Source organism: Herpailurus yagouaroundi, unplaced genomic scaffold (assembly GCF_014898765.1).
Source record: "Herpailurus yagouaroundi ecotype Mexico unplaced genomic scaffold, PumYag 29, whole genome shotgun sequence".
Lineage (NCBI taxonomy): Eukaryota > Metazoa > Chordata > Mammalia > Carnivora > Felidae > Herpailurus > Herpailurus yagouaroundi.
Genome location: NW_024412377.1, coordinates 16,417,312 through 16,489,400, shown reverse-complemented (window position 1 = coordinate 16,489,400; position 72,089 = coordinate 16,417,312).

Genomic DNA, 72,089 nt, shown 5'->3' with positions numbered 1-72,089 from the left:
GATTCAGTCATCATCATAACTTTGATTAATGCAATTCCAGCTGTTGTAACCTTATTTCAAGTATCTGGTTTATTTGTTTATTTGCTAGCCACATCAAGTTTATTGAATCAAATCATAGCCAGATGCGTACTGAAGACTTTTATGTCATGCGTAGGAGTTACAAGCTTCAGTCTCAAAGGTTTTATCTTCTTCTGTAATGAGAAAAGTCTGATCTCCTATTGATGAAATAGTTATATTTTATTAAAACAAGTTAAATATAAAACCATGTATCTAGCTTTATCCTTTTAGTTATCACAATATACTATGATTTGCTCATCATAATTTTTGAGCCAAAACACACATTGTAGTCATTAGACATAATTTGTTTATTTCGGGGAGGTGAGTTTTTATAGGTACAGATGCACCGCCATCTGAAAGATTTACTACAAATTCTGCAATCTACATGCTTCGCATGTTTAGCTTACTTAAAATTTAAAGAACAATGTAAAATAAGTTACTAGTTGTTTGAAAATATTATCTATGTATTATTAACAGATTACAAATGTGTGTATTTTGTTATTAGACTCACTTACTAGAAATCTAATATGTCTCAACACTTTGGGCTAAATGCTAAGAATCCAGGTATTAAACGTATCATCCACCTTCCAGGTAGTGGCAGAAAAAAATACATACCAGTTACGATTACAATTGGCATCGATATTAAACCCTACAAACTATATTTTCACCAAGTGCTCTTATGATATGAAATAAACTAGTGTTCTCCTAGTACTATTTTCTCTGTTTCATATGACACAGGACATAGGAAAGAAGAGTTAGAAAATATATCCAAGAGAAGGAAAACTTTAACATTGGGTAAATGTAAAGAAATGTCAGAAAGTAAGCATGCAGCTTAATAGAGAAGATGTTACTAGGAGAGCATTAATGCATTTCATATAGTAGGAGCAGTTAGCAAAGATCTAGTTGCATAAAGTTTGCAGTGAAGGGCAAAACTTCCTGAGTGAATCCAGGAAAGTCAAACCACATTCAAAATAATTTAATATCCTTTTAGGAAAGCATGTTAACTACTGAGAAGTTATTATGACTTAGACACATCAGTTTCTGGAGTTTTGAAAATGGGGAGGGTAGTCAAAAGATCCAAGGCAAAGTCAGGAATTCCTGGTAGTTTCAGTAAGAAGTGGCACTTTTGTTCAGTCAGTTCACACCTAGAAGGAGGGCAAAGACACAAATATTAATTGACTTCACACAAGACCTCAAAAATGAAAAAAGTTCATGGTTAGATGAAAAATGATGTTAATTTTTGGCATGCTGAAATTGTGTTTGTAAGACATCCCAACTGAAATATATTTAGGCATTTAGGTGTGGTTTCAGAACTTCAGAAAAACAAAAGAACTGATTAGAAATACAGGTGTGCATTTTATCAGCTCAGAGAAAGTGTTGAAACAAATTGGGTAGAGGAGATCAGTCCGGATGACATCAGAATTGAAAAGATAAGGGGACAGATGGATGACTGAGGTCTCTGGAACACTAATATTTGTGATGAATAGAGAGGTATTGGCCCTGCAGTGGATAAAAACATGTTCACTCAATATCTTCATCTGATTAAAACAAAACAAAACAAAACAAAACTGAAATTCACCTAAGTACGCAATGAGGAGAACTAAAGAGACAATGCAAATTATGTCTGTAGTGTATAATGAAAATTCACAATGTGATTCATGTCTGGAGGTAAAAAAAAAAAAAAAAAAAAAATTGGAACTATTATCTTCTCCCAAGACAAAAAGGAGAAAATATTAACCATCTGTTAATAAAATGAACATTACAAATGAAAGCATACAGTATGCCTGAGGTTTATTGCAAGTAAATACTCATTTTAAAAACGATCTACTGAATGTTCTAAGACAAGAGATGACCAAAAAAAAAAATATGTCTTCTTGAATATTAAGTGGATTTTACTGTAAAAAGCAGCAGAAAGCCTATACCAGAATAAATCTAGAATAAAGAAATAATAAATTGGGAAAAGGATGATAAAATACACGTTAAAAGTAAATTCAAAACCCAATGATACCATTTTTTAATAAAGGAAACTTTTCTGTATTGTTATTTTCAGTAGACTTTATTATTTAGAGAAGTTTTAGGTTCACAGGAAAGGTAAGAGTAAGATATTGAGACTCTACACCTACTGTAGGGAGGCATCCATAGCCTTTCCCCTCATCAATATAACACTTCTTAGGGGGTCTTGATGAGACATCAAGCACTATTGTTTTCTAGTGGAACCAAAGAAGGGAGCAGCGAGGGCCCTTAGCCCTGGCCCTCTCAAGGTATGTGAGATCCCACAGCCACATCTGCAAAGAAATGGGACAGAAGGTTTGCTTCTCACCCTGTCCAAGAGTTGCCTTGCAGGGCTGAGCTCTGAGCCAGATGCAGCTGCAGGTTCTGCTGAGTGGATGCGCTAATTGCTTTCTCCAAGCCTGGAGCTGTTTTAGAAGATCACGAAGGAAGAGACATTAATCAACATAACTCACCAGGGTGGCATAATTTGTTACAACTGATGAACCTACATAATACATCATTATCACCCAAAGTCCATGGTGTTCATTAGGGCTCCCTTTTGGTGTACATTCTATGGGTATGAATAAATAAATATGGGCAAACCCATAAATTCTATGGGTTTGACATGTATCTGTCATTATGGTATCCTACAGACAATATTCACTGCCCTAAAAACCCCTGTGTTCTGCCTATCCATGCCTCCCTCTGCCCTAACCCCTGAAAATCACAAATCTTTTACTGTTCTCATGGTTTTGACTTTCCCAGAATGTAATTGGAAGGTAGCCTTTTCAGAATGGCTTCCTTCACTTAAAATGCATTTAAGATCCCTCCATGTCTTTTTTTTTTTAATTAAATTTTGTTTTAATTTTTTTTTTATATATATTTTTGAGAGAGAGACAAAGAATGAGCAGGGGATGGGCGTAGAGAGGAGACACAGAGTCTGAAGCAGGCTCCAGGCTCTGAGCTGTCAGCACAGAGACCCACAGAGGGTTCAAACCCATGAACCATGAGATCATACATGACCTGAAGTAGGACGCTTAACCAACTGAGCTACTCAAGCACCCCCTTCCATGTGTTTTTGATGCCAGAGGATGGGCAAGGCCCTGAGAGGGAGGGCCTCAGGCTCCTGGCTAAGAGCGTTCTTGGTTTTGCACTAGAAAGAATTCAAGAGCAAGCCATTTGGAGAAAGGGACAAAGGTTCCTCAAGTACAGAAGTAAGAAAGGAGCTACTTCACAAAGTAATGGTCTCTCCTCCTAGATGGGGAAGAGTACCCATCCTTCCTTTGTCTGTAATGAAGGATTTTATAAGTTTTTAAAATTAACCATGTAGAAAGGGGCTTGCTCTATCTTTGGGTTTACGATTTGCATTGGGTGGTTATTTTATCTTTTGTTTCAGGATTGTGAAATTACCCACAGGGAACGATTTTAACAATGTTCAGACTTTTTGGCTTTTACTACCAGGGGGAATGGAGTCTTGTGTCTTCTGTGAGTCAGATCTTGTGACTCTCTTTAAGACTTGCTGGCTTTAAGGTTAAGGGTCAGCCTAAAACCAAAATGGCTTTACTTTGGTCAGCTTGTCTCGCAAGTTTACCTTCGCTCCTGCCTCATTTTCACGACCTGATACCCATTTCTTTTTAGTGCTGAAAGGGGGAAACTATTTTTAAAATGGAATATTTTAAGGGGACCAATAGAATTTTGTTACAAATTAAACTATTCTGGTTAAAAAAAGAACGAGGATGATACCTCAGGGCTGCCTATATTCTAGGTGATCTCGGAGAAGCCCGTTTAAAATAGTGGATTTAAAAGGAGAAAGAAATGGAAACAAAACTAGGTATTTATGGACATTATTTGAGGTTTCTGAATAACATGTGCTTTAAAAAAATTAGGGTTGAAAAATTCTCTGCAAAATAATTTCTGCTTTTTTATATTGATGGATTTATTAAGTCATTAATTCAAACATTTATTCTACAAATGTGCACGTTTGTCTAAATCTTCCTTGGTGCTCAACACTGTTTTAGGATCATCATCTCCAGGCCTCCAAAATTATCTCATCAAACTCATATGGAATAAACATGCAGGTTATCCATCGATTGTGCACACACACATATCTAAAAAATTCTGATGAAAGTACTTTCAAACTAAAAAACAACTGAATGTGAAAATTCACATGTACCTTATTATAAAGAGAAGAAATAATTATGTATTAATATAAGTTGGCTCCAAAATGTTTCACAAAGAAATCTAAGTACTATGGTCTCAAATCTTATTTAATCTTTTTCTCATCATCAGAAGTTAAGCTCGATCACATCTACCAATGTGTATCTGTGCTGTTGCTAGCACAGTAGGTGGAGTTGAGGAGTGATTTACAGGGTTTTATTAAGCTGTTCAAGGCTCTCCTTAGAATATATTTATTCATGATGATTTGGATTCTGCACTGTCAGCTAGATGTATTATAATCTATCATTTTGGATCAGCAGTGCTTCCAGGTTCATTTTGATTTTGTGTAGTCTCTCTTTTGAGTTGCCATAAATTAATTTTAAATTTATCTCCTTAGAGAGATTTATGCACATTCCTGTACTGATTGAATGCACTCAAATATTTGAGGTATTTTGACCTGAAATCCATGTGTAGCAAAAAGAATTTAAATATTGATAGATAAGAAAAGAATTTAAATATTGATAGATAAGGATTGCAGTTTTATTATTTATGCAACAATTCTAAATCATAAAATTATAAACAATGATGAATTTAAAAATATTTTGTGGTATGTGAAATTAAATTTATTTATTTTTGTTTAACATCGTGATTTTTATCAATATTTGAATCAAGTATAGGTATTTTTTTATTTTTCTGGTATCATCAGATATTTTATTTCATATAGATACATTCTATAATAAGCTAAAAGTAATTCTTCATGTGCTAAAGCTTATGTTGTAATCAATATTTATGTTCATGATGCTAAAATTAAAAAGACGATGTATTTATATTTGGAATCTAGTAAACATTCTGTAGCACTTTTAATGGCTTTTTATGAATCAAACCATCTCATATGTATTAGTTATTGGCTTGAAAAACAAGTCAAGTGGCTTTATATTAATTGCTTTTGCATATGATTTATATAGATCCTTCCTCATAAGAGAGGAATCCACTTTTCTTTTATAAGCTGCCAGGGCTGTCCAACAATTGTGGGTTTATTTTGTAGATTTTGTGTATTATTTGTGACTGTATCTAGGTGTAAGATCCATTTTATGAACCAATTAAGATTCATGGGTTTTTATCAATTACATTCCCCCCGCCCAAAAAAAAGGGGGCTTTTAAAAAAAACATTGAGGGGCACATGGATGGCTCAGTCCGTTAAGTGTCTGACTTCGCTCAGGTCATGATCTCACTGTTTGTGAGTTGGAGTCCAGTGTCGGGCTCTGTGCTGACAGCTCGGAACCTGGAGCCTGTTTCGGATTCGGTGTCTCCCTCTCTCTCTGCCCCTCCCCGACTTGTGCTCTGTCTCTCTCTGTCTCTCAAAAATAAATAAATGTAAAAAAATAAAATAAATTAAAAAAAACGTTGAAATCACATTTCTGTGATATCTATATCATTGTATTTTTTTTAAATATCTGAGATGTTGCACATCATACATCATCATGGAAATGCAAATTAAAATAACAATGAGATGCCACCACACACCTATTAGAATGACCTAAGTCCAGAATACCAACGGCACCAAGGTGCTGTTGAGGATATGAAGCAAACAACTCTCATTATTGCTGCTGAGAATTCAAAATGGCACAACCACTTTGGTTGGCAGTTTGATGGTTTCTTATAAAACTAAATAATCTTGCCATACAATCTAGCAATCATTCTCCTTGGTGTTTACCTAAAGGAGTTGAAAACTTATGTGCATGCAAAAAACTGCCCTTGAAAGTTTGTAGCAGTATTATCCATAATTGTCAAAGTTTGGAAGCAACCAAACTGTCCTTCAGTAGGTGAATGGGTAAATAAACTGTGGTACATCCAAGTGTTGGAATATTACTCAGTACTACAGATGCATTGAACTAAGAAATCAATATGTTATATTGTGTCTCCAATAGATATTATACATGGTTCACTCAACCAGTGTAAGAATTATCAATTTATCTCACTATCAAAACCAGTTATCCATTTATGGCATTTGGGCTTCCCATTCTTCAGAACTTGGGGTCTTCAGGGATACAAGAACTGTTCATGGCAGGCAGGGAACACTTCATCAGAGGATATAGTAAGCGCTTCCTTGATCTGGAAGATGTGCAACATTTGGCTAAGTTGGGTTCCGTGTGATGGTAGACAAAAGCAGGCAAAGAAAAAAAATAGTTTGCTGTTTATAATATTCAATCCTCATTACCATTACTAGTGTTTAAAAAGGACAAGAAGGATTACTCTGGAATCCAGAGAATTGGGTCTTTCAGTGTTTCCTAGTCAAGTAGTAAACTGTCATAGGAAGTCAAGAGTTTAGTCCCTTTGGAGATTGAAAGCCCTCAGTCTCTCCACCAAGAAACAAACTAAACCAGACAAAGTGTTAGTAAAGGGTGAAGGAAATGTAGAGTGGTTTCGTGTAGGAAGGATGAAGAATATCCACTATAGTCTTGGGACCAGCTGAGGCAGCAAAGGCTGTGCTTCTGTTTCCCGATTACCTTTAAGTTTTCCAAGGGGATTGTGAATTACGACCACCCTGAAAGAGATTCTGTGACTGACTGGATGCATATCTAACCTGTCCGGAAAGAGTATACTTAAAAAAGATAGTGACCTTATGTTTAACCGTGGAAGCTAGTTAGTTATAATGTTGACAAATAATGGGACCTGAGAGGCACAAGTAGTGTATATTATCAACAATTTTTAATGTGCCTCTTCAGATTCATATTTCCTTCATTAAAACCCTTAGCTTCGTGCTCTGCCTTAGCTGATTTCACAGCTGATGGACTCTGGTTGCCCACCAGCGCTGAACCCCGTGTCTTACCTGCAGCCAAGAAAGCCAGAAGATGCCCCAGAGTTTTTGTTTGCAGAAGGAAACACTAAAGGAGGTGGAAATGCCGTGTGGCTTGTTGAGCAAAGGGGTTAAATGGCGGGAGAGTTGCCTCTGTAAAGAATGAATCTTACTTATGAGAATTAGGAGAGAGGAAAGAGCCACATTGATAAGCCCTCTCTTTTTTTCTACATCTTGTGGACTGATTTGAGATATAGTTCATGAGTGCAAATTGAAGACATTCTTCTAGGAGGAATAGTAGGGCTCTTCCTGACTCTGCACAGGGAGAGTCTATCCTGGTATTGCATTGACCTCTCCCTCTTTCTCCTTCTCTCTACCTTTCTCCTTTCTCTTCATTCTTGGTGTCCTGCATTTGTATTTACCAAATGGCAAATAGCATTTCATTCTTGCTTCAGGAGCTGGTTTGCTAAAATCCCAAACTTGAAAGTCAGGAACTTTATAAGATTATAAGTGTTTTTCTTCTATAGAAATGGAACTATTTGTATTTTCAACAATTGGCAATTTCTTCACAGCCTCACCATAATACACAGTTTGCAAATGTACAGATTTTGCCAACCAGTAAACTGTGAAAAGATATCTCATTGTAATTGTGATTTAGAGTTCTGGTCTGAGAAGAAATCTGACCATACTTTCACATATTTAAAAGGCAATTACATATATTTGTCTGGGAACTATTGTGCCTACATAGGCTAATGTCCTTCTGGGTTGTTGGCCTTTTATATTCATTTTAAATTTAGATGAGAGTATGCAAAACGGTACCAGACTGAAACTTGACCTGCATTATATATGGCAAAATTATATTATAAAAATTGAGTTTCATTACTTACCCACATTTCGTTGAAGAAGCATGCATTCTGTTAGGTACTATAATCTCTTAAATCTTTCTTGTTAATCCCTGTTCCTCTAAATGGAACACAACTGAGATCTTTAAAGTGTTTCACTCTTTTAACATTTCTTCCTAGCCCTTGGAGATTTGTGGGGTTGATTTTCATTTTTATTATTTTACACATTCTTTGGTACTGTATAAATTAATGCAATGAGGGGCGCCTGGGTGGCTCGGTTGGTTGAATGTCCAACTTCGGCTCAGGTCATGATCTCACAGTTCATGGGTTCGAGTCCCGCATCGGGTACTGTGCTGCCAGCTCAGAGCCTGGAGCCTGCTTTGGATTCTGTGTCTCCCTCTCTCTCTGCCCCTCCCTTGCTCGTGCTCTGCTTCTTTCTGTCTCAAAAGTAAATAAACACTAAAAAAAAAAAGACATAAATTAATGCAATGATTATTTCTTACTATTTTAACATTCCTCCCTATCCCTTGGGAATTTGTGGGTGTTATTTTTATTTTTATTATTTTACATATTCTTTGGTATTGTATAAATCGACGCAATGATTGTACATTATACTTAGAGTAAAATTAATTTTTATTTTAGCATTTTCAACAATCTTATTGTGCTTACAAACTTCAACTTTTACTACTACTTCACCAAAAATCAACAAAAAAATTGTTGCAACTTTTGCTGTTTTGAAGCATAGGCACATTTTTATATTTTGGCCTTAAAATCTGAGTCTTAACATAGGACTTTATACTCACTGTTCTAATATTTCTGTATTTTTAATACATGTTTTCCATATTATTTATTTAATTAAAGTAATACTTCAGCAAATATGACATCTGTAACAAGTCTAGTTTTTTATTTTATTTACTTTTTTTTTCAACGTTTATTTATTTTTGGGACAGAGAGAGACAGAGCATGAACGGGGGAGGGGCAGAGAGAGAGGGAGACACAGAATCAGAAACAGGCTCCAGGCTCTGAGCCATCAGCCCAGAGCCTGACGCGGGGCTCGAACTCACGGACCGCGAGATCGTGACCTGGCTGAAGTCGGACGCTTAACAGACTGCGCCACCCAGGCGCCCCACAAGTCTAGTTTTTTAAACCTCTAGTCTAAAAAGTCAGTTATCTTTTCTGGGATACATTTTATAGAATTTATTTCAGTGTGCGCCTTTGAAATTGTTTTGTTTCTGAAACAGGCAACTACATACTAGAGGTGATTCTGTTTCATTCAACCATTGCTTTATTCCATGAATAGAGATAGGTTTATATTTTGAAAGTTGTGTGTGTGTGATAATTTTTAAAAACATTTAACTCTTAATCTAAAGTATTTAGCATATTAAGATACATTGGATCAAAGTTCTGTAAACGTTCTGTTTTGGGATTGGAAATGTATTCTCTATATAGTTTACTTAGGTGACTCTTACAAAATTATTTGAAAATTACATAACAAAATATTTTTATACTAAAGCTGTCTTTTCCTCTTTTCAAAGTTTGCAATGCAACCACATTATTTCCAGTAAAGAATGAATCAACATTATTTTACTAATGTAAATGTATTGCAATGGACTTTAGTATTTTAATGGCAAAGATTTCCATATGAAAATGTGAAATTTAAAATACACAAGTTGACAATTTTGGAAAGAACTTGTTTATGTAAATTTGAATCTTCATGTTTAAGAAAAAAGGTGTTGTATTATTTTATTTAAAATTAATAAAAGGAAGACAAAATACAAAGAGAAATTTGTCACCTGAAAAAACATTTTAATACTCAAACCCAGTAGGTAACAAATAGTGATGAGGCTTTTCTAGTGCAGGGTGATAAATTATTAGAATGGAATACTATTAACTTCAAGTTCACACATAGCAATTAAATGCCATGAACCTCTAGCTGGTGCTTTGTCTGTGCTAAAAAAAGCAATTGCTATTTCTTTACTCAGTCTGAGGTTAGTTCCGATTTTTAATTAACACGAAGCCAAGAATTTTCCTTTAAAACACTCTACTCCCAAGAGTGTGCTCTTCCAATGTCTAATGAAAAATAAACACTAAGTCTACTAAGCCTGGTGCTAGGTTTAATTGGGACTCATCTAATTTTTCTCTCCACAAACTCCTGGATCAGATATTTAATTTCATCTGTGCTATAGAGGATTTTCTGGCTTGTTTTTACATGCTTATGTTAACTGACTGTTATATTTATTCTATGAATCCTGCCTCATTTTTCTAATTGTATTCAAAAAATAACAAGGAGGGAGCAGTGAAAAGAGGTTAAAAATTACAGAGAGAAATCTAGTAGATAAGCCAGATAATTTTCCACTTCTGCTTGAGGAAAAGAAAACAAGTTAAGGTGATACATTTCTCTAAAGGCTAAGAGGGGGAAAAAAAACCCAACAGATAAATAAATAAAACGTTATTAGACATTGTCTGTGAAAGGCATGGTAGTGAGGAGGGAACTCATTTAGTCTTGAAAAACCTCTAAAAGTAAGTAGCCTATGGCCCCTTAATGAAAACTGATTGCCTAAATTTTGAATTTTCTGAATTTTTTAAGTTATTTATGTATTTTGATTGATATGTAATGTCACAAGTGGAAAAATAACTATTTTCCAAGTAGGGGAAAAAAACTGCCCTCTCTCTCAGTAATTAGGTAACTAGCTAGAAATACAGAGATTTTACCAGTAAGTCCTTGTAAAGATTGGTCAATTTAATATGGTCTCCACACATGTTCAGTTTGGAACACAGTCCTTTGCTGTAGATATTTAAAAAGGATAAAGCATTGGAATTATCGTGCTATTTCTTATAAACAGTTTTCATTCTTTAAAACATTTTTTAATGTTTATTTATTTATTTTTAATTTTTTTTTTCAGCGTGTTTATTTATTTTTGGGACAGAGAGAGACAGAGCATGAACGGGGGAGGGGCAGAGAGAGAGAGGGAGACACAGAATCGGAAACAAGCTCCAGGCTCCGAGCCATCAGCCCAGAGCCTGACGCGGGGCTCAAACTCACGGACTGTGAGATCGTGACCTGGCTGAAGTCGGACGCTTAACCGACTGCGCCACCCAGGCGCCCCTGTTTATTTTTGAGAGACAGAAAGAGACAGGGCATGAGCAGGGGAGGGGCAGAGAGAGAGGGAGACCCAGAATCTGAAGCAGGCTCCAGGCTCCAGGTTCTGAGCTGTCAGCACAGAGGCGGATACCGGGCTCAAACTCACAAACCGTGAGATCATGACCTGAGCCAAAGTCGGCATTTAACCCACGAACCACCCAAGTGCCCCTAAACAGTCTAATTCTAACAGTACATGGAAAGATAAGATCTGCCCTTTTTTTTCAGTTTCATATTTTATTATGAAAAATTTTAATTGTACAAGTGAAAGGATACACTCATATACCTATCCTCTAGATTCTCAAATTAACATATATGTCTACTCACACTTCTGTTCATTTGCCAATCTATCTTATTTTTCTGAGGCGTTTCACAATAAATTGCAGACATAAATCTACTTCGACCTTAAAGAGTTCACCAAGCATGTCAGCTGCTAGAATTCAATATTACTTGTATGACTTTTTTTAGGTAAAACTTACGTGCAGTGATATGTGCAAATCTTGGGTGTACCGGTCATAAGATTTTTGAGTAATGCAAATACTGTATAACTGAAATTTCTACTAAAGATAAATTTTCATTACCATCTCTTCAGAAAGCTGCCTCAAGTCCTTTCTCAGAAACTTCTTTTTATAAAAAAATTTTTATTAAGTTTTTTTTAATGTTTGTTTATTTTTGAGACGATCCGAAAGACAGAGTGCAAGCAACAGAGGGGCCGACAGAGGGAGACACAGAGTCTCAAGTGGGTTCCAGGCCCTGAACTGTCAGTCCAGAGCCCCATGGGGGGCTCAAAGTCGCAAACCTTGAGATCATGGCCTGAGCCAAAGTCAGACCCTTAACCGAATTAGCCACTCTGGTGCCCCCTTTCTCAGAAACTTCTTGATTCTGCTTCCTCAAAGGTAACCACTCTTCCATTTTTATTTTTACCGCAGATTAGTTTTAACTACTAATGGAATCATAAAAATGATTCCTTTAGTCATAAAAATGGAATCATATATCTCTTCACATTCTGTGAATTGTTCATATATGATTTTTTAAGGTTTTTTTAAAATTTATTTTTGAAGGAGAGACAGAGTATGAGCGGGGGAGGAGCAGAGAGAGAGGAAGACATAGAATGTGAAGCAGGCTCCAGGCTCTAAGCTGTCAGCATAGAGCCTGATGCGGGGCTCGAACTCACGAACTGTAAGATCATGACGTGAGCTAAAGTCGGACGCTTAACCGACTGAGCCACCCAGGCGCCCCTCATATATGATTTTTTAAGTTTATTTATTTATTTCGAGAGAGGCAGAGATAGCACCAGAATGGGCAGGGCAGAGACAGGGAGACAGAAAATCCCAAGCAGGCTCAGCATTGTCAGTACAAAGCCCTTCACAGGACTCAAACCCACAAAACCACGAGATCATGACCTGAGCCGAACCCAAGACTTGGACACAAGTGACTGAACTACCCAGGTGCTCCCATAATGATTTGATTAGCAATTTTACAGAATACAAATTCAAAATGTAAAGCACAGAAAGAAAAAAAAAACAAAAGGCCAGAGTCAGTCATGTTACAAAATATGCCCGTAACACTGTCTGGGTTAAGTGTTTTGATTTAATGAAAGTTACTATTGTTGACTACATTTTAAAAACTTTCTAGGAATACTCAAGTTTAAATGAAGTTCTGGGTCAAAGTTAGTGATATTTTCTAGATATTTGTCTAAAATAATGATTTAAGATAAGTTTTTAAGTGAATAGGATTGCAGTAATTCACAATTTTCTGTCATATGTTAATTTCTGATGTAAACGCCGTTTTAATTTTCTTTACATTTTTAAGAGTTGTTTACCCTGTCCGTGGTTTTTTTTTGACAAAATTTGTCTATTACTCCACACAAAATAATTTAAATCAGCTTTAACTTCACAGATGTAAAAGTTCTTTCTCTCATTTACTAATATCTATTAAACTTTGTATCTTCTATTTTAAGTGATTTAGATATAATCTATTTTTTCAATGTGTAAGTTTGATATTGAAGGTGTTATTATTACACTGTCTCAGGCAGAATATAAGATATGAGCATCCATGAACGTGTTTTGACTTAATTCTGTACAGTTTGATGTCTGAAATGTCACTGTTGCTTAGTTCCATAGATTTTCTTTTTTTTATTTTTTTTCAATTTTTTCAAGTTTATTTATTTATTTATTTTGAGAGACAGAGAGACAGAGAATGTGAGCAAGGGAGGTAGACTGAGAGAGAGAGAGAGAGAGAATCCCAAGCAGGCTCCCTACTGTCAGCACAGGGGCCATGTGGGGCTCAAACTCATGAACTGTGAGATTATGATCTGACCCAAAACCAAGAGTCAGATGGTTAACTGATTGAACCACCTAGGCATTCCAGTTTCATAGATTTTCAAATCTTCATTATGATTTAATTGACTCATATATTATGAAAAGTATTTTTCTTAATTTCCAAAGTTGCAGTATTCTTAAATTTTTAAAGTTTTTTTGTTTTGTTTTATTAAATTTTCCCTTCATTGTTTTATAATCAAAGAAAATATTTGATGACAGCAATTACTAGAAAGATGTTATCAATCCAAAAGATTAGCATCTCAAACCAGCTGAGTGAGAGATATGGGATTCAGGACATGTAATGAGGATCGTGAATGCATCTTCTACATGGTTCCAAGTGGTTTCTCCTTACGACCTATTCATTCTTACCTTAAGTTTAGCCCACTCAGTGCTTTAAGACTTCTAACAGAATCCAAAGCTCTGGCCAGTTGAAAGTATACTCTCTTTCTTACAATGTTGCATTTTAAAATACTGCTTCATAATAATTTATATATATATATATATTTTTTTTTACATACATAAATATGTATGTCTGTGTGTGTGCTCAATACAGAAAATAAAGGCCAGAAATAGTCATGTTCCAAAATATGCCTATAACACTATCTGGGTTAAGTGTTTTGATTTTATGAAAGCTACAATTGTCAATTACATTTTAAAAACTGTGTGTGTTGTGTGCGTGTGTGTATCTATGGTATGTCAACCTCTATTATAAATTGGATCCAGTTTGTTTATTTTAGACAAACTTATAGACCCTGGTGAGTTTATAACCTCAATTACTCTTAGTTCTTGATGTTTACAAACTGTTCTGTTGCTCAGACTTACTTCTTACCTCACTCTAGTTTCGGTAGTGTTTGTTTTCTTTCTCATGTGTTGTGTCTCATTTCGGGATATTTTCTATAATGTTTTTATGTTCTTTTTTATATATTTCTTGAGGTTTGTCAAAAAGGACCCAGACGCTGGGTCTATGTAGACAAAACTGTCTATGTAATCTGTCTGCTATAAACATCACCTCTCTCCCAGTGTCAAGATACTTAACTAAGCCCTCAGGAGTTAGCACTATTTCAGAACCATTTTCTCAATTCTATGGCCTGATCTGATCCTTTTGTTTTAGTGCCAAGCTACCATGAACTGAAATGCACTGTAGGGAAATATAAAGGGAAGATTAAATCACTGATTTCTAATATTTGCATTGGTCTCTTCAAGGAAATTTAGTATGTGCTTTATTGAAGCACATATTCTATTTTTTTTTTTCTTTTAACTTTATTTACTTAATTTGAGAGAGACAGAGAGAGAGTGCAAGCAGGGGAGAGGCAGAGAGAAGGGGAACAGAGGATCCGAAGAGGGCTCCACGCTGACAGCAGAGGCAGTGATGCAGGGCTTGAACCCATGAACCGTGAGAACATGACCTGAGCCTATATCAGTTGCTCAACCAACTGAGCCACCCAGGCACCCTCCTTATTCGGTATTCAAGACCCTGTTTCCTCTTGTTACCATCTCATATTAAAATGGAACATTTGTGACAACCGGTGACCAGATATTGGACTAGCTAGGATCCTTACATGATTTGTATGTTGTTAATTTTTATTAATGTCCTTTTTTTTATGTTTCTGTTCCAAGATGGCCTCTCCATATTACATTTCATTGTCATGTCTCCTTATGCTCCTCTAGACTGTAAACTTTCTCAGCAGAAAGTGTCTTTTGAGTAGTAATATTGCCTATATGTAACACAAGAAAATGTCGCTCCAGAATAATAGCCCCAAAAGCCTTACAGTGTCTTTATCTAAGTTTCGCCAAAGAATTTTTCACATTGCCACTTAAGATAGTATGTGGAGCAATGGAGGCCACCTCTTAGTCTATCAGCTTAAGTACTAATCAAAACGAGCTGTTAGACCTACTGCACTGTATCTCGATGTCTGCACATCTAGTTATGGCTTTTCTTTTTTCGTGAAACACCCCTGGAATCTGTCAATACAGAATCCACTATCACACATTTTCCCTATCAGTAATATTTATTTAAATACTCTCATTATTTCGGTGGGAAAGTTTGTGCTTTCAGGTTGGTTTGCTAATTCACTCGATGAAGCTAAGACCCTTGTAAGTCTTAATTTGTACTGTCCTTTAAGTGAAAGTGACAAAAAAAAATTCCTGCAAGAAGTGCTCTTAATGCACTTTCTACTATAATGCTTCAGGTGTTTCCCGGTAATAATACAGATATTTCCTTCGCCACTGTTTGTTGTGAGCTACTGGAGTCCCATACCTAAATATGAACCAAATTTCCACTGCTGTCAAGTTCAATAAACCAGTGAAACAATGACGGATTTCTCCCAGGGCACAGCAAACGATGGTGTGGTCATGTGCCTATACCATAGCTGCCTGTGTGTGGTTTTGCAGTTACCTACTGTTGTGTTGCTTATTCCCTAGAAACTTCCCTAGTGGCTTAATCAAAACCGTAATTACATTTTTTCTTATAATTCTGTGGTTTGACCGGGGCCCAGCTGGGTGTCCTCATGCTCTTCACTATTGAGTCTCTTTTGTGTCTGCAGTCAGATGGTTGCTTCAAGATGGCTTCCCTCATGTATCTGATGCCCTGCTGTGGAGCTGGTAGACAGTCTCCACAAAACACTGAAGACCTGAGTCTGTCTCAAGCCTGTTTCACTGTGTCTAGATCTTCTCTTCGTGGGTACTTCCCATGTGTTCTCAACAGCAGTGTTGCTGTAATTTTTACTTAATAGCACTCCTAACAGTGCACAAGTAGAAACCCTTATGGCTTCATACGCCATATCACAGAACGGGCACGATGTTGCCTCTGCCACTTTGGTCAGTTGCAGGGCCTGCCTAATTCAACATGTGAGGAAACCACACCAAGATGTAAATATTGGGATAGATGGTCTATTATGACTATGTTTGAAAACTAGTTAATACAAGTGAGAGGAAGACTTTTCCTACTTTCAGATTTCACCAAGACTCGAAACACAGAAGACTTGCTAAAAAAGGGTGAGAGTTCCAATTTAAATAAATAAGGCAAATGTCTATTATATTATGCAATCCTTTTCCCAAGAATTTCAGATGACTCTTTTGTACAGTTTTTCAGGGAAATGGTCCTGTAAGAGTAAGAACATGTTACTTAAAATATAGCTGATCGCTCCTTTTGATATTCAGTTTCTTATCTACACTCAAGAATTAGCTCCATTTTCCTGTTAATTTCCTATTAGTATAATAAAAAAAAATACTAATTATTAGGGAAAGTATTTCACCAATTCTAAAGCCAGTTATCCCCAACTGATATGCGAATCTCCAAATTCTTGTCCTGTCACATAGTCATTTTTCTGCTCTATTTGGTAATGATTGTGTTTCAATATGAATTTGATAAGAAATACAGAAATTAGAGCAAACTTATGGTTACCAGAGGGAAGGTGGGTAAGGGAATGGGTTAAATAGGTGATGGGCTTAATGAGGGCACTTTTGATGAGCACATGGTGATGTATGGAAGTGTTAAATTACTATATTGCACACCTGAAATGAATGTAACCGTGTATGTTAACTAACATGAATTAAAATAAACACATAAAAGAATTAACTCTTCCTGGAGCATAATCTGTCCTTCTGTAAGGTGCTCCAAGGCATAATGAATGTTTAAATATTATCTGGAAGGCATCTCTTCTGCACCTTTCTGCAGGTATCAATGCTAAGCTTTGTAAACATTTCACGCAAGACCTTGCCATCCTTCAGTTGGTCACCAAACACAAAATAAAGAGAATATCCAAGTACATAACATCTTATGTACTTGGGGAAACAAAGGAAATAGAATATAAAAAAAGTAAAATGAAGTAAGCAAATATACTGATTTGCCATAAAGCCTAGAGATGGGCTTATATATTTTTTTTTAGTTTTTTAAGTTTAATTTTCATATTTGAGACAGAGAGAGAGCATGAGCAGGGGAGGGCCAGAGAGATGGAGACAGAATCTGAAGCAGACTCCAGGCTCTGAGCTGTCAGCACAGAGCCCGATGCGGGGCTCGAACTCACAAGCAGTGAGTTTGAACTCATGACCTGAGCTGAAATAGGACGCCTAACTGACTGAGCCACCCAGGCGCCCCTTGGGTGTATATTTTATATACATTTGCTTGAAAAGCATAAAGAAGAAAAGAAGAAAAGCTCTTGACCTTTCAACAGAGAGAACTGAGCCTTAAAGAATATGAGCAAATCAAAGTCAAGAACCTGCTCATTTAGGTGGACCTTGCTTCTCTCTGGGTTGCAGGTATAATGATATAGGACAAGGGAAAGGGAATATGGGGGTGCAAAGAGATGTCTGCTGGGCCAATGTTTTTAACCCCACAATCAGCTATGCAAAGGCAATTTAGCTTTCTCTACCCAAAATTCATCAGATTTTCCTATTGAGTCTCCACCAACTTGGTGAGAAATATAATTAATATGGAATCCCATCAAGTAAACAATGCAATAAAAAGTGCTTTTAGAAAAACACTGAGTTAGGGGCGCCTGGGTGGCGCAGTCGGTTAAGCGTCCGACTTCATCCAGGTCACGATCTCGCGGTCCGTGAGTTCGAGCCCCGCGTCGGGCTCTGGGCTGATGGCTCAGAGCCTGGAGCCTGTTTCTGATTCTGTGTCTCCCTCTCTCTCTGCCCCTCCCCCGTTCATGCTCTGTCTCTCTCTGTCCCAAAAATAAATAAACGTTGAAAAAAAAAATTAAAAAAAAAAAAAAGAAAAAGAAAAACACTGAGTTAAATCCTCGATTTTTCATATTTTGGGGGCTACCATATCCAGTTTTTTATAGGAAACCTAGTTTAAAAAAAAAGACTGAAAGGATTATCTATAAATGTAAATTCGACTGTTGAATTTCCATGATTTCTCCATACTCACATTAACCTGTTGAAAGATGTTCTTTACAGTTTCCGTCTCCCACTTTCTTATGTATAAACTTCCACTGGAATGTGTCTATCACAAATATTCCAACTAAGATGTTTATGTTGCAGAATGAATGGCAGTGAATCTGAACAGTATTCTAAAACCAGATTTCAGATTTCAAACTTGATTACAGATTTCAAAATGTCTATATAATAAACAAAGTGAAAAATGTTCTGAGCCAAAAACCGCTTTATTTCTGGATGGGAAATTTGTTTTACAAATGCACAGTTTTTAACACGCTCCTTAAAATGATTGCAAAGTGAATATTTCAAAGGGAAAGTCTAACAATTGATGACTGACTGTGACTGTCAATAAGAAAAATGGTAATAAAGCAAGAAAGATGTATACACAATTAATGACAATATTTGAACAAAACTAAAGTACAATACCTGCCCATCTGTGCTCAAAGAAACAAGAAAATGGAAGCAACCAGAATGTGAAATAGGCTAAAAAGGTAAAAACATTTACTAAAGACATGATGACTTAAAAGTATTTTAGTCAGTTCTGGGTAGGGTAGCAGACAAATATTGCAGAGCATTTCTCAATTATTTCCCAATCCCTCGATGCCTGTTTTGACAGTGTGTGCTTGAATTCTGCAGTTCCATGTGTGGCTTCCTGTTCCCAATCTTTCAGATGGTAGCGGAGGCAATAATATCTCTGGAGAATCAGTTCTGTGGTGTTTTGGATGTCGTTTCTGGAAGAACAACCTAGAAACTTGATCTATCCTACCTGTTATAGGCTGAATTGCATCCCCTCCAAATGTATATGGTAACGTCCTGACTGCCCCCCAGTACCTCAGATTGTGACTATATTTGGAGATAGGGTCTTGAAAGAGATAATGAATTTAAAATGAGGACATTAGGGTGGGCCCTAATGCAATCTGACTGGTGTCCTAAAGAGAAGAGGAGATTATTATATAATGAGATGTACCAGGAACACACATGCACAGAGGGACAATCTTATGAAGAGGCAACAAGAGGACTGCCAGTTTTTTAAACGTTTATTCATTTTAGAGAGAGAGAGAGAGAGAGAGAGAGAGAGAGAGAGAGGTGTGCTCATGAGCTGGAGAGGGGCAATGAGATAGAGAGGGGCACAGAGGATTGGAAGAGCTCTGTGATGACAAAAGAGAGCCTGATGAGGGGCTTGCACTCATGAATTGCTCGAGTATGACCTGAACTGAAGTCGGATGCTCAACTGGCCAAACCACCCTGGGTCCCCAAGAGGCCTGCCATTTGTAAACTGAGGAAAGAGACCTCAGAAGAAACCTACCGTGCCAGAACCTTGATCTTTGACTTCTAGCCTCAGGAATTATGAGAAAATAAATCTCTGTTTAAGCCACCCAGACTGTGGTACTTATTATGGCAGCCCCAGTAAACGAATATGCTGCCATTCCTAAGGCTATTAACCTAAATTCTTCTACTTAACTCTTCCTGATAAAATACATAGACAGTTCATTTTCCCTGGATTGAATACTGATTAACGAGATATTTAACAACAACATTAGGTAACAGACCCTTAAAACTGGAAATCTGAGATTGCTTATCTGAATTGGTTGTGTTTGTAAGCAAAGATTCCTTTAAGAAAGGGAATTAATAGCATATGACACACAATAGCAAACACTTAGTGATATTATCTCTCAAGTAGGAGACAAGACCCTGGTCGAGCAAGGGGGCCCTGTGTTTGACTAGTTTAGTTTGAATCAAGAGTTCAAGCCAAGTGGAAAAAAAATGGCGGTGTGTTAAGGTACAGAGAGTTGAAAATGGAGAAATGACAACCTCATGGCTTAAACCTTTCTATGAAAGAATGATAAAAACTTGCATAGATAAATATCAGAAGAGAATGCTTGAATAATGTATAAGACGGAGAGTTGCTTAGCATCATTTTTCATTAGGCAAATGTATCTTAAGCTTTTTAAAAATAAAATGAAGTAAAATTTTTCAATGTAGTAAAGAAAAAGTGGTGCCTGACTAGCCCTACCACCACAAAGAATGTAAAACTGGATAATATACATTAAGTACCAATTTCCTGTCCGTGACAGGTACCGCAAGGCCATAATCCTCCACTCAAGCCACACTTATGAAGTGATAGCTGGGGCTCTTTGCTTGTGGCAGGTTGTTCCCTGAGGAACCAGGAACTGAGGCCCATAGAGGGCAGGGGAGCCTCACTGAGCTGAGGACTTTCTATTCCTTCTTATTCTAATGGTTGCTTTAGTACCTACTATCTTTTTATACGTTTCCAGAGAATTCTTTACCTGTCCTTTTATAACATTGTTCACAATTGTCATCCCCTATGTGACACTGTTCTGTCCTTGGGTCCCTTTTCATCATTTATATTGAGAACTATCAGGCAACCACTCTGGGTCAAAAAAGTCGCTTCAACAGACATGATAAAACAGTTAAAAATGTCAACCAATCTTGGCATACACACTCCCCCCCCCCCCACACACACAACCAAATTACTAATCACCCCATAAATGAACAAAAAATAATCATCTCAATTATTATGAAAGACACATAGACACAAATATTGTGGAAAAAAATAAACATAGGGTTTGTAGGTCTCAAAGTTTCAAATAGAAAAATGCAGGCAGCAAAAAGTTTTGCATTTAATGAAAAATTTCAATATATGAAAGATACTTGTTGACTGATTTATATGGAAGAGCAAATGTTTGGGGTTCACTTATTCAGGCTACAAATACTTACAGAAAATCATATCACATCAACTTTCATCATAATTTCATATTCCAAAAATGATCAAATATCTTTCCACTTCTGGGAGACGTAAATGTTCCAGAAAGCCTGATTTAATTTCATCCTGTATGTGTAGCTACAAGTTAAATATCTTGAAGTTGTATAAAGAGTGCTAATAGATAAAACCCACACATACTAGGTATAGTTTAATGATTTTCCATACAGTTGAAAGAGTTTGGTATAAATATATATTCATGATTTGAAAGAAATAATAAAATGATCTGTTTATGCTAATGAGAATTTCAAGGTTAGTATTGCTAAGCAAACATATGATGAATTGCCTAAGACTTGATTCATCTTTTTAAAAAATTTTTTTAATGTTTACTTTTGAGAGAGAGAGAGAGAAACAAAACATGAGCAGAGAGAGGGGGGGAGAGAGAGAGGGAGACACAGAATCTGAAGCAGGATCCAGGCTCTGAGCTGTCAGCACAGAGCCCGATGTGGGGCTCAAACTCACAAACCATCAGATCACGATCTAAGCCCAAGTCGGATGCTTAAATGACTAAGCCATCCAGGTGCACCAAGACTTGATTCATCTTGAGAGAGAGAGAGAGAGAGAAGCTGGTTTGATTACTTCTTTGTGGCAATTCTGGTGTTTTTCATTTGTTCTCATTACTTCACAGCAGAATCCAAGCTAGAAAATCTAATAGTACAACATTGAAAATATCCAGACCGGTTAACTTGGAATGGTTATAGATTCAACAGCACGTTAAAATTGTATAAGAAGATGAACGGGAAATTTTAAGGACTGCAAAGACAATCAGAGAAGTTGCTGTTTTCCGTCTCAGGTTCTATGAGAATTTTATATAATGAATCCATTAAGAATTTTTATATGTTAAGTAAACTTCTATTGTTCTGTGGTACATTAGCTCATTTGTGTCCTTACCTTTCATTCAATTTAATGCAGTTAAACTTAAGGAACATTTCTCCCCCATTGTCTACTAAGTGCCCGGCTATTAGGTGGAGACAGGAAGGAATAAGCACTATCATTGTCCTTGAGAACTCACCCTCAAGAGAAACAGACAAAACAATACAAAACAAAACAAAACAAAAAGCTATGTGAATTTTGTCAACTATATTTGATTCCATTTCGCAGACACTATGGATTACAGTTTGCCCACTCAACGTCACTGATTCATATGTTGAAATCCTAACACCTAGTGCCTCACAACATGACTGTATTTGGGATTTGGTCATAAGGCTTTTAAAGAGGTGACTAATTCAAATTGATGTTGCTAGGAAGGACCTTATTCCAATCTGACTGGTGCCCTGATAAGAGGATATTTGGACACCAAGAGACACGAAGGATGCACACAGGCACAGAGGAAAGACTATGTGAGGACACAGCAAGAAGGAAGCTATCTGCAGGGCAAGGAGAATGGCTTTAGGAAAACCCAAGCCTGCCAATTCCGTGATCTTGGACTTCTAGACTCCAAAATTGTGAGTAAATGAATTTTTGTTATTGTGGCACCTAGTCTGTGGTATTTTATCCTGGGAGCCCTAGCAATATGCCAGATGAAAAAATAATAATTTATACATTTACTTAACACATATTTAAGAACCTACTCTTCACTGAATCCTTTGTAATATAAAAGCAATGATCAAGAAAAGCATCATGTCTAATAATAAATTTTAATATCTAATCAGGGCACAAAGACAAATACTGAGTAAATAATAACAGTTTTGATGTGTGAGGAATTTGTGTACAGTCTCTTATAAGAATGGACAACAGGGGACCTAAGTAAAGTTTATCATGAGAATTTTCCCTAATGGAGGTGTTTAAACTCTATTCAGTACTTAAAAGTTGCGTTTGGGCTAGCTAGGGGAGGTGGCAGAGGAGGAAAATATTCTTTGCAAAAGAAACCTGAGAGGAGAAACCAGTGAATCTTTAGTAAACTGAAGGTTGATGGAAAAGTTGTGTAGACCAACTGAGAAGAAAACGGATGGGAGACGAAGCTGAGGGAAAGGCAGGGGTGGAAATAAGGAGGGCTGGGGAGGTCATGTTTCTCCTCAAAATATTCAAATATTAGGAAAATGTATTTCAACAGAGCAGAGTTGAATTTTTTCCACTGTGTTTGCTTGTTTGTTTTCATGGGGAATGGGAAGGGGTTCTCAGCAAGTCAAATGTAGATCTTGGTGGCTAAAGTGATACTACAGTGGAGGACACTAGTGTTAAAACGAAATAACAAAGTGGAAAACGAGAAAACAGGAGACCCTGTGGTGGCATCACTTACTCAGAAACACATGATTGGATGAGTGCAAGGTGTAGAAACCTTTGCCAACTATTTCCTATGGTTGGATCTATCTTGGGTAAGTGTGCATTTTCCCCAGTTTTCATCGGTCATGCTATATGGTGATCCTTAAAATTCCTGAACTCTCCTTCATCAGGAATACTAAATAGTACCATAGTTTGCAAAGATGAGAAATCTCACCTTTACGGAAATTTTGGGAGAAAGGGTGCGGATGCCCACCAAATTTCTTTACTTGTATCTTGAATGTCTCTTATACTAGAGCTCATGAGGAATAACTATTGATTTTTGTGGCTAAAATAAATTCATGCATTTTATCTTCTACATTATCATACATAATGAAAGCTATGCAGGAAGTCCCACAGACATGGTGAATATTTCCTATTCCATTTTAACACTGAAAGGAAACAAAGCAAAAATCACTTATTTATAGAGATTGCTACAAAATACATCACCATCACCATTCAGGTAGAGTATCTAAAGTGTCTAGTATATTGAATCCAGAAGCCAGAGTTCAATGTAGTCAGTATCAAAATAAAACTGATTCATTATAGTGATGATGTCATGATGCATTTCTTCTCAGAGAAATAAGCCAAGAAAGAATTTAAAACCGTAAAGTCACCTTCGCAGTAGATGATGATGATTAATTAATATGGCAGAAACAGAGGGCTCACTCCTATAGATAAACCTGGGGAATAACTGATTCTGACACTTGAGATACTTGATGGTAAGATTCCATTATGTAGTGGTAAGAAACTGGATGATAATCCCCTTAAATTTTCAACAAATGATTCTGGAACAATCTATTTGATTGCCAACTCCTACTATTAAATCTGGATCAATGAAACTGACAAAATACACTAGTCCTCTATGAAACTTGGACAGAAAGCAAGTGACCTTTGGGACATCTTTTCCTGATTGGCAGTGTTTGGAGCTCCTAGCTATGTTTACTCCTCTAGGCAAGCATTGTCAGGCTGCTTGGGACAATTTTGATAATAATCTGCCTCGTGCAAATTCACAGTTATTTTTAGAGCACCTGAATGTTCCATTTATTTGAGTCCATGGTAGGTAAGCCATATTAGTTACTAAGGCTTCTGAGAGACCAAGGATTGAAGCTAAGGAGGAGTCTGGTTTTACTTCAAATCCTGTAAGTGACCTTTCAGGTCTATCAGAGGACATGACAAGATTTTGCCTGGGAGACCTCATGAGGTAGAGGGAGGGAGAAAAGCTGTTCCATCCACACCAGTCTTGGTGCACAGCAAGTTAACTGCAGTTTCCAGGAGAAGTTGCTGTCACATCCCTCAGGCCAGCTATGCTCAGACACATATCTGCATCTCTAGCCTAAGTACCTCCATTCAGAAAACTTCTTAGATTGGGTTTTATCAAAGGCACTTTCTCTACTCTGACTCAGTAATTTTTTAGAAAAGACAATTATAAGAAAAGAACCTGCAGAGCAGTAGCTATCAGGAACATAGACAAAAAAAATCCTAATAAGATATTAAGTAAATGTAATATGACAATAAATTGAGAAAAATATGCATCTTGGCAAAGTATGATTTCATTTTAGGCATGGAAAGATGGTTCAACATTTAGAAGTTAACCACACTTATCAACCATATTGACAGTTAAACAATAAAAATCAAATGATCATATCAATTGGTGCAGAAAAACCTTGTGGCAAAATCCAACACACATTCATGATAAAACTCTCAGCAAACTGGGAATAGAGAGGAAATTACACAACTGGAGATATATATATATATATATATATATATATATATATATACACACACACACACATATACACGTACATCTATAAATATTTACAGCTAACATTGTACTTAATGGTGTAAAATTGGTTGATAATCCCCTAACATTTTCAACAAATAGTATTGGAACAATTGTACATCCAAAACAAATTAACCTATGTAGATATCTTACAAGTTACACAAGTTTGAACTCAAAATAGATCAAAGACGTAAAACGCAAAATTATAAACTTTTATAAAAGCATGGAAGAAATTTTACATATCCTTAGGCTTTCTGATGAGGTTTTAGGTACAATATTAAAAGCAGGTATATGAAAAAAATTGTTTAGTTCGAATGTACTAAAATTAAAAACTTCTGCTTCACAACAGACTCTATTAAAGAGTGAATAAACAAGCCATACACTACGAGAAAATATTTTTAAAACCCATATTTCACAAAGGACTCCAAATATATACAAATAACTCTTGTGTACAAATATACAAATAACTCTTAAAATTCAACAGTAGGTTGAATAGCCAACCTAGGTGACTCAGTTGGTTAAGTATCTGACTCTTGATCTTGACTCAGGTCATTATTTCATGATTTGTGGCATGGAGCTCTGTATTGGATTCCATGATGAATGTCCAGCCTGATTGGAATTCTCTCTTTCCCTCTCTCTCTGCCCCTCCTCCTCTCTCAAAATAAATAAATAAACTAAAAAAAAAAAACAAAAAAAAAACAAAAAAAAAACAAAAAAAAACCAAAAAAACACCACATTAAGGAAGCAAACATTCCAGTTAAATGGTGGGACAAATTCTAAACATACACCGCATCAAAGAAAATATACAGATGGCACATAAGCATATGAAACTATGCTCATTGGGGTGCCTGGGTGGTGCAGTCGGTTAAGCGTCCGACTTCAGCCAGGTCACGATCTCGCGTTCCGTGAGTTCGAGCCCCGCGTCAGACTCTGGGTTGATGGCTCAGAGCCTGGACCCTGTTTCTGATTCTGTGTCTCCCTCTCTCTCTGCCCCTCCCCCTTTCATGCTCTGTCTCTCTCTGTCCCAAAAATAAATAAACGTTGAAAAAAAATTAAAAACAAACAAAAAAAAGAAACTATGCTCATTACTTGTTATGAAATGCAAATTAAAACCACAATGAGATAATACTATACCCTACTAGGATATATCAAACCCCAAAAGTGACAATAAATATTTATGATGAAAATGCAGAACAAGAGGCATACTCATCAATTACTGGTGGAAATGCAAAATGGGATTGCACATGTTGACAAAGCAGAATATAGTCTTACCAGATTACCCAGCAATTCTGCACCTAGATGTATACTAATTTGAAAACTTATGTCAACATAAACTTGTATGCAAAAGATTATAGCAACTCTATTCATAACTGTCAAAAACTGGAAGCAACAAAGATGTCCTTCAATAGATGAATGAATTAACTAACTGTGGTAGAACCATAAAATGGAATATTATTCAGCAATAAAAATAAATGAGCTATCAAGCTATAAAAAGACATGGATGAAGCTTAAATGTGTATTGTTAAGTGAAAAAGACAGTCTGAAAGTCAACATACTGTGGGATGCTGTTTATATGAGATTAAAGAAAAAGGAAAAACGATAAAGGTAAGAAATAAATCATACTTGGCAGGATTTGAAGAAGGGGTGTATGGGAATAGATAATGCACAGGGGACTATTTAGGACAGTGAAATTACCCTGTATAATGTCACAATAGTGGAAACATGGTGTATTTATCAATACTCATCAAACTTTATAGCATAAAGAATAAACTTTAATATATACAAAATAGCAAAAATCATTCAGGAGGTCAGGTGATCCCACGATGGAATCAAAATGTGATAAGAGAATTTAATTAAATTACAAATCTATGAAGCAACTTTATGAAAAGTGGAGAGAGAGGAAACTATTGAAGTAAGTAGCTTTGAAAAACAGTGAAGTCTGTAATGCTAAAGCCTAAAGCAACTACATGTAAGAATTTTTCTCTAGTTAATAAAGTTGTTTTCCATGGAGATATGGTTTAATAATTCTGATATCACTGTACATGTGTACAGAAATTGAACAATTAAGTAAATGGATGGCAGATAGTTGGAGCCATATTTCTTACTGTTGATGTAAGAATTCTCAGAGAACCAAGGCTTCTCTGGAGCAAGGCAAGAAGGCTACAGAAATTAAAATAAATACTTATAATAAAAAAAGAGTAGAAGACTACAATGATCTATGTAGTGATAAATTTTGAAACATCATATGGATTTAAGTTTATATTAATTATATTTGTCTGTATTTCTCTATATATGTTGAGATATCTACATCTGTATTTCTATTATGTATCTGAATGTCTAATATATATGTATGTATACATATGTGTGTGTATATATACACACATACATAGATAAATGCATAGATAGATATAAAGTGTATATACCTGGCGTGGTGCATATGAATACATTCCCTTGCCCTGTTGGCTGAGAAAATCTAGAAGTAATGATACCCCAGGTTTAATGAACACACTTAGCAACAGATATTGGTTTCTAGTATGATCCTCCAATAAAAGAAATCAGACAGTGTCCTTGGAGAAATGCTGATTCTAGGACATGGGCAGGAAATAAATAAAATGACCTCGGAGCACTTTGCATTGCCAAAGTGAGGAAGAGCCTATTGAGGTAAAAGAAACAATGATGGCAGTATGTCAAAGAGACATAAAACCAACAAAAGAGTTCCCACTAGTTAAAACTAGAAAATCTAAGCAACAAAATAAAATACAATTGGATTATAATCCTTATAAAATATACATCCAGAGGTCCATAGTGTTATGATTGCATGATCCAATAAATAAGTGGTATAAAATAGACAACTTTTTTATATCGAAAATTTATAACTAATTCCTGTAGATTCTTCACCCCTAAGGAGGTGAATCATGCCTTAGGTGTTAGCTGTCCATAAGGACTCTATTCCAAAGTGTATAGAATGGAAAGGGGGTGGGGGAAAAAAGATTAGTATAACAGTGAAGAAACATGACAAAAATACCAGGTTATCAGGGTTAATATTAGCAATGTTGAACCATGTTTCTTTCTGTTTTTTTTTTTCTTTTTCTTTTATGTTGCTGTTGTTGTTTTGGTTTGGTTTTTTGAGAGACAGAGAGAGAGAGTGCATGCACACATGCAAAGTGAGGGGACAGTGAGGGAAGGAGAGTGAGAATCTCAAGCAGGCTGGAAGCCCAGCACAGATCCCAACCTGGGGCTCAATCTCATGACCTTGAGATCATGACCTGAGCTGAAATCTAGAGTGGATGCTTAACCGACTGAGCCACCCTAGTGCTCCTCTTGTGTTTTCAAAGTCATGTTTCTAATATGTACCTTGTTGTAATGACAATGGCATTTTACTTCTATAGTTTTCCTCCCCCAAATCCAAAACTCCAGTCTATTCATGAGAAAAATATCAGAAAAATTCCTATGGAGGCCTATTCTACCAAATAGCTTACCAGTTTTCTTGAAAACATCAAGGTCAATGAAAACAAGAAAAGTCTTTGTCACCATTATGTCTGAAAGGATCTTAAGGAGACATAACTATTAAATTCAATATAGTATTATGGATGGTACCTAAGAATTGAAAAAAGTAAGTGAGTAAAAGCTAAGTAAATAGTTTTTGAACAAAGAATGAATTTTCGTTAATAATAATGCATCGATATTGGGTAATGGTGACAAATGACCTCTTCCAATGTAAGATAATAGGAGACTTTGGGTATGGGGTATGGGAACTCTGTACTATCTTCCTATTTCCTTTCCTTTCCTTTCCCTTTCTTCTTCTTCTTCTTCTTCTTCTTCTTCTTCTTCTTCTTCTTCTTCTCCTTCTTCTTCTTCCCCTCATCCTCCTCCTCCTTCTCCTTCATCTTCTTATTTTTTTCGTAAATCTAAAAAGAATACATGTCCAATACTACACATCTTTAAAATAACAAATGTTGATAATTTTATTCAGTTTGTTATTCAGAAATCCATTACATTATAAAACTGATTGCTTCTTACTGAAAATATGCACAATGGCAGCTATGCTAAGGTTATCCCCATGAGTGTTCAGTATCACAACCCGGGATACAAAATCTGAGTTAATGTATAGTACACAGGGGTGGAGGTAGAAAGAAATTGTAGCCAACTGAAAAGATGCACACAGATGGTAAAGGAACCCAGAAAAGGAAAACATCACTTCTTATCTGACTTCATTTCACAAAGCAAGATAACGATATTTTTTTTTCCATTTCTTTTGGATGTGGTGCTGAGTTATGTTCAAAGTCGGGAGAAGTCCAAGATTTCTTTTTCATAAAAAAAGGAGAGTCTAGGGGCACCTGGGTGGCTCAGTTGATAAAACATCCGACTCTTAATTTCAGCTCAGGTCATGATCTCATGGTTTTGTTGGTCCGAGCCCTGTGTAGGGCTCCACGCTGACAGCAAATAAATAAATAAGTAAATAAATAAATAATAATCCCACTTGGGATTTCCTGTCTCCCTGTTTCTCTTCCCTACTCTGTTCTCTCTCTCTCTCTCTCTCTCTCTCTCAAAAATAAATAAACATTAAATAGAAAGGTAAGGAGAATCTACCTGAAGCTCAATTATAATATTTATCCCCAAACCACTTTGGGGAGAAAAAGATATCATTTGGAGGAAATATATCAACCAGAATTTCTTGAGATACTACTCATTAACAGCGGGTGAATTTATCATTTCTGTACCATTTTTTGGCTTAACAGAAATACTATCTTAGAATTCGACTGTATGGTTTATGCTGTTAGCATCTGTTACATGATATGGCTATGAACCAAGATGACATTCTTTTTGGACAACTGCATCGGTAAAAAGGCAAAACCATTGTTTCTGCCTCTCTTCCATCAGTTTCTGCATTGTTTTTAGACCACAAGTATAGATAGATCATTATACAAGTAGCTGTTGAAGAAACAAGAATAATGTCCAAGAGGGTAAGTATTGATGTAATATAATGGCTACAGATGAGTGATGATTTTTTTCTGGAATTTCAGAAAAGACAATTATGGGAAGTGTGTTTTTTTAATTTTTTATTTTAACTTTAATTTTAATTTTTTGCATGTCGACTCAAGTGCACCTTGAAATATATCTCTAAATATAGTCAGTTGACAATTGCCCATGTGACACATCACTTGATGCATATAATTTACTTGAATTTCACCATCACCAAACGTACTCGGCACTTTTGATGACTCAGCCAGCTATCACTGACCCCAAAGTAGTAGGATATTCTCAGAGTTTTGGAAACTGGAATGGTATCGACTGGACATGGAAAGGATTTTTCTGGAGGGTCACCTTGGGTATGATAAGAACCTGTTAACTTAGATAAGGACACAAGAGGGAGCTATTTTCAAGGAAACTGGCCATGCTCAAGCAGTGAACCTTGACAGGAAGACAGTTTCATCAAATTAAGAGTGATCAAGTGAGCTCCTGGCTCAAGCTATATGAATGGGTACATTCTGACCAGCTTAAAACTGGCAACCCATCACTGATAAGTGTGGACAAATACTCTACCGCATTTATCACAACCACACGTCAAACTGTTAAGTTAGAGAGTTGAAATTTGCACCTGGGGGATGGGGTTCTCAAAATTATGTTATACTGTTACTTTGAATGCTGCATTGTTTCCTATAATAAATTCTTGGGAAATACTAAGTCAACTTACAGCAGGGGAATGCCTGTTTTGTGTTAGAAATTTGATTGTGAATCTGAAATCAAACCTCTGCAGCCCACTGAGCAGAGTGGATGGTAGAAGTCCATAAGTGGAAATATAGCCATGATCAATGAATCCAGTAGTGTCATACCAAATACATATAATCCTTTACACCATAATTTATATTGAAGTCTTCCCTTTTTATTTAATGAAAAGCTTTAGAGAATAGTTATATATGTACTGAAATGTGTGCAGATCATGAATGTATATGTGGATGGATTTTCCTAAATTAAACTTACCTGGGCAGCCAGCATCCAAATAACGAAATGTAATATTTTTAGCATAGCAGAAGCTTTTTTTAATGTTTATTTATTTTTTTGAGAGTGAGACAGAGAGACAGAGAGACAGAGCGTGTGTAGGGGAGGGGGAGAGAGAGAGGGAAATACAGAATCCTGGCAGGGCTCCAGGCTCTGAGCTGTCAGCACAGAGCCCAACATGGGACTCAAAATCACAAACTGTGAGGTAATGACCTGAGAGAAAATTGGATGCTTAACTGACTGAACCACCCAGGAGCCCCATAACAGAAACTTTCCAATCATTATCTACTTCCAGGATAACCCTTCTTCTGACTATTAGTAACACTAATATGGTCTGACATTGCTCAAATTCCCTAAAACTGTATGATACAAATCATAACCTCCTATTCTTTTAAGATTTATACCATTCAATTATGGTGCTGTGTAGATCGACAATTTGTTTTTGATCATGGCTGTATAATATTCCATCCTATGAATATGCCATAATTTACCTGTACATTTGGAGAGCATTCTTTTAAATTTTCACCTTAGGTTTTATCAGGAAACGTAATTATTGCCTTTCTATCACACATTAAAAAATAAAGAAAAGCACATTTTATTCTTGGAGTCTTTCTCTGAAAGGTTGTTTTTTTAATTTTTTTTTCAGATCTCTCTTTTATTTATAACAAATAACCTTTATGCCTCAATTTTAATTGCCTACCCATCTTATAGTACTCAAAGTCAAACTTCTCATCCTTCGGCATAGGTCTTAACAGCGATCATCTGCCTAGGATGGACATTTGGTCCCAGTGAGGAAGCCTAGTTCTACATTTTGCTCTCCCATTTGTTTTTGTCTCTTAGTTATGTTTGTTGTTGTTATCTTGCCTTTGGGAAATTCCTCATTTCCTGTGAGCTTAAATAACATTTAAAAATAAAGGTAATGTTAATTTATATAACGTGGTTTGTGTTGTTTTTTTTTTTTTTTTTTTTTTTTTTTTTTTTTTGCCTTCTAAAGTCTTTTCAAACTATCTAGCCAAACTGTGGCTGTCAGAAAGAGAAATCCCTTGCAACTTTTTAGAGTTGAACACTTTACCTCTACTCACGTGGAAATCGTACACAGAAATGCATGATACATTTTATCTCAGGGATAAGATATTGTTACTAAGTTATTTTAAAAGTATACACCCTAGTTGTTTTTTTCTTCATTTTATTTGCTTAGCCTTTGTGACAACATGAATACTTTCATATTAAGTATTTTAACAATAAATTTGTGTTAATTAAAATTGAGAATCCTACCTACTGTCATAATCAGTGTACATATTTTCCATGTAGATATCAAAATATTTTCCATACTCTACAAATACTGTTAGAATCATATGAGGTCTTGCTGCATATGATACATGATATTATTATGCAAGTAGACTATTTTATTCAACTGAAGACATTGAAACACACACCCACAGAAGATCCAGTAAAATTAAAATGCTTAATGTTCAAGTAAAACATATTTGTATTGATTAGATATAAAACATCTTTTAATATAAGTATATTTCGTTTATTTTTAATTGAACAGACATTTGACACTTCACATATAAAAATATAGATAAAAATGACCCAAATTATGCCCATTGACTATGAAACACTGATTTCACATCCTGTGCTTCTATTTCTTTAACACCTCTGAATTTTCCACTTTGATTAAAAAAAAAAAAAACCTCTATAGATTATTAACTCCACTTCATAATGACATTTCATAGTCTAATCAATACTGGATGAATGTGTCACAACTACTCATAATCATAGGACTAAAATTGCTGGTGACAGAAACAATTGGCTACCTACCATTTTTTGACCTCCAGGGGTAAATTATTAAAGTCTTAAATTAAATACAATTTCATGTAAAATTTTTATTTGTCTTCAAGAGTAATAAAACACCACATTCTATAAAGATTTGCAGAAATGATTACACGTGTACATTTTTTTTTGCATTTTCTATCACGTTGTCCTTATTTGGATGAGAATTTAGATTATAAAAAGATATGTCATCAGGAACTCAAATTAGATGATGAAAACTTCCTTGAACTCTTTAAAATACATTATTTATAACAACTTATTGTATTCAAGCAGCAAATGAAAATAACTTGCTAAAGGTAGGAATAATTCTTGAAATATTGTATTTATTACTTTGCTTTAGCATTTGTATACACAATGCAAACACACACACACACACACACACACACACACACACACACATATATATATATATATATATATGAAGATGTGAAGACCAAAAGATATTAATAGGAGATTTCTATTTTGAAACTTTGCTAATTCTAAATAATATAAGTGGCTATGTTCACCATAGCATTATTTTGAATATAAGATAGATAACCACTTGAGTTTGAAACACTTTGGGACTTTTTGGGGAAAAAGAATTTGGAGGAAGCAAATAAGTAGAATACAGTGTGTATGTGTATGTGTGATTACAAAAAAAAAAAGTGGTTATCATGGATGTAATGAATGAGGCAATTTTTGATAAAATCTGAAGTAGATAACTTTAGACAATTTATTTGCTGTAGGATTTCAGGTACATATACAACATTTACCAGTCGATTAGTACAGAGGCATACTTCAAAACAGATATGGACACAATCATGCCAGCTGTTAAAACTCTGGGTAGGTATACCTCTGTGTACCAGTGGATTATTGTCTTATTTTTTTAGGGCAACATAAAATGAAATATAAGAAGCTAAATGAAATCATATTCATTTATATATATATAATTTTTGGATAATTAATAATTTATACATATTATTGAATATATAATGTACATGATTGATTTTATAATATTAATACATTTCTGAATTTGGGAAAATGACCCATGATTTGTTCTTTCTATACTTGTTTATGTATATCTATCAATATTATCTAGGATCATAACTTAAAAGTAAATTAATACCAAAAAATTCAAAACAGAGCTACCCTAGAACCCAACAATTACACTGTTAGGTATTTATCCAAAGGATACAAAAATGCTGTTTTGAAGGGGCACATGCACCCCAATGTTTATAGCAGCACAATCAAGAATAGCCAAATTATGGGAAGAGCCCAATGTCCGTTGACTGATGAATGGATAAAGAAGATATTGTATATGTATGTGTTTATGTGTGTGTGTGTGTGTGTATGTGTGTGTGGGTATATATGCATATATATGTGTGTATATATATATATATATACACACACATATATATGACTATATATGTATGTGTGTCTACATATACATATATATGTATATGTACACACACATATATGTGTGTATATATGTATATATATAATGTATATATTGCTTGGTGATAAAATAAAATTAAATCTTCCATTTGCAACAATGTGGATGGAACTAGACTGTATTATGCGAAGCAAATAAGTCAGTCAGAGAAAGATAATTATCCTATTTCTTCACTCATACGTGGAATTTTAAGAAACAAAACGGACATAGGACAAGGGAAGGAAAAAATAAGATAAAAACAAAGAGGCAGGCAAACCACAAGAGAATCTTTTTTTTTTTTTAATTTTTTTTTCAACGTTTATTTATTTTTGGGACAGAGAGAGACAGAGCATGAACGGGGGAGGGGCAGAGAGAGAGGGAGACACAGAATCGGAAACAGGCTCCAGGCTCTGAGCCATCAGCCCAGAGCCTGACACGGGGCTCGAACTCACGGACTGTGAGATCGTGACCTGGCTGAAGCTTAACCGACTGCGCCACCCAGGCGCCCCAAGAGAATCTTAAATACGGAGAACAAACTGAGGGTTGCTGGAGGGAGTGTTGGGTGGGGTAGGGGCTAAATGGGTGATGACATCAAGGAGGGCACTAGTTGGGATGAGCACTGGGTGTTATCTATAAGTGACGAATCACTAAATCCTACTCCTAAAACCACTATCACACTATACATTAGCTAAATTGGATTTAAATAATTTTTTTAAAAAGTAAATTAAAAATATAATCCATTAATGTGGTTTCACAGTTAAATAAACTTTGGGGAATGGTCGCTAGGAATTGCCATATTATATCAATGAAGAGATCGTGAGGCAGGAGAGACAGAGGCAGAGACAGAAAAAGACACACAGACATAGAAAGAGAATTTAATGTTTACTCTTTTGATCTATTTACAACTTTTTATCATCACACTTTTATTCTTCTAATCGAATAGTGTGACTTCACTCTTTTACGACAATATATTTGAATCTATTTTTCAAATGGCATTTCTCTCTTTTCTCTTCCAAATACCTGCTTGAAATGCGTTTACTTGAGTTCATAGTGGCTTCTCTGTCTCCTGAAGGTTTCAAGGAATTTTTGGAATTATGAGGCGCAAAATGTTAGGCTCTTTTTTGTATAAACAAGAAGCTCTAGATGATGTATGGACTAAAAGAGGTAGTTTTAATTGCTTCCTTCCTTTATTATCTTACATGCAACTCTCGCGTCATTATTTTCCCTAAATATTTTCTGATATTTTTGTGACAGCAAACGTTTATTATATTACAGTCAAATCTAGGTATTTTTCTAAGGTTGATAAGATCCTGAGGCCAGGAATTCTAGTGTAATTATTGCCTCTCTTTGCCTCACAGGCTATACACATAATAGGAATGACATAGTATCTTATAAAGATGCATTTTAAAAATTATTTTCTGGGGCGCCTGGGTGGCTTGGTCGGTTAAGCGTCCGATTTCGGCTTGGGTCATAATCTCACAGTCTGTGAGTTTGAGCCCCATCGGGCTCTGTGCTGACAGCTCAGAGCCCTGAGCCTGCTTCCGATTCTGTGTCTTCCTCTCTCTCTGCTCCTCCCCTGTTCACACTCTGTCTCTCTCTGTCAAAAATAAATAAACGTTAAAAAAAATATTTTCTGTGTAGATAATGTTTTCAATTCAGGTGGTGGAGAAGAGACCACTTTCTAGGAGTCACCAGAAGTCTTAAGCCAGGGTAAACAGTTTCTTCTAATATAAAATTGTTCATTAAATCTCCTGAAATTCAAGAAATAAGATAGATAAAAATATAAAAAATATATTTAACAATTCTACTTACTTATTGCAGTCATTTAAGAATTATTAAACAAAAGCCTCACAACAAATGTTAAATATGTTTCTGATAATGCTACAATTTGAGAGATTTTGAAAAACATATAAATTGAGACATGGTACAGATTATTAAAGCAGTATTGATTGATTGATTGATTCATTTTTTGTTTTTTGTTTTGTTTTATTTTAGAGAGAGAGACAGAGTGGAAGGGAGGAGCAAAGGGAGAGAAAGAGAATCCTAAACGGGCTCTGTTCTGGAGTCTGAAGCAGGGCTCGATCCCACAATCCTGGGATCATGACCAGAGCAGAAATCAAGAGTCAGATGATCAACTGACTGAGTCACTCAGGTGCCCTTAAAGCAGTAATATTAAAAGAAGAAGACAAAACAGTATTATGTTCTTATAATATTCTCATGGTATGTTACATATTCTTATATATTATGCATTATTCTTATATATTTTTATATGATTCATACATTCTTATATGATTTTACAGCGTTTGGACTCATAGGTTCTAGAATACGACTAAATTCTATGTATAGCCTTATAATCCTTCATGACCTTAATACTCAAGTATGAATCTGAGAATGAATGATATACTTAAGATATGAAGAAAAAATTATTCAACACTCTTAGTCTACTGTTATTTCTACTGAACCACTGCTGTTGAGCCTATCATAGGAATTTAACATTCATAATCTATTGGTTTGAAAAGATTTTAGTTTTGGGGTGCCTGGGTGGCTCAGTTGGTTGGGCATCCAACTTCGGCTCAGGTCATGATCTCACTGTCGGTGAGCTCGAGCCCCACGTGGGGCTCTGTGCTGACAGCTCAGAGCCTGGAGCCTCCTTCGAATTCTGTGTCTCCCTCTCTCTGCCCCTCCCCCGCTCAAGCTCTGTCTCTCTCAAAAACCAATAAACATTAAAAAAATAAATAAATAAAAGATTTTAGTTTTAGGAACAATGTAAGAAAGAAGATACCTATTTATGAGTGACTAAATAATAAGTAGTAAATTGAATGATAACATAAATATTTTGGAAAGTATTTTATTTTAGATTACCGGTTAACAATATTAGGGCATCATTCTTTTATTTTTTTATGTTTGCCATGTGAAATATATATAGTTATGTCAAGTGTTTGAGAGAAATAACTATTGAGCAAATATTTACTTTGCATAAGTTAATTAATTATTTAAAACTGGCCCGTGAAACTTTCCCAATATATTTGAGATCAGATGTTTTTCAGAATTCAGATTTTTTAATTAAATAACTTTATGCAGTGCATATTTCATGCATTACTGACAACTCAAGTGGGGTTTGGAGCATTTTTCAGCGTCATACAAATTAATATTTACAGTTAATATGATTTCCAAAAGACTATTAATACTATTAAAGTTCACTTAACCTTTATTTGTTGAGTAGCAGTTCTGTTTTAATTGTAGGATAATTTTAGAGCATAATTATAATGGGGAGAAACTTAGCATGTCTGACCCCATATTGCTTCTATTGCTGTGACCTATAGCTTACAACTTCCTCTTATCCCAGCCTACAGGCACATTACAGCTAAGATTTGCAAAAACTACTTTTAACCTGAAATCTACTACACCCGAGGAGATAAGGAAGTATGTGCAGAAATGACTATGCTATGATTAAGATTCACAGGAATTACACGACCAAATACATACAGGTAAAAATCAACTGACAAAGGACAGATAAGTTACAGGACCTTCCTGGGATGTCTACAGACTTCAGTCAACTTTTGACTCCACCCGTTTCTCACTTTCCCTTTTGATAACAACAACAACAAAAAGTTTGGATTTAATGTCAAGGGGAGACAGTTGTTTGGTACAGTAGGTTTCCATCTCTTCAGTTAGCTGACTCTCCGAATAAAGGCACTTTCCTTGCCCCAACATCTTGCCTCTTAATAGCATATTGTGCAGCGGGAAGAACAAGCTTGCACTTGGTTACAAATTTGGCAACCTTACAGGGCCTGGTTATATAATTAGAATAGCATATATTATTTCTAAGAGCAGTATGTAATAAGTCGTAGACCAAGATAAATACTTGACATGTGCAATAAATGTTAATTACTCTGGGCGTTTGAGGATATTTGAAAGAAAGGTAAATCACTGCTGTCATCACCATCATGTTAGAGTTGAACGTTTGATGATGAGAAGGATACCAGGTGCTCAATTACCGAAGCTGACCAGGGTATCTAGTCTTTATAAAGACCTCTTCCACTGGGGTCTGACTCATTAATCTCATTCACAGAAATTTCTGTCTCAGCAGCCTAAGACCAAACATTGCATGAGCACATATTTTTGTCATGCCAAAAGCTATTTCTTTTCAAATAGTTCACAATGTCATGCACACCATCACTACTAGTCTCAGGTCTTTCTGTTCAACCCTATTTCAGCAATTTCACTCTCTCAAGAAATGCATGAGCAGTGCCTCCCAATGTGTATCATGTCTAGGATGTCAGCTCTCTCTAACTTATTTTATACTTTCAGCTGATAAATGTTGACATACATATAGCAGAGTGTGAGGTGGTTTTTCTCATTAGCAACCCAAATTGTTTTAAAGTCTTCCTTTTAAAGCTCATTTTCAGACATCATTGCATGCCAAGGTCTGCACCAGGCATTTGCTAATGGTGGCTTACCAAACTGTTTTAGCAACTGGGTAAACAGCATTCTTAACCACTTTCATGAACTTTCGAGTCTGAGAAATCTGTTGATTGTAGCAAGCACACAATCAATCAATCAATCAATCAGAACGATTATATGTGTTATTCACGGAAGATAAGTATCCTTGCTCCCAAAGTTGTGTTCAGATTTACATCAGTGCTGAAAATGCTACATTTTTCACACCTGGAAAGTAATGTGTGGAGATGTTTTGCCAGGAAAATAAAACTTTACACTTTTATTCCCACCCATCTTGCCTATAATCAGTTTGTGCTACTGATGCAATGTAATTATTAAAGGGGTCATAAAATATTTTACTTGTTACCTGTGATTCTGTTTTTTAAAATAAATATGCTTATCTAAATTGCATATACTTTTAAGTATTTCAGGTGTTGGCGTTTGCTACATGAACTATGACTTTTTAATTTATGCGTCATCAGTATTTGCATACCAACAACAATTATAGTGTGTTTAGTATCCTTCAATATTTTATAATATTTACTCAGAAATAATTACATGTTTTGGAGGATACAATCTTAGGCCAGAGTTGTTTGACTAGTGTTATAAATCTGCATTTTTTTTTCCAGGACTAAGGATTCTGTAATATATTTAATGAAGATTTTTAACATATTCAATGATAAATTTTTCAATATAATTTTAAGCTGTTTCATGATCAGAAGTTTTTCACAATAAATTTTGGTTTTATACCCTATGATAATTTTCAACTTTCCATATTCAGACTCCTGAATACCCACACTCACTTTCAAAGTTTGAGACATCATGGTATAATCTATATAATTTCATGACAACCTGTCTGCTAAGTGACATGTTCACTTCCTCACTGAGTGGTCTCTCAGGTAACACAATGTCAAGACCTTCATTGCCACCTCACTGAATGTTTCTCTGTTTTTCCTTGGTTCTTGGTCATTGCTCTCACGATAAACTTCAGTAACTTTGCTCTGATTCTTCAAGCTGTACCTCATGACGTCTGCATCTCATATAATGCAAAGAGACACCGGAGAAATGCTCAACAGCACAATGTTTTAAACCATTTCTTACATATTGATGTTCACAGCTACCATCTTGTCATCTGATTTTATCCATGCAAGTATTTTTATACATTTTCTACATTATCACATTTTTAGATTTTCACAGAATAATTAAGCAAAGTAAGAGCAACAATAAACTACTTATCAGTAATTAGCACAGGCATTTGCTCTTGGAAGCAATGCTGAGATCTAGGAGTTCCTTCCTGCCACTGTAAGTAATTTTGGGCATCAAACATATCGAGAAATAAAACAAAAACAAAAACAAAAACACATCTTTCTGTTCCCAAAGCCTTTCCAAAGTCATGAGTTTGGATAAAAAATTTGTGCCTGTAAGTATAAATCATACAACGTATCCAATGTCATAAAGTATGCAGAAGTAACAATTTAATTGTATTTGCTAGATAGAAATAAAAACCTACCCATTGCACTTGAAAAATTAAGCTAATTCCTTGGTGAATTACAAAGACTTTAAAGTTCATCTACTTTAAAGTGTTTTAAGTGTTACTTCTTCATAAACTGAACACTGAATTTAATAAATAAATGCAATAACTCATTTATATACTAAATTACATTTTATGGTTATAGTCATTGATATTTTCTTGTCTGATCCCCACAAAATCACCGTGAAGTAAAGTAGATACATATTACTTATCATATTCTCATGGGTGAAGACACAATGTTTGAAGGATTAGATAATGTGGCAAAGTGTGAAGTAAAAGTAGTTATTTGATTTTTACCTTTTAAAACATGATATTCTATCACACTGTAGCCTTTACTACATTTACCTTATAAAAGTGATTTTATTTACTTAATTTTTATTTTTATTATTTTAATTTAATTTTTTTTTCAACGTTTATTTATTTTTGGACAGAGAGAGACAGAGCATGAACGGGGGAGGGGCAGAGAGAGAGGGAGACACAGAATTGGAAACAGGCTCCAGGCTCTGAGCCATCAGCCCAGAGCCTGACGCGGGGTTCGAACTCCCGGACCGCGAGATCGTGACCTGGCTGAAGTCGGACGCTTAACCGACTGCGCCACCCAGGCGCCCCTACTTATTTAATTTTTAAAGGATTTTTTAAAATTTATTTTGAGAGACAGAGAGAAAGAATGAGCATGCACGCCAGCAAGAGGCAGGGAGAGAGAGGGAGAGAGAGAATCCTAAGCAGGCTCTGTACTTTCAGCACAAGCCTGATGCGGGGCTCAATCTCATGAAACATGAGCTCATGACCTGAGCCGAAACCAAGAGTCAGACATTGTAACTGACTGATCCATTCAGGCACCCCCAAAATTGATTTATAACTAAATAAATGAATGTGACCAATAAAGTATTATAGAAGACCCATGAGACAATTCGTTGTACTACCTTACACATCAGAAAAAAAAAAAAAATGCACTGATCTTGCCTGGAAATTGCCCACATCCAGCCATGAAGTTGTATAAGATCTTTAATACGTACATATAAAATCCATTCATATTTTTATCCTAACACAAAATAAATATTAGACAACACATAAGTTGCATCAAGAGTGCACAGGATGAGAGTCTTACTTTAATCACTTATTGATTTATAAATGATTCAATGAATTATTTTGAAAGTCTTTCTGTTATAAGATAAACAAGGTTGGGGATCTCATGCACAGCATGATGATTTGGTTGACAATGCTGCATTATATATTTGAAATTAGCTAGGAGAATAGATTTTAAATGTTCTTAGCACACACACAAAAATGAAATGATAATTATAAGAGGGGAATGGAGGTGTTAGCTAATTCTACAGTGATTATCATATTGCAATATATAAATGTATTAAATCAACAGGTTGTACACCTTAAACCTATGCAGTCTTGAGGTGGCTGGGTGACTCAGTTGGTTAAGAGTCCAACTCTTGGTTTCAGCTCAGGTCATGATCTCATGGTTTCGTGAGTTCAAGCCCTGCTTCAGGTCTCTGCATTACCAGCTTACCAGAGTGGAGACTGCTTGGGATTTTCTCTCTCCTTATCACTCTCTGCACCTCCCCCACTCACACTGTCACTCTCTCCCTCCCTCTCTCTCAAAATTAGTCAATAAACTTAAACACACACACACACACACCCCTACACAGTGTTATATATCAATTATATCTCAATAAAGCTGGGGAAAAAGTCAATGAATAAATGATATTTATGTGCTGAATTCTCTGCTTTGGGTTGAGAAATAACCATGTAGACATCATTTCCATCATTAAGGGATCCCATACTTTTCTAGAAAGATACGCATACAGGGGCTCCTGGGTGGCTCAGTGGGTTAAGTGTAGGACTTCAGCTGAAGTCATGATCTCACAGTTAGTGAGTTCGATCCCCGCATCGGGCTCTCTGCTGACAGCTTAGAGCCTGGAGCCTGCTTCAGATTCTGGGTCTCCCTCTCTCTCTGCCCTTTCCTCACTTGCACTCTGTCTCCATATCAAAAATAAGTAAACGTTAAAAAAAAGAAAGATAAGCATACAGATAATTTCCAATGAATAATATCATTCCTAGTAAAAATAAAACATGCTATTCAAAAGTGAATACTTTAAATGTAAACACTAAATTTAAATTTAAAATGTAAATACTTTAACTGGCAAAGGTGTAATTCTCCAAGCCTAGAGTTATCTCTGCCCTCACAACTATACCACTTTGTTTCGATAATATCTAGACTGTTACTAGTTTTTCTGGACAACTACAATATTTACAATCTAGTTATGTTATATTTTGTGACCTGCACATGTGTTTCAATACTATGTAATTATTAAAAGCATGTTTTCAAGTCAACATTTGACAGGATGCAAAAATATAATGAATATAATTCCAAGTAACAACATTGTACATAAATTATTTGTTCAAAATGAATGCAATTTCATTTAATTAGTTATATGCCTACACAAACACATACATTCTCAGAAATATAGCCTGGAAAGGAAAACATCAAACTGATGTTTTCATAATGATGCTGCATAATGGAAATACTAGTACTTGTATTTTCCAAATTCTCAATAATGGCTTTATAAAGACCTCATTGGATGTAAATTATGTAAATATATAAAATTTCACATGAAGTGTTGGATCCATTTTTCTTAAACTGCACTAAAATTTAACAGATAATACATAAAATGAGGTCAATCCAGAAGATTCATTTTAACATAACAGAAATAAAGGAGTTAAATCTTGTAGTTTTCTGTTAAAAGAGAAGTGATGATTGATGAAATATTGGAACTAATGTTATTGACCTTTCATTTATTATATAAGTGTAAACTTAATTGCTTTGGGATATACATGTATATATGAGAGATAGCTCTCAATAAATGTATTTCCATGACTTTTTTCATGTATAATGTTTCATGCTTTCTTCCCATACATTTAAAATAGGAAAAAAAATTAAATAAAGTCACTGAGCTGTTAATAATGCAAAGTGGATGCCTTATAATACTGCATGCTCAATGCTTTTAATTTAAAATGAAAGAAGCATCTTAGAAGCACTTATTTATAAACTGGAAAAGATGAATGCAATTAAAATAAATTGGCTGGCATGGGTTAATTACCTTTCTTTTACATTTCTCGAATCTTTTCTTTAAGCACAGGTCATATTTTAAGTCAATATAATTTTCTATAGCAGTATCCATACGAGAACCAAATTTTGACTAGACATTATTTACTCGTGTCATTTTCAGACTGTTGGACCACTTTTCACAAATCATTAATATAGTTCCCCATTACGCTCTTCAAAATCCTAATTTAAATAATCCTATTTCTGTCTGGTAGACATTGAATCATGAATATGGAATGACTTCACCTGACTTCACTTGAAATTCACTTAATTTTCAACTCTGTTAGATGCGAGGTGAGTAGAAAATAATTTTGTTCAAAATTACAAGGTATACCTGCAGCCTAAGGAGAAGCTCTCTACTCCATGTCTAAATTGAGTTGTGATTCATTTCAAGCTTAATTTAAGAGTGATTACATCCAAATCATCTCATAGTTTTTTTCTTTGTATTTGTGTCATTGTTTATTAATTTCGTGATTTTTTGTCACAGCAAAGATTGGACAAGTTCCTGTACCTTGACTTAAATCAGGTAAAGTTCAAGACATCGACCTGAGAATGAGCATCCCTCCCGCCCTCCTGCTTCTCCTCTAAATCTAAACCATGCATAGCTATTTTGTTCCTTATCATTCCATTCTTGTGAGAATGGAGATATGTAATAAATGAGTTCCCCATTTTTAATATACACATTATTTTTTAATATATGTTATTATGTTTTAATGCTTATTTTTTGAGAGAGAGACAGAGTGTGAGTAAGGGAGGGGAAGAGAGAGAGACACACACACAATCCAAAGCAGGCTCCAGACTGAGCTGTCAGCACAAAGCCCCACGCGGGACTTGAACTCATGAACCGCAAGATCATGACCTGACCCGAAGTCGGACGCTCAACTTACTGAGCACCCCAGGAGCGCCAAATATATACATTATTTTTGAAGGGGTATATGTATACCTGGATACACTATTGCTGTGTTGATAGTTGTATTAATAGGTATATAACTTTCTTACTATTTGCATAATATTGCTTTCAGGAATTTACCCTAGAGTAATGCCCACACATATGTGCAAAGTATATGTAAGATTCTAACCAGTTCAATTTTATTTATAAAAGTGATAATTTGGGGGCGCCTGGGTGGCGCAGTGGGTTAAGCGTCCGACTTCAGCCAGGTCACGATCTCGCGGTCCGGGAGTTCGAGCCCCGCGTCGGGCTCTGGGCTGATGGCTCAGAGCCTGGAGCCTGTTTCCGATTCTGTGTCTCCCTCTCTCTCTGCCCCTCCCCCGTTCATGCTCTGTCTCTCTCTGTTCCAAAAATAAATAAACGTTGAAAAAAAAAATTAAAAAAAAAATAAAAGTGATAATTTGAATATTCTGAGCAATAGGAAAATGGCTGACTTAGAGGATTTTATTTCCATATTTTAGCTAATTTAAAAAAGGAGATAAAAATGTAGAATATACCAATAATCTCTTCTTACTAATAAAAGCAATTTTCTAAAACATGCTTATATTCTGATTTCAATGAGGTAAACAGCAAAAACAAAGGAAAAGTCTGAGTTTGTGGGTGCGCCTGTAGAAATGTGTCTTTTGCTCAAATTATATAGACACTGGCATTGCTTACTTAAATCGCTAGGGAAATAACTCTTCCTCCATCTTTATGCTCTATATTACGTTCTTTGGCTACCTATGCAATATTCCTATCAGGTAAGGTTCTTACAAACATTTTAAAGCACTATATGGTATTTTCCACAAACAGATATCAACATGAGAATAGCTGCTCCACCCCTAAGCCTGTTTGTCTTACCCAGTAGGGGATGCTGTTTTTTCTGTCCAAGGGTTTAGCCATGATACAAATTCCTCCACTTACTTAATTACCTTTTTGCTCCTCTTATCAGTTTTTCAATGAGTATGTAAGTGTTTTTAAGTAATTTTAATTCAAAAAGAAAAAAAATGTATACATTTGAAATGCTTTCTTCCTTTATTTCCTTGGTGCTACATATCTCCATTTTGCATCCTACCATTGTAGACATTGTTCTTACTGCCCTTTGGGGGCATAGCATATCCCCCAATATCAGTGTCTTCAGGGACTCGGCATCTGATCGTCCTTTCCTTCTCTGACTTTAGTTTCCATGCATTCTTTTCCACTTCTGTCCATTCAGTCTGCATCTTCTGTATAGCTGATAGCTCTTCTGTATCTTCCAACCAAGTGTTTGCCCTATAGCCTAAATAATTTATACAATCTCTTGCAAGACGTTATACCAGCACTTCAGTGCCAATAGCTCTAAAATAAATATAATATCATAAAACGTACTGCCAGAAATGTTAAACTGAATGAGCCATCACAAAATAACCTAGAGTCCCAGCCCCAAATCTCAAAATCATCTTCTCCCTCCTCATTACACCTAATCAATAATGAAATGCTCGGAAGCTGTCAAGTCTATCTTCTTAATATCTTTCATATATGTTCAAGTGTGTATCTCCCAAGAATCATCTCCATTCAGATATTTATTGCTTTTCACCAGAGTTGTAAGAAAATACCTGCCGAATGTCTCCATTTTGTTTTTACCTCAATTCATCTCTCTCAACTATCCATTCTCCAAGATAAAGCTCCAGGGAAGTTTTGCACAACATAGCTTTGATGGAGTCATTCCTCTGCTTCTGTGCTTCTAGGAGTCCTTGTTGACTTAGAGATCCAACGCTAACTTCTTTTTTTTTTTTTTTTAATTTTTTTTTTCAACGTTTATTTATTTTTGGGACAGAGAGAGACAGAGCATGAACGGGCGAGGGGCAGAGAGAGAGGGAGACACAGAATCGGAAACAGGCTCCAGGCTCCGAGCCATCAGCCCAGAGCCCGACGCGGGGCTCGAACTCACGGACCGTGAGATCGTGACCTGGTTGAAGTCGGATGCTTAACCGACTGCGCCACCCAGGCGCCCCCAACGCTAACTTCTTTACTATTACTACAAATTGTGTCTTCATGGCTTGCCATCTTTTATTTCTCCAGTTTCAGATAGATGTCTGCACTCACCTGTGTGCCACTGTATTTTCATCCTTCTGAATCAGTTCTGAATAAAGTATGTTATAAATGTTTCATCCTATATGAATGGATGAAACAAACAGCAAAACAAAGCCCAGCCCCTTTAAATTGGAAACCTGTTAATTGAGCCAATCCCATTGAAAATAATTTTTAAAAAGAAGTCAGGTTAGATATTACTCCTGCCTATTTAAATCTTGTGTTTTTCTCTGTTCTGATAAACATCACACAGAATAACGAATGTCATTGGCTCAATGGCTTCCCTATGATAGGCTATCAGACAACAAGTACAGTGTTCTGTTCATTATAGAATGCATTTCACTGCTCAGCATAATTCCGGTTATAAAGTAGCTGCTCATAAAATACTCTTTTAATAAATGAACAGATAAATGAAAGAATGTGATAAAAACAATACGTTTTGCCTTTCCTGGGAGTGAATCTAAAAATTATAATATTTACAATGCCTACTTGTAAAGATTATCGCCCTAAAAGATATCACATCTAACGTTAATCTAAAACATGTACTTAAAACACCCCAGCAAGGTTTAGTATAGCAAAGATTATTCATCAGAATTCATTTAAATTGTTAATTCCATCCCATTTTAATTATAAATATGGTGAATTAAAGTCACTCATTGACATTTCTCTCATTGAGTGGCAAGGTCAATTTTTCCTCTCCTTGAATGTTGAGTAGTCTGTGATTGTTTTGACCAATAGAATATAATGGAAGTGGCTTGATACCCATGCTAGGCACTGGATCCCCTGAATCTAGACAAAGATTTCAAGTAGTTGGCTTGTGGGGCTCTTGGGTGACTCAGTCAGTTGGGGGTCCGACTTCAGCTCAGGTAATGATCTCACAATTGGTGGGTTCAAGCCCCACATCAGGCTCTGTGCTGACATCTCAGAGCCTGGATCCTGCTTCAGATTTTGTCTCCCTCTCTCTCTGCTCCACCCCTGCTCACATTCCATTTCTGTCTCTGTGTCTCTCTCAAAAATAAAAAAAAACATTAAGGAAATAATTTCAAAAAAGAAGTGTTTAAAGTAGTTGGCTTGTGACCCATTCGCTCCCAGTACTAGGAGGATAATGTACAGTTGGAAAGAAAAGAAGGTATTTGATAAGAGGAAAAATGGCTAAATATGGAAAATCCTTAGACAGACAATCCTGGCTAAGTTATTTATAGCAGATAAATTAGGATCTAAGGATTTATGACGCACAGATCTCCAGAGAACATCATGTAAAACAAAGAATTCCTCCAGATAGGAATTGGAATGCTTCATTACGTAACTGCTCCTTCTGCTGTGTGAGGTTACCAGCCACAAGGAAACACCTGGAAACAAGATCTATTATTCTAACTAGAAAATGCAGCTCCAAGGTGATAACAACTGATCAGGTTAACAGTTCTTGATGACCCAGGCTGCTCTCTGCTTTGTCTGACTTTCTTCATTTCTGAAGTAAAGTAAATACTTTAGTGCTTTATTCACTAATAAAGTAAAGACAATAATCTCATGTTCAATTAACACATAGATTTGTAAGTCTTATTTGATTATCCAATTCTTTGGGTTAGATCATTGATCCAAGGAAGTATAGGATATAAAAAATTAAAACAAAAGTTATGCTTTTAAGTAAGTTTTGTGGTTGTTTGTTACACAGTACTAGATAACCAGTAAAATGAAGACAACAGATTTGATTTCCATTGAAAAATACATGAAGTAAAAAACAACTACTAATTTACTTTGGATCTGAAAGCAAGAGATTTGATTTTATGTAAACAACAAACACTTCAGAAATGAAAATGATTTCATATTATAACAGCACACGTTTGAGTAATTTTCAAAAAAAATTGAAAACCCAGGTATGTCTGCAAAATATACTTCATGATATAATGAAGTTGTCCACATTTATTGAGACACAGAATTATTGATGGTCGCACTAAAGGTGGGGCAAGTTACGGTGCACGGCGGGTTCTGTGCTGCTGCGGCTTTCAAAAAGAAGACAAATACAACATTTTAACAGGCTTCTACAGCGGTGCCAGAATATTAGTACTCACAATAATCTCAGCAGAGCACACACCCCAAGGTGCTTCACCTGCCTCCTGCTGAGGGTGGTGCTCCGCCTATATACACATTCGCCATCCTGCGTAAGTGGCATCTTATTTCAATGAGGAATAGGAAATGATGACCTTCTGCTATTACCTTCTGTCCAAATGAACACCTAGCTAGAAAACGGCCATATCAATAAATCTAATTTTAATAACAAATTCTTTATCTTTGACCACAGTCCAATTTCTCATGAAAATTACCATTGTATATTGATAGAGAAGTTACTTTAGAATGTGTTCTACTACTTTATCAAGAATACGTATAGAGTTGGCTGCAGGGAGGCACGATTCCTCCTTCAGGACTCGGTCCTTCAGTGACCCAGCTGCTGATGTTGCTGGCTGACAACTCAAAACTGAGCCCTTTCCTGGGAATAATGGCCTTTAGTTTGAGGGAGGTGCATAGACCAAAAACCTGCACCTTCCAGGATAGGAGCCTAATGCCCAATGGTTGGTCAAAGTTGGATTATAAAGACATGGTCCCCTTGACTCACATAATTTGATTCTCTGCTGGTAGGGCACATACAAAGTCAGAATTGTAATGTCTTCTTAGAGAACTGGCCCCTTTATGTAGTAACTTCTTTGTCCTGAAAACTTGTATTGCCATGTCTAAAAACAATATAGCCACTCCAGCTTTCTTTTGATTACTGCTGGCACAAAATATTTTTCTCCTTGCATTTACTTTTATTCTTTTTTTTTTTTTTTAATTTTTTTTTCAACGTTTATTTATTTTTGGGACAGAGAGAGACAGAGCATGAACGGGGGAGGGGCAGAGAGAGAGGGAGACACAGAATCGGAAACAGGCTCCAGGCTCTGAGCCATCAGCCCAGAGCCCGACGCGGGGCTGGAACTCACGGACCGTGAGATCATGACCTGGTTGAAGTCGGACGCTTAACCGACTGCGCCACCCAGGCGCCCCTCCTTGCATTTACTTTTAATCTCTGCGTGTCTTTAGCTTTAAATTGGGCTTCCTAGGGGCGCCTGGGTGGCGCAGTCGGTTAAGCCTCCGACTTCAACCAGGTCATGATCTCACGGTCCGTGAGTTCCAGCCCCGCGTCGGGCTCTGGGCTGATGGCTCAGAGCCTGGAGCCTGTTTCCGATTCTGTGTCTCCCTCTCTCTCTGCCCCTCCCCCGTTCATGCTCTGTCTCTCTCTGTCCCAAAAATAAATAAACGTTGAAAAAAATAAATTGGGCTTCCTATAGACAACATACACTTAGGTTTCTCTTTTGATCCACTCTGACAATTTGTCCTTTAATTGGTGCATTCAAAAAATAATTGGCACATTTAGACAACTGACATTCACAATGATTGTTGATATAGTTGGATTCATATCTACCATATTTGTTACTGTTTTCTATTTGTTGTCTTTTGTTCCTGTTTTTGTCTTCCACACTTTTTCTGTCTTTGTTGTTTTAACTATTTTTTTTAAGATTATGCTTTTTTCTCCTCTTTTAGCATATAGGATACTTTTTTTTTATTTGTTTACTTTTTGTGGTAGCTACCTTGGAGTTTGCAATATACATTTACAGCTAATGCAAGTCCTCTTTTAAATAATACTCTATCACTTTACAGATAGTGTATCTTATACTAACAAAATTATCCTAATTCTCCCCACCCTATTCTTTCTATCATTGCTACCATTTATTTTGCTTATATATAAGCATAAATAAGCATCGTATGTATATGACATATAGATAAGTATATATAATTGATGTGCTGGTGATATTATTTTGAACAAACTGTTATCTATTAGATCAGTTATGATAAAAATAAGTTTTTATTTTACTTTTATTTATTCCTTCTTTGGCACTCTATGTAGATCTGATTTTTTGATCATAGTATTTCCCTTCTCTCTAGAAAACTTATTTTAACATTTTTTTGCAAGGCAGATCTACTGAGAACAAGTCCCCCAATTTGCATGTGTCTGAAAGTGTCCCTCATGTGGATGTTTTTATTGGGTAGAGATTTCTAGGTTGGTTGGTTTTGTTCTCTCAACATTTAAATATTAAAAAACAAATTCTCTCAAAATTTACATATTTTACTCCACTCTATTTTGGCATAGATGGTTTCTGAGGAGATTCAGATATCATTCTTATATTTGGTCCTCTATAGGCAATGTGTTCCCCTACTTCCCCCACCGCCCCCGGACTCTCGGGCTTCTTTCAACATTTTTTCTTTGTTTTGAAAATATGCTGTGATGAGTGTGTGGTTTCGTGTCTGTGTGTGAGTGTGTGGCATTTATTATGTTTGGTGTTCCCTGAGATTACTGTACGTCTAGTTTGATATCTGATGTTAATCTTAAAAAATAGTTAAAATCACAAAGACAGAAAAAAGCGTGGGAGACAAAAACAGGTACAAAAGACAACAAATGGAAAATGGTAATGAATATGGTAGATATGAACCCTTGTATTTTTCAGTCTTATTTTGTGTATTTATTTGGCCTCTTCCTTTTTCTCCTATCGGTGTTCCCATTATACATAGTACACCTTTTGTAGTTTTCCCACAGCTCCCGGATAGTCTGTTTTCTTTTTTCTTTTCTTTTTTTTTTTTTCACTGTTTGTTCTCTTTGTTTTTCAGGTTTTGAGGACTCTATTGATACATTCTCTAGGTGCAGAGTATTTTTCTTCAGCCGTGTCCAGATTACTAATAATCATAAAAGACAGTCTGTATGTCTGTTACAGTGGTTTTGATTTCTAGCATTTTTTATTTTTGTTCTTTATTTAAATCACCATCTCTCTACTTACATTGCCCATATGTCTTGCCTGCAGTCTACTTGTGGCATTAGAACCTTCTGCTGTTTCAAATTCCTGGAGTGGTAATTATAATTACCCTTGCCATGTCTGGTTTTGATGCTTGCTGTATCTCATCAAGTTCCATTTTTTTTTTTTTTTTTTTTTTTGCCTTTTGGTATGCCTTGTAATTTTTTCTTGGTATGGGGTATGGAAATTGTCCAAAATTGATCTTTAGTAATGTGATATGAGGTGTGGGGAGAAAGAAAGCATTCTATGAGCTATAATTAAGTCTCATTCTTTTAGGGAGCCTATGCCTCTGGGCTGTGAACTTAACAAATGTTTTTTAATTTATTTTCTCCCTACTTAAATGGGCTAGAGGGAGGTGAAATTTGGTCTTTCCCTTCCCCAGGTGAGTTAGGCTCTGATAATAACTCAGCAGGTGAGGCCCTGGTTAACTAATTCACCTGAGTGCAGGACTTATTCAGAAGAAGGGGCGATATTTCGAAATGGTTCATTTTCCCCTTCCTCTGCCAAAGCCTTCGGGAGATTTCCTCCAATATTTACTGTGAAAACCTGGTTATGCTCATGGAGGTAAATCTCACAATATTGTGGGAACGCTATGAGTGACTCCCCCAGAGATTTTAACTCTTAGACTTGTCCACACTGAATGTTCTACAATTTGTGAATTACAGTTCATCTCCGGCATGGGTTCCTGATGCGGTTTCCCGTCGTGAGTTTCTGCTCTGGTAAGTTGAGACTCCTTGTATTTGCCAGTCTTTCTCTCTAATCTTGCGGGCAGAAGTTTACCCTGTGTCTTCCACTCTGTGATGGATCAAAAATGTTTCTGCCTGTTCAGCTTTTTGTTGTTGTTATGATGAACTGGAGATTTCCAAGGTCCTTCTATGTGGTATGGAAACATGTCAAAATTTCAGAAATAGCAGATTTGAAACTAAAGAAGTACTGAAGTTTAATAGCAAATTAGTAGAGGTTTGTGGTGCACACACCAAAAAGGCGGCTCATGAACTGGGAGCGTTCAAACAAACAAAACATACAATAAGGCCCAAGAGGCCTATTTTTTATAAAGAAGCTTATATGGAGGGGAGACAGTGACTGCTTATTCTTCACAGTGATTGGTTACAATATTAGAATTTTATTAAGTGATAGGGAATTGGTTAGTGGTTACCTCATATCAATTTTGGAAAACTGTTTAAGTTTTGCTTATAGTTTCTTGAGGCATAAGCAAGAAATGACCCAGGTCGAGTTAGTATTTGCAAAAGAAGCTAAATTAAGCTTTGTTTTTGTGCCTAAATTGGTTTTGTCTGCTCAGGGAATTTTCAAGGATTGACTCCATTTGCTTTTTATTTTAACAGAAACTCGAAGCCTCATAGACCTATTTTATTAACTGAGGTTTGAAAGTCATACATATTTATACATTATTAATTGCTATTTGTAAAATATCACTTTGTTTTATACATTTCCTGTGGTTTAAATCATTAATTTAGGCATCGTTTACATAAATTTATCATAATAATCCTAGAAAATACACCATTTGGCACCCAAACATTATTGAATATGTAAAGTTCTTGCTCTGGGTAGGAAAATCAAATCAAAGAAGTGTTAACACTAGTTAAAAATTCTTGACATTTTCACTTTTAAATTCTAAATTTACCTTAATGGACAAATCTCAGAACCATGGGTCTTGAAACTTATCCATCCCGAGTAGGATTAAAGATAGAATTTTTATTCTCAAAATTAAGCTGTATATATTGTTTTAGGTATTAACATCAATAGAAAAATAAAATTATTTTAAAGGTTTATTTGAAAAGCAATTTCTAACATAGCAAACATCCATCATCATATGTCGTGTTCATTTAATTACAACTTTCATATTCTTCTCTAGGTGCTTAGTTATCAAGTTGGCGGGTAGTATTTTGCACAAAGTAACTCTCCTATTAAAGATACATAAAGACAGGTCAACCTCTCTCAAGGCGCATATGAGGAAAATTTGACCACTTTCTTAAGTTAGAGATGAAAGAACCCAATTATGTTTGATGTCAGTCTTCAGTGGAATCCTAAGGCAATAGAAGGATCCCTCTCCTGGGATGCTACATTTGCAGCTCATTCTGAGTCTTGCAAAAGGATAGGTTTCAAGACTCACGACTCTGAATAAATAGGATGTCTGGAAGGCCATTCTTCATTTAAATGCGTTTTAAATTATATGGGACTCCAATATATAAGCAGCTACGTGACTCTTATGTTTATGTTCTCTTTATTTCCCTCCCTCTCCTTACATTTCTTGCTCTTACTACTCATGTACAATGCTTTAAAAAACTGAATTTCAGAATTTTATTCTATAGTATAAACAGGTATATGTTAAGATATCATTGCATTAACTTTCAATGCAACATGTCTATCTTCATTGCATTAACCTTCGAAGCATAATAATACATTTGCATAATTGTGTGCAATATAATACAGATTCCTTAAGATAATTTCTTACTATGTATTAAGTCACATTAATAAAAGTAATTTTGGGGTGCCTGGGTGGCTCAGTCAGTTAAGTGTCCGATTTCGGCTCAGGTCGTGATCTCATGGTTTGTGAGTTCGAGGCCTGCGTCAGACTCTGTGCTGACAGCTCAGAGCCTGGAGCCTGCTTTCGATTCTGTGTCTCATTCTCACTCTGCCCCTCCCCCACTTCTTCTCTGTCTCTCAAAAATAAATAAATGTAAAAAAAAAAACTTACGTAAAAACAAGTGAAAGTAACTGTGGAATAAAAAATAAGCTGTTCATATGAATAACAGATGGCAATCTAAATAACTATTTCAATATTTTGTAAAACTGTTGAATGTGTAATACAGGTATTATGTTGCATACAGTCAAATTTAAAATATAGAAGTCGGGGCGCCTGGGTGGCGCAGTGGGTTAAGCGTCCGACTTCAGCCAGGTCACGATCTCGCGGTCCGGGAGTTCGAGCCCCGCGTCAGGCTCTGGGCTGATGGCTCAGAGCTTGGAGCGTGTTTCCGATTCTGTGTCTCCCTCTCTCTCTGCCCCTCCCCCGTTCATGCTCTGTCTCTCTCTGTCCCAAAAATAAATAAACGTTGAAAAAAAATGAAAAAAAAATGAAAAAAAAAATTTTTAAATATAGAAGTCAACTCATGGATGTGATAAGTTTTGAACACTATTATTTGAACTTTCTCTTGCTCACAAGTTTTATTCGCTACCAATACCAAAGATAACTTAAGGAAAATGTTATCCCTTGAATGTTTTGCATAAAACACAGCTGAGCTCCTCTTTGTACTTTGGAAGTCTACATAAACACTCTTCATATCATTTCTTTTACCAGTTTTCTTCACTAAGATGAAAAAAAAAAAGAAAAAGGTAATAAAACCTAATAATGCAAACATCAGTTTTAATAAAACACTCAAAACTTGTGGGACCACATAATATATTTCACAACTGTTTCCCTCTTCTTGGTTTTTCTGTTCTCTTCTGATTTCCATCTCACATTCAGCTGAACTCTATTTCATTTTTTACTTTTACTTCTTTTATCTCTGGCTTGAAAAGGTCCCCATGTAATTAAATCTAGGTTCTCATCTGAACCAGATCATTTATATTTATAAGGATCTATACTCATTTTAGGTGTAAATTAGGTGAAGATATATCTATATACCTAGATATCCATATCTATCTAGATATCTATATCTATCTATAGTTGTAGATATAGATATATAGATATAGATATAGATGTAGATATAGATATATTTGGTCTTACCTTTGGCAGAGATCACAATTGGTAATCTTTGCAAATTTGTCCCCAAAAGCTTTTTTTTTTTTTTATCAAGTAAGGATAGTAAATAATAATATATATAATATATATACTATGCTATTTATAATATATAATACTATATTATATATTACTATATATATATGTAAAATAAGGATACTAATCTAATTACTCAACTGAAGCTCCCTTCTTGTTCATCTTTGACTCATTGTCTCTTTTCTCATTGTTTTTTTCAACTCTATAATCTTGAGGCCTGAGTTGGGCCATGGACTCCTAATTCTGCTCTATTCCTTTAATATTATGGGAGTCTCCTGCAATCAACTTTTAGCTAGTTTACATAGGGGGTATATTTTTCCCAAGGCTGGTCAGTTCAGGATGAGTCTTTCACAGATCTTAAGTGGCTGAATGATGTAGTTGTGTTATTTCCTAATGGGGCAACGTCAGAGTTTAAATGTGGGGCTTGGAAAGAACACCAAGTACCCAAGTATCTGTGTCTTCCCATGACTTTCCCACATTGAACATGAGCATTCATCCTTAGGGCTCAGATCCTCGCAAGCTGAGTATTAATAGCCAAAGTTAAATCTCTGGTCATTTAATTCATATTTCCACAGTCTGCCTCCTACCTGGGAAAAGATGCTTGTTTCTATCAAGTTCATTTTTAGAGTCAGAACATTTCACGCTGCTGGCACTATTACCATTGTAATCCTCTTGACGAGAGTGGAATTCTCCTTCAAAGATAGTTTGAGAAAAAAATTGGCATGTTCTTCATTACTGAAATAGAAACACGGACATATTTTAGTGTCTCATTTTTTAAAATAATATTTAATCTCATGAGCGTTGCTCTAAGTTAGATGATCATTGAGTTATAATCACATAGAATCCCATTTGCTGAAATTGTCTTCAAAGTAGTAACAAAGCAGTAGGTTCATTCTGACAAGGGCAATTTATCTCTTTCAGGAGATTGGCAGGATATGATCATGAAACGTTTTTGTTTTTGTTTTTTTGTAAACAGATGTGTCACCATATAACATTATTACAGTGCCATTCACTATTTCTCTATGCTATACTTTTCATCACTGTGACTTATCATTATGAGCATCACGTAAGGGTTAAATTTGCCTAATTGCTATGTCGTATACCTGAAACTAATAAAACATTGTGTTAGCTATACTTCAGTAGGGAAAAAAGGCAGATATGGTGCTGTAAGCTAATTCCTTACTCCGTGTCTTTTGGGTCTCTGTCGTAGTTTGCTTGTTTTATCTAAGTTATTGAATTTAGTGATGTAAACTCTTCATACTTCCTTCCTATCCCTTTCTCAATATCTGTAGAATTAGTAGGAAAGTAACCTCCCATTTCTGATACTGGTAAATTGTTTTTCCTTTTATTTCTGATTAGTGTGGTTAGAGATTTCACTTAAAAGTGGTTATTGATTCACTTAAAAAAAGTCATCTTCTTGTTTCATTGATTTTCTTTATTTTTTTTCTCTTCATTGCTTTATGCTCTAATATTTCCTTTAATTTGCTTATTTGAGGCTTGATTTATTTTCTTTTATTTTTAAATGTATTTATTTATTTTGAGAGAGAGCATGAACAGGGAAGGGGCAGAGAGAGGAAGGGCAGAGAGAAAGAGGGCAGGGCAAAGAGAAAGAGGGCAGGGCAAAGAGAGGGAGAGAGAATAACAAGTAGGCTCTGTGCTGTTAGCACAGAGCCAGATACAAGGGGCTTGATCGCATGAGCCAGGAACTCATGACCTGAGCTGAAACCAAGAGTCAGATGCTTAACATACTGAGCTACCCAGACACTCCTTAATTTTTCTTATTTGTTTCTTAAGGAGAAAACAGTGTTGATTTATTGAATCATTTCTCTTTAATAGTATGACCATGTAGTGCTACAAATTTCCCTCTAATGTGTAGGTTGCATTCAACATATTTGATATGCTGTGTTTTTGTTTTAATTAAGATCCAAATAATTTCTATTTGCTATGACTTCAGATCACGTTGAAATTTGAGCAAAGCCTTGATCTTGACCTTCAAGTGTGTCTCCACTAGTCTTGCCATCTAAATTTCCAGATGTATTTTAGATACAGGTTTCAAGTTCCACTTAAAAAATCCTCTTAGTGATTTAAATGACATTGTATTCCATCTGAACATCAAATTCAGACATAATCGAATTTCTTTACATATTGTTTCAATACACGTCCATCACTAAAGTTGTATCATGTATTGTGATAAAGATTATTTTATCATATTCTGCAAAGCACATTGAGAATCTCTAGATTTATAAGTGATCTCATCTGATTGTGTTAAGGTTCACTCTTCGAAATGTGTTTGGTGAATATTGACAAGCATATAGTATCATCTATTGACAGTTTTAGAATCATACACATAGTTTCATTCCCTTAAAAATTCTCTTTCTTAGCCTATTCAATTGCCCCTCTCCTCCAAAATCTTAATAGCCACTTAACATTGTAGTGTGTCTATGGTTTTGCCTTTTCCTGAATCTTATATAGGTGGAATTATAGAGTAGGTAGCTTCTTAGACTGACTTTATTCACCTAACAGTACACATTTAAAATGGTTGAATAAGTCATTTTTTAAATCACTAAATTACAGTTTGTTTATCCATTTACCTATTGAATGATATTTTGGTTGCTTCCCATTTGGGACAGTTGTGAAGAGAAGTTACCCTAAATATTTAGATGCAGGTTGTTGTGTGGACACATTTCAAATCAGTTGAATGGATGCCTAGAACCGTGATTGATGGAGTATATACTAAAACAGTGTTTGGTTTGTAAAAAACTGCCAGTCTTCCAAAGTGACTATACTGTTGGACATCTCCACAAGCAATGAATGAGAATTCCTATTACTCCACATCCTTACCAGTGTTGGGTAATATCCTTTTAATATTTTTTGTTATTGGGGCGCCTGGTTGGCGCAGTCGGTTAAGCGTCCGACTTCAGCCAGGTCACGATCTCGCGGTCCGTGGGTTCGAGCCCCGCGTCAGGCTCTGGGCTGATGGCTCAGAGCCTGGAGCCTGTTTCCGATTCTGTGTCTCCCTCTCTCTCAGCCCCTCCCCCGTTCATGCTCTGTCTCTCTCTGTCCCACAAATAAATAAACGTTGAAAAAAAAATAAAAAAAAATATTTTTTGTTATTTTGTTGGTTTTAACTGTTTTAATAGGTGGGATACATCCTCACCAGTGTTTGGTAATATCCTTTTAATATTTTTGTTATTTTGTTGGTTTTAACTATTTTAGTAGGTGTTTAGTGGTATCTTCTTGCTTTAATTTTTAGGTGTTCTAGCACTATGTGTTGGAAAAGTATTATTTTATTAATGTTTATTTACTTAGAGAGAGAGAGAGAGAGAGAGAGAGAGAGAGAGAGAGACAGGCTGTGAACGGAAGAAGGGCAGAGAGAGAGGGAGACACAGAATATGAAGCAGGCTCCAGGCCCTGAGTTGTCAGCACAGAGCCCGACATGGGGCTTGAACTCACAAATCGTGAGATCATGACCTGAATCAAAGTCAAAGTTGGGCACTCAACCAACTGAGACATTCAGGCACCCCCTTTGTCATCTGTTTGAGGAACACTGGACCACCATAAAAATATCACAAAAGGGCCTGGGAGTACATATGCAATTCCTGTCAAAACTTGCTGCATCCTGCATTTGCCTGTAAAACCCCCAAGCCCTTTCTTCTGAGAGGGCTTGCATTTTTTGAAGGCCTTAACCTTCCATAGCCACTTTTGCCCAGCAAAACAATAAAGCTATTGTCCCTCTTTATCCCAAACTCTGTCTTTGCATTATGTTTTGGCTCCAAAGCATGGAGGTTGGTTTTTGATAAACATAGTAATGTGAGCATCAGCATCAGTGAAAATCAAAGCAGAATAATGCTTTGCTTTACCACTCTTAGGTCTTAATAACTCCAACAGCCTTAAATACATATGGCAGGAAAAAGATAATACCAATGTGATTGAACTATAATAGCATTTTTTTTTATATTTTGACAAATAGCTCATTGAAGATATATACAATTTATTTTATTCTGCAAATGATACTATGAGGTTAGTATCAAAGTTATCTCCATTCAATATATGGGAAAATATGTTTTGAAAGTTAATGCAATTATTTCAATACGACATAGCTAATTAATAGTAGAGCTGCTTTAAGAATCTTTAAATGACCATTTTGTGTTCTCTGTAAGTTGTAAAGACAAAGTAGATAATTTTATTGGACCCAGAAAACATGTCAAGTGAGTATAATACAGGACAATACTTATAAAATTCTATAAAACCAAAGCTGAGTTTTTTTTTTTTCATGATGCAACTTTTGGCCAAAGTTGAATTAAATTCAAGTTTATTATACTCCTATTCCTAACAACTAATTATGTGGAAAAGTATTAAATACTATGGGCCTCGTAGAATTAGAATGAGAAATTAGACTGAGGAAAATACTTAGAACATTGAAATAATTAGAACACGTGTGAAAAAAAGTCAACGCTAATAATCATAGTCTACTTACTAGTGTGAATACTTTCATTTTTTAATCAAGAAATAGAAAAATATCAAACTCCTTACTGGAGTCATGGTTCATATCCCTTTGGTGACATTAGAACAATTTCAGCAAACATTCCACAAACTACCGTGCATTTTCTTTGTGGCTTTTAAAGCAAAATATAAACGAGCTTTGAGAAAAGTTTTTTTTTTAAGTTTATTTATTTATTTTGAGATAGAGGGCACAAGCAAGAGAGGGGCAGAGAGACAAGGAGAGAGAGAGAGAATCCCAGGCAGGTTCCCCACTTTCAGCACATAGCCCAAAGTGGGGCTCGAAACGACAAACCATGAGATCATGAGCTAAGCCGAAACCAAAAGTCAGATGCTTAGCTGACTGACTCCCCCAAATGCCCTTAGAATGAAGTTTTTAATGTAGAATTCAAACTTGAAGCACACGGCCTTAGAGTTTTCCAGATCTAATTCAGGTGTCTCCCCTTCTGTCACCCAGCATCTATGACAAATCTCACCTTCTCTCACTCTTCTCCTCCTAGTGTACATCACAGACTGCAAATTCCCACAGCCAACCCAACTGTTGGAAGTTTTTGGTCATCTCAGGATTAACCTGAATGTTAAGAACCTAATAATTATTATTTATTAGGAGGAAAAAAACAACTATATGTAATCGTAGTGACGCAAAGTATAGGTATGCTTTAGTGCAGCTGTGTAAATTTCAACCTACAGAACATTAATGGTTCTTTGAACATTACTGTTGTTTTTTAAATGCAACCCAGTCACTTTTAAAAATTTTAAATATAAAGCATACGGAAAAAATCAGGATGGATAATTTTGATGATTGAAATGTTATGATTTTTGTGTCACATCCATGAAAATATTTTCGACTATGATTGTCTTCTGTAGATAGAAGCACTAACTCTGTCCTTGAAAATACGAAATAAAGCTGACAAGTGTACAAGTGGGAGCATATTTTAAAAATATAACAGCACTACTTTATTGAGTAATACTGAGTTGAAAAACTAAAATGGTTATTGTCACTGATATCTAAGATTCGGATGATTTGCAGTATCCCATAAATGTATGATGCTGTTTGTTCTATTTATAAAATGTACCATCTGACTCCCTTTATTCATGACTTTTATATCTCTTATGGCCACCGTTTTATAAAACAATTTTTATGAAAGCTGTGTAAAGGTCTTTAACTTTTTTCCCCTATCATAAGCCCTTTAAAGATGGCAACACATACATGGGGAAGAATCCTCAGTGAATAGTATAATTTTTCCTATTCAGTATGTTATGGTAAATTCCCAGAAATGTATACACTAATTTTAAAAACTAGGTCATTTTATTCATTTTTTAATGTTTATTTTATTTTTGAGAGAGAGAAAGAACATGAGTGGGGGAAGGTCAGAGAAGGAGACACAGTATCCAAAGCAGGCTCCAGACTCCAAGCTCTCAGCACAGAGTCTGCTGCGGGGCTCGAACCTACAAACTGTGACATCTTAGCCTGGACTGAAATCGGATGCTTAACCAACTGAGCCACCCAGGTGCCCCTAAAACTAGTTTGTCTTCATATTTAAGCTTTTTTAATATGAAAGATACACATTGATTTTGGACATAAAACTGACAAAAATGGTTTTCTGTACCAAAATAACGTCATTTTACATATAAATCTCTAATACAGTTTTTCTTGAATTCCCTTAAAATTCAGCCCCAATAAAGGAAGTTAAAGTCAAAGAAAAACATTGTGTAATAATGCAATTATTCTACTCCCCTCTTGTTTGTACACAATCCTTTTTTTTAATACAAAAGAGGAAAATTCTCAGCTTTTTTTCACAAATATTGCAGTTACAGTCAAAAAAATAATAATAGAAGTGTCCTTGTTAAGTAAGCCTTCCCCTTCTAGAAAACAGTAACATCAAGAGACAAATTCGACTAGGTACCTCTGGGAGTTTAAGTAGCTCATACTCATTTTGGATCCTCTATTATAATAGATGCCTGCAATTGAGAATCAATCCCCCTATGGATGGAGAGCCTGACTGAAAAGGAAGTTAACAACAAAACCAACAAATTAAAAGTTTGGGAAAACATGTGGAAGGTTTTCTTTTAATCCATTCTCAGTCGAGAGTGTGTGTCACATATCTTAGGAGCAATGGAGGATCCTAGTTATGCTAATATACTTTTTCTTATTATTCTCACACTCCAATGAAAATCAGGTTATTTCATCCTTTGAACCAATTACATAAATAAATTTGGAATAATAAAATCCATTTATGTTTGAATGGCAAAGAATGTAAGAGAAAACATTGTCAGTTTCAAACTGATGGCTCCATTTTCTTTCACTTAAATGTGAGTCCATAGATAGCTATCGTCATTAGGTGCCTTATGCAAGTTTTCTTTTAAGCAATGAAGAAAACATAATTAAAATCTTTGGAGAAATTAGTAAAGGATTTTGGGAGAATGCCACCACAAAGATGTTTTCCTAGGTTGTGACTTCTGATGCAGGAGTTATGAAAACCACCTGTTAGCATCTGAGAGGGTGTTGGTTTTCTTTAATGTTTTAAATAAGTGATGGTATTTAAAGTCAGTTGCTAGTTTTGAAAAATGCTACCTCTTAGGCAACAAGAAAGTGCAAGATTTATATCCAAAAGATCAATAATATGTAACCACGGTCTTCCTCCCAGAAAACCAGAAAAAAAAAAAATCCCAACATCCACCCAATTGTCCACCTTACCATAATATTTCTATAACTGTAGTGCTTCATTTCCTCTACTGAGGATGGAATTTCCGCCCTGTTTATGGTACATACTAAGTGTTAAAGAATGCTGTCTTTCTTTTGAGATTGAACTATATGATCAGGATTTTTTAATACATGTTTTATAAGTTTATTTTGAGAGAGAGAAAGTATGAGTGGGGGAGGGGCAGAAGGAGAGGGAGAGAGAGAATCCCAAGCAGGTTCTGCACTGTCAGCACAGAGCCTGATGCGGGCCTGAGCTCACAAAACTTGAGATCATGACCTGAGCTGAAATCAAGAGCCAACCGCTTAACTGACTGAGCCACCCAAGCACCCCAATACATGAGTACTTCTAACAGGAAACAATGAAAGTACAATATTAGAGCGGACATAGTATGATGTCACCCAAAGTATCTTGAATATTTTTAAATGTGAGTTAAGTTTTTGTTATATGATCTTCTCAAAGTATTCTGGGGAGGTTGTACAATTGCTCGAGAAATAATGTAACCAAATCATCTCAGTGGAAAATGTAATTATTTGTGTGTAAGTTTCCAAATATTTCTTTCCTGAATGCTATATGTTTCAGTTTTTGTCACAGTTCATTGAAGATTTAGTGAAGACTACTTTTATTTCAAATAAACAAATTTTGGATAATTACAAAGAATGTTAAAATTCTATTTCATACATGTTGCCAAAAAAGGGAACTCTAGATGCTAATTACAGGATAGATCCTTTCCTCATAAGGATATCTACAAAAAAGAAACTTTAGATAATGACTTGGATTAGAAACAAAGAAAATATCTGTTTGAATAAAAAGCACATGGTCGATGTTACTTGGATTTTTCTGTCAGTGAATGTCCCCCAATCTTTTTCATCCCATTAAATATATCAGAAAGTCGCCTAAGCATTTTATCAGGAATGCAAAATTCTCCCTCGAAGGAGATTGCAAATTTATCCAACATAGTATGTCCCAGATCAGATTTGTCACAACTTTTCGTATGTATCCCTGTAAATGAGTTTTGCAAAATGCCAGGAATCATTAAAGAATTGTAGACCTTTGAGCTGTGATTAAAATTCACTCAGTATGGGGGCTCCTGTGTGGCTTGGTCAGTTGAGCATCCCACTTTGGCTCAGGTTATGATCTCATGGTTCATAAGTTCATGCCCCGCGTCGGGCTCTCTGTTTCAGGTCGTCCCTCTCCCTCTATCTCCACCTTCCCTGCTGGTGCTCACCTTCTCTCAAGAATAAATAAACTTAAAAAAATTCACTCAGTGTGAACACAACCCTACCCTCTAAAGAATGGGCCAGGAATGCTATGAATCCTGGCACTCTTGTTAATAGCTACACAGATACAAAATCTGCTATAGCACGGACTGTATTGTCAATTGTACAACTCTGTTAAAATATTGCAGATAAATCATAAGAATTTCTTGGCCTCTTTAATAATTACACCTCTAGACATGTTAACATCAAATGATAGTGTGATTATTTGGGAATATGATATATGGTGCTCGCTTAAATAAAATCCAACTTTAAATACAAAGAAATACAGACCACACTTGAATAGACACAAATGCATATTTTTATTTGTATATCAGTTTTTGTGTCAAAATACTTCTTTAACATTCTAATTTACGTATTTTGATGGTCTCCATTTCAGAGGTGTAGTATTACACTAAATTTATATTTAAGAGGTCATTTTCTGTTCCCAGAATGGCATAGAAAATTGGGGAAAGGGAATGATCTTGGCCATTCCATTATGCTGATTACTGAGATTTCATTGTTGACATGTGAGTAGCGTGTGGGAAGATGAGTAGCTTGACCTACTCAATGCTATAGATATGTTTATTCATATATGCAAATGTAAATGTATATATTAATTATAAAAGAGTGATTGCATTCTTTTGAAAATTTTCCTTATATACCTATACCTGGAAATTGGCCACAAAAAGAATACAGGTATTAAAATCATATTTTTCATTATTTTCACTTGCAATGTCGACCCAGTACACTTTGAGTTGTTTTTTCCTAAAGTACACAGACTTTTAATAAGCTGACTTCTCAAGTGATAAAATTTGGTTCATACCATAAAATAATAGTAGTATTAAAATCAACAGTGCCTTATGACTTCTATTAAGTAGTGATTTTTGAAAATCTTTATTAAAATAAAAAGGAAAGTATATGCCAAGGGTTATTACCTAATGTGGGACATTTCAGATGTTACTTAAGAGTGACATTTCTTAAAAAATACTTTATCACTATTTTATACTATTTTTAAGTTTTATTTTAAGATATTAGAATAAATGATAGCTAAAATACACAACTGGTTTTCCTACTTCAACCATCTTTTGGACAATCTTTCCAACATTTGCCCTTCAATTTAAACTAATTAGAAAGTAAAAATAGAGGAGCATTTTAATGTTTATAAATATTTAAATGTTAAAATATTGATATACCTGACTTCCTAATTATTTAGAAATAAAGCGAGCCAGATATACACAATTCTAATAAATTTGGGAAGATTAATCATAGTTTTATGGAGCCTTCCTGCTAGTTGAATGGAACATCATTAAAATATCTATCATGTTAAGTGTTTTCTTTAGCACTAAAAATGAATGAGACAGCAAAACATGAAAAGACAAACAAGAATCTTAAATGTATATTACTAAGTGAAACAAGCTAATCTGAAAAGACTGTATACTGTATGGTTCTAACAGTATGATATTTCTTTTTTTTTATTTTTTTTTCAACGTTTTTATTTATTTTTGGGACAGAGAGAGACAGAGCATGAACGGGGGAGGGGCAGAGAGAGAGAGGGAGACACAGAATCGGAAACAGGCTCCAGGCTCCGAGCCATCAGCCCAGAGCCCGACGCGGGGCTCGAACTCACGGACCGCGAGATCTTGACCTGGCTGAAGTCGGACGCTTAACCGACTGCGCCACCCAGGCGCCCCAATCTAACAGTATGATATTTCAAAAAAGGTAAAACTATGGAAACTTAAATAGAAAATTTCAAAAGAAAAACTAGGAGGTACATGTTTTAATTTAGCTAATATAATATAAGGACCAGTAAATGAAAATGTTTGGAAATGTAATTCAAAAATTATATGGATGAAAGAAATACTGGAGAGTCATGATTGCCCATCTGTAGACTTTTCAGTTTGCTCTCAAGTCAGTGGGAAATGACTTGAAGATTTGGGGCAAGAGTACTATGGTAGATTTTGGCTTCCAGAATATTGATCTCATCATATTTAACATAAATGCATGAGATTACTATTTTAGGACAGTACATTGATAATGAGAAGACAAAAACACTTGATTAAGTTAACTTAGCCTGATCTATTTCATTGGTATCAATGAATACACTATTTTCTTTTTGTTCACATCCCCTCTATTGTGATTTCTTTTCTGGATTTAGAAAGTTAAGCTAGAGGGGTACCTGGGTGGCTCAGTTGGTTAAGCTTCCCACTTCGGCACAGATTATGATCTCACAACTCTTGAGTTCAAGCCCTTCCTCAGGCTCTGTGCTGACAGCTCAGAGCCTGGAGTGTGCTTTGGATTTTGTGTCTCTCTTTCTCTCTGCCTCTCTTCCACTTTCTCTCTCTCTCTCTCTCCCTCAAAAATAAATAAATATTAAAAAAAAATAAAGAGAGTTAAGCTATAAGCTAAGCACAACAATTTCATTTGTTCAGGAATCTCAGTTTTTGTTTTTGTTTTTGTTTTTGTTTTTGTTTTTGTTTTTTGCTTCTCAACCTACAGTGATTTGACAGTCAACCTTACTTCTCCACTGAGACTACCCTCCCATAGTCTCCAGCAATGTCTATTGTGTTCCCTTCAGGTAAACCCTTTAGGTGATGATTTGCATTGGCTCTTAAAAAATATTTGACAGGGGCGCCTGGGTGGCGCAGTCGGTTAAGCATCCGACTTCAGCCAGGTCACGATCTCGCGGTCCGTGAGTTCGAGCCCCGCGTCAGGCTCTGGGCTGATGGCTCGGAGCCTGGAGCCTGTTTCTGAATCTGTGTCTCCCTCTCTCTCTGCCCCTCCCCCGTTTATGCTCTGTCTCTCTCTGTCCCAAAAATAAATAAAAACGTTGAAAAAAAAATTAAAAAATATTTGACAGGGGCACCTGGGTGGCTTACTTGGTTGAGTGTCAGACCTTGTCTCAGGTCATGATCTCATGGTTCCTGAGTTAGAGCCCCACATCTGACTCTGTGCTGACAGATCAGAGCCTGGAGCCTACTTCAGATTCTGTGTCTCCCTCTCTCACTTTGCTCCTACCCTGCTCGTGCTCTCTCTTTCTCTCAAAAATAATTAAACATTAAAAATATTGAAAAATATATTTGACATTCTAGACCACATTATCCTTCCTATAGCAATTTTTTCTTGTGACTTTCTTCTTACTTAGTAATTACTCATTTTTAGAATTTTTTGTAATCTTTGTTTTATATGGATGATAAATGTTGACTTTCCTTGTTTCCTGAATTTGTCCATCTCATGTTCTCATTTTTTATGTCGTTGTGCTGTGTGATATTATTTTCTTTGATGTTTTCAATTGTAATGAACATTTGACAATATGCAAATATTCAACATATATCCTTTAGATACCACACCTCTATTTCCATAGCATTCCTGGATGATTTAGATTTCTCACTGACCCCAAAACCCTACTCTCAAACCTTTAATTCTTCTACTATTCCTTTTCCATGTGAATCATATCCACACCATTCACTTACTAAGTTATAAACCAGTCTTTTCTTATATTAGTAAATCAGCTTCCTAAATTGGTAATCCAATTTAATTGGATCCCCACTCTGTAGACCTCAAGATCTTTCTAAAATGCAAATCTGATATTATTACTTCTATGATTATTTATGTAATACTTTTGCCAAATTTAGCTCAAGACTTATTAAGCATCACTTATAATAGTGCTACATATGGTATGTAATAGTTGCAGTGGCATGCCGATGTACTAGTTATGATATAGGCTATGATACTGAATGAAATAGACCCCCCAAAAAAACAAACAACAAACAAACAATAGTTGAAAAAGAAGGGTATTTCATTTGGCTCTCTTCTTGTCCTTTTTTCAGGGAACTTGGTCTCTTTCATTATTCTGTTTAAAAATTTCTCAAAAGGTTTCTCTTATCTGCATAATTCAAGCAAGTTTCAGGAAGCTGCTCCTGCTCCAGATTGTGAAAAGTGAAGGAGGGGGCACCTGGGGGGGCTCAGTCGGTTAAACATTGGACTCTTCGTTTTGGTTCAGGTCATGATCTCAGGGTTTGTGATTTCAAAACCTTGCTTCCAGCTATGCCCTGGAGAGCATGGAGCCTGCTTGGGTTCTATCACCCTCTCATTCTCTCCTTTCTCTCTCTCTCTCCCTCCTTCTCTCTCAAAATAAATAAACAGACTTAAAAACAGGAAAGTGAAGGAAAGGAATTTTAGGGCCAACAACTTTGTGTTTAAGGAAATCGCCTGAAATTCCTCATCATGCCTTTCACATCCCATCGCCCCTAGTGTCCAACCTACAGCTAAATGGAATGAAAGCAAGGGAATGGAGTTGTAAAGGGGAAGTCAGGCTAACAATTGGGAAATTTTCTATCTATAAGGAAATGGATATTGGCAGGCAGTCTCTACTGTACCATCAACATCAGCTGATCCCTGTTATCCTCAGAGTTTGTGTTTCTGTCATTGTGATTCACATTGATTTCCCCTAATTATCTTTACCTTCTTGATATTTCATGTCGGTTATGCTGTTCTCTTCCTTAGGACAATCCTCTTGACTCTCAGCTTCCCTTACTTGTATTCGGGGAACACCAAATCATAGCATTTCAGAAGCAAACACTAAGGATTTTTGATTTATAATTTGCTTATATTTGTTGATTATTCAAAACTTTCTTTTTTTAACGTTTTTCCCTTTCTCAACATTGGTACTTTTAGTAGTCCATACTTTTACAAATTATCATCAGAATTAATGTTTGTGAATGACTTCTTTATGTTTTCCTCAAAGCCAATAAGAATTTTAGCCTGTATTTTTCAGCCTTGCATAGGGACCATGATGTTTTACTTATATTCTTTTATCATCTCTTTTTCAGTTATTCTGGTAACTTCTGGAAAGCACAATTTTAAGATTAAATTTCTATTTTCTACCTTTCATAGGAATTGCAACACTTTGCCTTTTATCTCTATCATTTCCATTTGATTTTGTTGGATTTTCCTTTCAATTGTATTTCTTTCAGTTTATGAAGTTTTCTTCTTGAATCATAGTAAGATTCAAACAATTATTTTTTTTTCTGAAAGATGTGCCTTCTTAGTTTTCTAAGAAAAATATTTCCAAAGTTATGCTTTTACTTTCATAAGTCAAACTAATATTTCCCCCCTTTTGTCAGCAGGAGTTTGTTCCCTATGCCTCAAATCAGAATTTCTCCCTCTCTTAAATTCAATTGAGGCAAGGTTTCTGCCATCCTAGTTTTTGCCAATAGATGGGGGTGGAGTTACTACTGGAACCTCTTTCTATCAACTTGATGTTCAAATTACCCTATTAAATATAAAGGGAGTTAACAGTATGATGTCCATAAACTGTACCTCAATACTTGGTATCTAGAAAACATCGACTGTTACAGCTTTCTTTTACACCCATCTACTCTCCTACAGTGCACCTCCTGGCAACCAAAAGAAATAGATTGTCTAAAACATTAAAATTCAGAGTCATCACTTTTATACAATTCTCTTCTATTTCCTAGTCTTGAACATGATCTTGGGGGTGTGTGTGTGTGTGTGTGTGTGTGTGTGTGTGTAATATCCATTCCTGTGTAAAATATTAATATCTACTCTTTTTCTCCTCCCAGCTACTCCTCGAGACATGCATATGCACTTATTTTTAATCTCTTACTTTCATACATGATGTGCATTCACTTACATACATGTACATTTCCCCTTCACGTCAATTTCTACTTGGATATTTGAAAAAACATTTGCAAATCAGAACAAGTATTACTAAATGTATATCATGTGCTGACATCATTTAAGGTGTTTTTTAAATTTTATTTTTAAAAGTTTATTTATGCATTGAGAGAGAATTAATATGAATATGAATATGAATGTGAGTGGGGGAGGGAGAGAGAGAGAGGGAGAGAGAGAATCCCAAGTAGGTTCTGTGCTTTCAGTGCAGAATCCAACACGGGGCTTGATCTCACAAACTGACCTGAGCTGAAATCAATAATCAGATCCTTAATTGGCTGAGCCACCCAGGCATTCCTGAAGGTATTTTAAGTACAAAAATAAAGATTTTAACAAAAGATCCATTATTTAATGTATCATGCATTCTAGAGGTCTGATACAGAAAATAAACATAGCAAAGAAAATGTAAGGTATGTTAGAAGGTAATACACATCACAGAAACTGTAAACTAGGGCATCAAAATCTGAGGCTTGATAATTTTAAGGAGGTTGGTCTAATATATCTTGAGAAAGCCTAAACACAAAATGGAAGGAGAGAGGTATACATGCAGATATATCTTTTTCCAGATGGAAAGGAAAGCCAATGCTAAGAAGTGATGTACATGAGAAACAGCAAGTAGGTCGGTCGGGCTCAGTGAGTTGAAGTGACCAGATGGAGGGAATAGAAGAAATGATGTCAGAAAGGAAAGGAGAGACTAAAATGCCTAGAGCCTTAGGTACTTTAAAGACTTTGATTTGATTTCTGAGTTCAGAGGTTTATACAAGGGGGAATCCAGATTTGATTTGTGGGTTCTAAGGATCCCCCTTGTATTGAGAATTAAACAACAAAGAACAGGGATGAGAGCGATGGAATTATTCAGAAGGCCACTGCAGTAATCTATACCATGGGTGATAACACTTGATACTCATATCAGGATGGAGTGAAAGAGGTAAATATTGGTAGGGGTCTTAATATGATTTTGAAGGAAGATATTATATGATTTCCTAAAATATTGGATGAGATGTTATGAGAGAAGGTGTGTGAAGAATGCCCTAAGATTTTGAGCCTAAATGACTAGAAGTTCAAAGAAGCTGTTGTAAGCTGAAATGGGGAAGATTGTGGGCAGAAAATAATTTGCAAGGAAAATAAGGAACATGCACTGGGGAACTCAGAATCTCTATAAAGCAGTCATTGTAGGTAAATAGGTGGATATATGGGTCAAGTTTAGGAGTGTCTTAGCTCAGACTACTATAACAAAAGACCACAGACTAGGCAAGTTAGACAACAGAAATTGAGTTCTCATAGTTCTGGAGGCTAGAAGTCCAGGATTGTGGTGCCACTGTTCAGTTCTTGATGAAGACCCTCTACCTGTCTTGTAGACTGTCACTTTCTCATTATGTTATGTGCATATGTGGCAGAGAGATTTATCTTATTTCTTTCTATATATTCCATATTCATATATATATATGTTCTTCCATATATTCATATATATTCTTGCATATTATATATATATATATATATATATATATATATATATATATTTCCAAATATCTTAACAATGAATAAGAGAAGGAGATTTGAAGTCAGTGGTAGAAAATTCCCAAAGATACTTCCCATTTTATGAACCACACCTCCTTGTATTTATGGTGCTGGCTAGTCCCCCCTTTTTGAATCTGGCTTGGGTTTTGATTCATTTATAGCTAATAGAATGTGGCCATAGTGATGGTGCATGACTTTCAAGCCTAGATGAGAAATATTATAGCTCCTGCGTAGATTTATTGTAGCATTTCCTCTGGAGAAAGCCTGTTGCCCTGAGAAGTTTGGCTAACTTGAGGCTGTTATGTCCCGTGTAATGTTGCCACAAGGAGAGAAGGGCATATCTTCACTCCCTAGTTGATCCAGCTTCAGTCCCTAGTTGATCCAGCCATAGGAGCCTAGACTCCAAGCATATGAGTGGAAAAGACATTTTGCATATAAAACTCTACTAAGCCTTCAGGTGATGTCAGCCAGTCCTGTTGAGAGCTAACAGCAGCTGTATGAAAGACCTCAAATAACAACTATTTAGCTTGAGAGATATTAATCCATTTTTTACTACAGTGTTTTGAAGTGACTTGTTGTATCCCTAAATCATCAGCACACAGATAATATATAAACCCACACGTTGTGGTGCATTCTCCAAGGAAATGAATATCAGAAGACACAGTAAGTGAGCTAGGTTCAGAGCCCCAAGTAATCTATCTTTAAGTTATGGAAGAAGACAGCTGGTAATACATTAGAAACGCAGGTTAAAAATTTTCTTTTTGAATTATTATTTTGGGATGGAAAAATTGGTAGCCTTGAATGGCAAAAGACTTAATTTAGACTTAAAAAAAAGTTTATTTATTATGAGAGAGAGAGAGAGAGAGAGAGAAAGAGAGCAGGAGAGTAGAGAAAGATGGAGAGAGAGAGAATCCCAAGAAGGCTCTGCACTGTCATCTCAGAGCCCGATGCAGCACTGGAACTCATGAATCATGAGATCATGACTTGAGCTGAAACCAAGAGTCAGACGCTTAACCAACTGAGCCACCCAGGCACCCCAAAAGACTTAATTGCTTTAAAGGAACATTTAAAAAAATAATTTAAAGGGAAAATTAAAAAAAAAAGTTTTATAGAGAAGGAATAAAATTGAAGAGACCTTAATGAGGCTTCTAAGAAAATAGTTTTCATCAGATTTCGGGGAAGGAACAAGGAATGCTGAACTATGCATAGATCCATCCACAAAGGTAAAATGCTATTAGTACCTCCACGGCTGAAGGAGCTAAGGGAAGAAAGAGTGTACTTTAAGGCCAGACATAGGTGAAATCATCAAAGAATCTCCAGCAAATCAGTACTAGTATGTAGAGAAAAGCAGGAGAAAAATACTCAGATCTCTCTCCTTCTACCCTCGATATTTCATTTTACC